Source organism: Dendrobates tinctorius, unplaced genomic scaffold (genome assembly GCF_039654945.1).
Source record: "Dendrobates tinctorius isolate UK_male_01 unplaced genomic scaffold, ASM3965494v1 ptg000084l, whole genome shotgun sequence".
Taxonomy (NCBI): domain Eukaryota; kingdom Metazoa; phylum Chordata; class Amphibia; order Anura; family Dendrobatidae; genus Dendrobates; species Dendrobates tinctorius.
Window position 1 is genome coordinate 24922904 of NW_027361752.1, and position 72089 is coordinate 24994992.

The following is a 72089-nucleotide window of genomic DNA, read 5'->3' on the forward strand; positions in this document are numbered from 1 at the left end:
CCAGGGCATGTAGTTCCAAAGCTTTACTCACAGTCTATTGTACAAACAGGTGCCTGCCTCCGTGCCGTGTCCTCCGGGTTAGGGACTCAGTCAACCTCCAGGCCAGATGGAATACTCCTTTCCAACACTCCGCCAACATGTGCGTTACATGTGAGTTACACTAGAGTTCCTCCTGTCCGATGTTCTTATGAACTCTACTTGTACGGCAGACAGCTGTAGCCTGCTTCGGGGACTCCTTGCTACTAATTCCCGGCTCACTATCCAGTTGCTGTTGTGCCCCCAAGTCTTGTGTGGGAATAAAGCGGTCACTACTTCTATTCCTCCGGTGTCTGCTGCAGGACCATTAGCATCCATACAACCTCGGGGACCGGACCCCGGCCTTGCGCTTAGAACTTCTAGGAAGGGTTCTCTTCTAACCCAAGTCCTCTGTTCTCTTTTACTCCTCACGTTCCGTACTAATCTTTCTTTCTATGGAAAATCAGGCTTTCAGTCTATGTCGCTCACTCTCTTCCTTTCCTGTGCCAGCAGACCCAGGTCACTGGGATCTGCTGCAGCACTTCCATCCATCTATCCCTCTCTCTGGGGATCTTCTTCTCTCTCCAACTGAACAACAACTCTCTCTCTGTGAAACGACTCACCGACTAACTCAACTCTCCCCGCTCTTTTATGTGAGCTAAACTCCACCCATCACCCAGCACGTTTCGTGTTCCAAGCAGGGAGCCACCAAGGGGTGCTATGCTATACTCCAAGCAGGGAGCCGCCGAAGGTGCTTTACTACAATACTTTGTAGTGTGGGGTGCAGGTGTTGGAGTGTGGTCAGGAGCCTCCACCTTACCTGGATGGTGGGGCACCACACCTCAGGAGGAGGTGCAGTACCTCTGTGGCGACTGAGCCTCAGGGGCACCACACTTACACTGCAGCACTTATATAGGGTGGCACTGTGCTATGTGGCTGTAACTGGTACTGAATCAGAGCTTTTTTTTTTTTTTTTTTAACTAAAATGGTTATTTCCCAAAAAGAAGCTATAGGACAGGTAATAAACTACTGAATGCTGCAAGCTTTATCAGCAGGATATTATCACCGCCAGTCTAGTTGTCAAGTGCCAGGTAGTCCAGCTAATCTGTGTAACCCCGCCCCAGCACTGATTGGCAGCTCACTGACAATATACAGCATGCACAGAAAGTGGTAAACTGGAACTATGGACGTAGTTATACACCGCTGAGCATTCTGGGCACTGCTACACCTTGTGAGGCAGTGACCGGTGTCACATAAGAGGATCGCGGTGTGTTCCCCCAGGATGCACACAGCGGCGTATTGAGGCTTGAGAGTGCATTGCAGTCATAGGCATAATGGTGACTGCAATGTAGAATAATAGAAGTGAGTATAGGTCTTGAACATGCTGGTTGTCTAAGGCAGATTTAGGGAAATCTGCTCTGGGCTTTTGTTTTGAAACAGACTACAGATGGTAGTGTTGCAGTCCGTTTCATTCCAGGCCCAGGTTTTCCATGTGGCCAATGGCCACAGATTCCAGTTAAAAGCCCTGCAGTAAAGGGTTTGGGTGTGTCAGGCTCAGTGTCAGTCGGGTGTTGGCAGTAGTACAGAGCAGGAGGCTCTGCATAGCTCCATCTGTATGAGGCAACACAGGCAAGCGGAGCCAGACAGCCAAGGAAGCTAGAAGGCCTGGCACCCACAGCGTACACAACGGTGCAGTCGCCCACGGCACAGGTCCCAGGAGGTGGACTGGCGTGTTTATTGACTGTAATCCGGAGGATATCCTGTAGTGTGCATTATTTGTGAGTTAAACATTAAAGAGACTTTTGTTTTTGAACTTTGATGGGTCACTGCCTCATCGCTGCATACAGTGTTACCGCTGCACTACTACAGCAGAGAAAAGAGTGATTTTATCAAAACTGCACCAAGTAGTCCAGTACGTGAGACATCTGCCTTCTTTCCCTCGAGGTACAGCACAGGAATATACTTTGCAATAGTATGTCAGCTCGAGGTTTCCGTCTGGATTGATACTGATTCACTGATGATTGGTGGTGGCTGTCACACAACTCAGGGAGAAGAACTCTTTACAGTAATCAATCTGTAAATGTCTGGCAGCGATTTGGGGACGCTGACCTTCTATCCAGTTATCATGATTCCTGTCACATACTGACTGGGGGGCACAGAGATGAGCAGAGTGAAAGCTCCAAGTCAATCCCAATCTGAAGAGACAAGAAAAATATTATCTACCAACAAGTTAGTGAAAATAAGTAAAGTAGAAAGAGAAATCCAGCCGGGGGTACCACAGCACAGATAATTGGGGCACTGACTATCTTAATTCTCTCATTACTGCATTCCGAGAGAGAGATGCCAGTTTTAAATGTTTCCTTTTGGGGGGGGGGGGTTTGAGCAAGATGTGTACAGTGGTGTGCAAAAGTTTGGACACTCCTGGAGTTACTGTTGTTGTGAACAGTTAAGCAAGATGAAGATGAAATGATCTCTAAAAGGCCTAAAGTTAAAGAGGACACATTACCCTTGTATTTTAGGCAAAAAATATATATTTTTTCCATCTTTAACATTTTAAAAATTACAAAAAGGAAAATGGGATGATGCAAAAGTGTGTGCACCCTGCATGGTTAGTACCTAGTAGCACCCCCTTTTGCAAGTGTCACAGCTTGTACACACTTTTTCTAGGCAGACAAGAGTCTTTCTTTAGTTACAAGATCTGTCGCGCTAGCTTTTATGACTTAGACACTCAATGTTCACTTTAAAACACGTGAGTTGATTTTTCAAACAATAGGCGGTGCAAGAAATCATGCATTCACGTCATCAAATAGACAACATATCGTCATATCCTGTATTGTGTAAACTCACTGCTTAGCTGGCACGATAAGGGCTCGGAGTTGCTGCTGGAAGAACCGGATTGCAGGGAGAGATCAGTAGATGCAGATTGCGGCACTACCTTGCTGGCACAGAGATTGCTCCAAACTGATGCTGCTGGAACGGACCGGCTTGCAGAGAGGGCGGCGAGTCCCTTCCGTAGCTGTATGGAGCAGGGTCTGCACTGTAGAGCCAGGAGCCCTCCGGCCGGTAGCACTCCTGGATGCCTGGCAGAAAAATGGCGGTTTGTGATTGGAGATAGCGTGTGACGTTACACAACAGAACGGAGGCCGTCAAGGACCAAAAAAAAAAACAACCGACGCGTTTCGAGCAGTGCACGGCGCCTCTTCCTCAGGGAGACACCCAACTTCAGCTTTTTTACATAGTGTTATGTTTGCATCAAGAATTTGTTGAAATTTCGTTGAATTCATTCTTCCCTCTACCCGTGTAGTCACCCCGCCGCTGTGCTCTGAACACTGACTCGGCTCTGTTCAGGCAGTACAACGCCTCATTCAGATGTAATGAAAAGCACATCAGGAATCTGCAGTAAAGCCTCATTCAGGCATCCCTGCAACAGACATCTGGACGAGGCATTACACTGAATGAGCAGAACATCTCAATCCATCATGGGTGACATGGTCCGCTTGGCCGTGCATCTCATCCAATCCTTTGTGACAGTCTGCTGGACTGTGCACCTCACCCCATCCTGTGTGGAACACGCTGTATCTAATCCCATCATGTGTGATACGGTCCACGCCTCTAATCCAAGCGCATGATTCAGTCTGTGCATCTAATCCCAGCGTGAGAAACGGCAAGTAGCACCAACTAACAATCAGCGCTCCCAGCTGTCCATGGTGACACTGTCCACATCTCGGTATCACATTGCAGTCACCAACAAAATGTCTCCACCCTGTGCAAACGCCCAGAAGGGAAGAAGTGACATCACACACGTGACCAGACCCCGCCCACATTTACAGCAGTCATAATGCGAGCTAGAGGTGCATTACATTTTCATAGCAAATGTCAGCAGCTGCTCCCCCTAGTGTTTAGAAGTTAAAAAACATCAAAACTTAAAACATTTTTTATTGGTATAAAAATTGGAAAAATGGATAATATTAAAAAAGTAAAATATTAAAATCATTGATGTTATTTTTTTCAATTGTTGGAATTTTTCTTTTTCGATGACATTCCTTTTAAACAATGGGTCATTTTCAGATGATGTATTTGTGGTAACGCGCGTAAAGGAAATGTAAAGAGAACTTTTCTAGTATAATTCTCCATGACTAATGCCCAGAATTCAGAGCTGTGCCCAAACAAGGCACATTTTGTCATGTAAGTAATCCTGACTCTTCTGCCAAACGAACTTCAGAGGTTTAGACTAAATGAAGTCGAAAGCAGCATAATCCAGGACTTGTCAGATGACAGACGCTATAAACCTGACTCATGAGAAAGATGGGCTCCAAAAGAAAAAAAAAGGTTTCAACTTGTATGAAAAACTCATTGCCAGGGACCATAACTTATATATAAAAAAAAAATTAGAAAACGAGTAAATGTGGAAAGTGATTATTTGGTATGAGATGAGAAGGATGAAATAATGGAACCGGCAGGAGCGGTGACAGGACAATTGTGTACAAGATAATTGTGTACGGACTATTGTGTACAGCCAATTGTGTACAGGCCAATTGTGTACAATGACAATTGTGTACAAGGCAATTGTGTACAAGGCGATTGCCCTGTACACAATTGTCCTTGGACACAATTGGCCTGTACACAATTTTCTGTACACAATTGTCCGTACACAATTATCTTGTACACAATTGTCATGGAACCGGCAGGAGCAGGGCAGCATCGTCCTAATTATGTGCTAAACCCATCACAGATCAGCACAGCCTGCATCAGCTAATTATCATACTGAGAAAAAGTCTTGGGTAAAGCGGCATAAATCTGAAGCCAGCGTGAAGAAAATCATAAGAAATGACTTATGTACTCAATGGATCTCTGATTTGAGCTGCTTAAATGTGAACAGAAGATGATGGCAGAGGATTTCAGCGTCACCAGAAACTGTAAATCCCAAATACACTTCTTGCTTTGGGGGGAGAAACTGGCTTTCCCGAAGGCGATGCATTGTATATGGAGACCACGGGCAAAAGCGTGCAAATTACAGTGGGCACAAAGTATTCAGACCCCTTTAAATTTTTCACTCTTTGCTTTTCACTGAAAAAACAAATGTAGGAATTTTTGCAAGTTTATTAAAGAAAACCTGAAATCTCCCATGGTCATAAGTATTCAGACCCTTTGCTCAGTATTGAGTAGAAGCACCTTTTGAGCTAGAACAGCCATGAGTCTTCTTGGGAATGATGCAACAAGTTTTCACACCTGGATTTGGGGATCCTCTGCCATTCTCCCTTGTAGATCCTCTCCAGTTCCATCAGGTTGGATGGTGAACGTTGGTGGACAGCCATTTTCAGGTCTCTCCAGAGATGCTCTAATTGGGTTTAGGTCAGGGCTCTGGCTGGGCCAGTCAAGAATGGTCACAGAGTTGTTCTGAAGCCACTCCTTTGTTATTTTAGCTGTGTGCTTAGGGTCATTGTCTTGTTGGAAGGGGAACCTTCGGCCAAATCTGAGGGCCAGAGCACTGTGGAAGAGGTTTTCATCCAGGATATCTCTGTACTTGGCCACATTCATGTTTCCTTCAATTGCAACCAGTTGTCCTGTCCCTGCAGCTGAAAAACATCCCACAGCATGATGCTGCCACCACCATGTTTCACTGTTGGGATTGTATTAGGGAGGTGATGAGCAGTGCCTGGTTTTCACCACACATACCGCTAAGAATTATCACCAAAAGTTCTATCTTCATTTCATCAGACGAGAGAATCTTATTTCTCATAGTCTGGGTGTCCTTCATGTGTTGTTTTTTTTTTTTTTTTAGCAAACTCTATGCGGGCTTTCATATATCTAGCACTGAGAGGCTTCCGTCGGGCCACTCTGCCATAAAGGCCCGACTGGTGGAGGCCTGCAGTGATAGTTGACTTTGTGGCACTTTCTGCCATCTCCCTACTGCATCTGTGGAGCTCAGCCACAGTGATTTTGGGGTTCTTCTTTACCTCTCTCACCAAGGCTCTTCTCAGTTTGGCAGGACAGCCAGGTCTAGGAAGACTTCTGGTGTTCCCAAATTTCTTTCATTTAAGGATTATTGAGGCCACTGTGCTCTTAGGAACCTTGAGTATTGCAGAAATTCTTTTGTAACCTTGCCCAGATCTGTGCCTTGCCACAATTCTGTCTGTGAGCTCCTTGGCCAGTTCCTTTGACCTCATGATTCTCATTTGGTCTGAGGCTGCGTGCACACGCTGCGGATTCACCTGCGGATTTTTCTGTGCGGATCCGCAGGTAAAGTGGCCAGCATTTTTCCCCTGCTGTTTGACACCTGGACAATGAAATAGGTATCAAACCGCAGTGGAATCCGCAGAAATTGACATGCTGCGGATTTCAAACCGCAGCTTTTCCGCGCGCAAAAATCCGCAGCATGTGCACTGCGGATTTGAAAACGCATAAGATAACATTATACCGTACACTGCCTGCGGAACTGCTGCGGTTCCGCAGGGCCAAATCCAGCAGAATCCGCAGCTTGCACATACCCCAACATGCACTGTGAGGTCTTATATAGACAGGTGTGCGCCTTTACAAATCAAGTCCTATCAGTTTAAACACAGCTGGACTCCAATGAAGGAGTAGAACCATCTCAAGGAGGATAACAAGGAAATGGACAGCATGTGACTTAAATATGAGTGTCTGAGCAAAGGGTCTGAATACTTATGACCATGGGATATTTCAGTTTTACTTTAATAAATTTGCAAAAAATTCTACATTTGTTTTTTTTCAGTCAAGATGGGGTGCAGAGTGTGCATAAATGAGAAAAAAAATGAACTTCTTTGAATTTGCCAAATGGCTGCAATGAAACAAAGTGAAAAATTTAAAGGGGTACTTTCCGTACCCACTGTAGCTCTGCCAGAAAGAAGGAAAATTCTCACTAACACCACCTTTAGGATGCAGATACGCTTTCTGGGAAGGAGCCAATTTGGATACTTGTGTAGCTACGGTACATTAAACGCAGACTAATAGCATTGTAAGATACTAAAACCTGAAGTACTGTAACTACTAGGGGGTGCGAAAGGAGCAGACGCATCAGAAACCAGGTGGAGCATCGGCATGTCACACATTATACGTGGCCATCCATATCATACATAGCCGGGTCAAGTGTACCAGAGAACCTTGGAGAACATGGAAGTCAAATCAGGGTTGTCTTAAAAAGAACGAAAAAAAGCTTTCTAAAAGCTCGGAAAGTCACACATTGCATCCAAGATAAACCTCATTTGGACCCTGTTGACACATGGGATCCTTATTAGGGATCATGCTAGGGGCATATTTTATATATATATTATATATATATATATATATATATATATATATACACACACACACACACACACACACACGCGCACGGGTTGGACAAAATAATGGAAACACCTAACGTTTTGGCATCATAATCTTCAAACATGTTATAAACATGCAAACCGTGACATATGGCAATGTTTTGTAGGTGATTATTTGTGTTATGTGTAAATTAACTGTTACAATTCTGCAAAACAAAGAACATTGATGAAAACCTGATACCAATGGCAGACCTCTCGGATTTTCAAAGAGGCCAAATTGTTGGTGCTCGTATGGCAGGCGCTAGTGTAACAGAAAGTGCCCGAATGCTTGGCGTGTCAAGAGGTACGGTCTCCAAAGTAATGACTGCATTTGAAAGAGAAGGAAAAGCGTCTGCAGCAAAGCACAGGTCCGGCCGAAAGTCGAAGTTGACAGAGAGACCGTCTGACTCTAAAGCGAATTGTGAGAGAGGATGGCAAGACCACGGCTCCGAAAATCACTGCTGAGCTCAATGAAAACCTACAGAACCCAGTTTCCACGAAAACTGTTCGTCGGGAGCTGCACAAATCTGGATTCCACGGAAGAGCTGCAATTCGAAAACCGCTGCTCTCAATGACAAATGTTTCCAAGCGTTTAGAGTGGTGTAGAAACCTCCAGAATTGGTCCCTCGAGCAGTGGAGACATGGGATATTCTCAGATGAATCATCGTTTACCCTATTTCCGACCTCCGGCCGAGTGTACGTTTGGAGACAGCCGAAAGAAGCATTCAATCCAGACTGCCTTCTCCCAACCGTAAAACATGGCGGAGGTTCTGTGATGATCTGGGGTGCTATTTCGTGGAGATACGCCGGGCCAATGATATCCCTTCATGGAAGAATTAACAGCTGCGATTATTTAGGCATTTTGGGCGACCAAGTGCATCCTATGGTTCAAGCACTGTTCCCGGAGGGGAACGCCATCTTTCAGGATGATAATGCACCAATTCATACAGCTAGAATCGTTTTAGCATGGCACGAGGAACATTCTAATGAGGTTGAGCATCTCAACTGGCCCCCACAGTCCCCAGACCTCAACATTATTGAGCATTTATGGCCGATTTTAGATTCAAGCTAGATATCGATTCCCGCCGCCATCGTCACTCAAAGAACAGGAGGGCGTTTTAACTGAAGAATGGGCTACAATTCCTTTGGAAACAATTCACACCTTGTATGAATCCATACCTTGGAGAACTGAGGCTGTAATCGCTGCAAAAGGTGGACCTACACCATATTAAACTAACTTTTGTTGATGTTTCCATTGTTTTGTCCAACCTCTAATATAAATATATATATATATATATATATATATAATAAACACGCTAAGATAAGGATCACAGATACAAAACTAACAGTATATCCACTTGTAAAATATCATTCAGACACATCAATATTAAAATATTTTATTCCAAAAGTGAAAGAAAAAAAATGGCATACATTATTTCGTAAAGCAAGAAAGTAATAAAACGTAAATATATTCCAAAACAGGGGGAAAAAAAGACAAAAAACAGAACAAGCTAAAAGCCTCACTTTCCTAAAATGAAATCAGTCTTAAGAATTTTTGACGGCCAGGCGCCTGAAAAGCACAGCTTTCACCAGTGTAAAGATCTTACAAACAAAAAAAACAAAACAATATATGCATATGAAAACATACGGCCGCAAACGAATGGAGAGGGGGAAAAAAAATAAAATAAATAAATAATAAAAAGGAGGTGGTGTCTGTGGCAACCAATCAAATCACTTCAACTTGACAGCTGGAGTCTGGTTACAATGGGTAACACCCCCTTTTTTTTTTTTTTAAATTCATGAGGGCCGCACCCATCCTGTAATATTCTTTTGAACCGGGCAATATGAAAGCACAACAGGCAAAACATTACAAACTTAAGCTACGTAATTAGCACAAACACAAAAGGTTCTCAATATAAATATGCTTAAAATCTTAAAAAAAAAAAAAAAAAAAAAAAAAAAAAAAAAGCTTACATTAATTCTTTTTTTCTTTGGCAGTGATCAAAATATCTAAAAATAAATGAAATGATTGTGATTTTACTACGTTGACCAATAGATAGAATTTAATAGAAATAATATTGCTACCCCGTGGCTACTTGAGTTGCAATGAACATATTGGCACATTAATGCTGCAGCAAAAAAAAAAAAAAAAAAGTTCTGGTAACACTGCATCCGCCAGTCTAAACCGGGATCCAAAAGATATTGCATAGCAACAGTTACTGATCAAAGATAGAATATATGACATGAGGATCTCATCACAATTCATATCTAAAGCACCAATACATAAAGTATAGATCTTTGTGCATCGACTTTTGTAAAATCCGTGTCTACGGTACATACTGTACATGAAGGTATTAAAAAATCAGCCATGATCCATTACCCAGATACCTAATCATCTATGACAGACCCAAAATTACGCTTAAGAAGGCAGAGATTGCTAAAGGTTTAGAGAGACTCCTGAAGATGGAAGGTTGTTTGTTATTTCAGAAGAGGAATGTCACTACCGGAATTCATTTGTGCGCTTCGACCAACTACAGGAATAAGTCTTACATCTTCAGATCAGAACAGGTAAATTCCTACATTTATACCTAGTAGTGATGAGCGAACGTGCTCGGATAATATGTTCGCGTCCCCGTGGTTGTTCGACAGCCGCGACACATCCAGGGACTATTTGTTAGACAATTCCGGCATGTGTTCCCCTCTCGAACAGTGGCAAGGCATGAAGCCACGGGGACTTCAACATGTCATTGAGCACCTGCGATACTAGGTGCATACCCGAGCACCCTCTGCAAAACTCAGTAATGAGCGCTTGCGCTCATCATCATTTCGAACCTCTTAAAGGGATTCTCCAGGTCTGTAACATTCATGATCTATCCTTATCATAGGGCGCTAATGTTGAAATTCCTATAAAAAACAAACAAAGAAACAAAAACAAACATACAACTTAAGGGGTTGCCAACTACTGGACAACCCCTTATTATTGGGTCCAGAGAGCTTATCCCGCAGCACTTTACAGAAGTCACTGTCCCCATCGGGGCTCACAATCTACATGCCCCATCAGTATGTTTTTGGAGTGTGGGAGGAAACCCACATAAACACCATGTCCAGTAGTGAACGACTTTTTCTACATCTGAACACTTTGCTTTTGAGTCACTAGTGTACACTACACCCTCAAAAAAAAAACTATTAAATAAGCCATTTAAAGAATACAAAAAAAAAAAAACAAGAACAAACAAAAAGACCAATATGACAATATCCACCATCCCACCCCCCATCAGACATGGTAACATTGTGCAAAGCAGAATACATACATGAAGCAAACTTTATAGAACTATTAATAAAGTACCCAAAATATTTATTTGTAAAAAACAGTAGCTCATAAAAAGGCTCCTTGTAAACTTTTTTTTTTTTTTTTTTTTTAAACATTTCTAGCAATACAATTTACGCGTTTTCAAGCCATGGTGAATTGTTTTCTCTTTAAATTTTTGTTTAATTTTCAAACCATAAAAAGAAAAAAAAAAAAAAATCAAAAATAGTAAAAACTATCCGTCGTCCGCAAGTTGCGAGATTTTTAATTTAAAGATAATACTCAGAGACGCTGCTTCTTGGAAGATCAACGTCCAACTATAGATGCCTATAGAAATAATGCATCATCCCATCCGCCGTGGTCCTTAGTCCATGCGTTTTACAGGTAGGCACTATAGTATTATGATTTGTCACAACACTGACCAGTTTTAGAAAATATCTGAAGTGTTCCCCCCCCCTCCTTTCCCCAAGGAGCAAAAGCTGGAATTATTGCCATGATGTATGGGATTTGGTAAGACGAGCGGCCCATTTAGACCAGGGTTCCCCAACTCCGCTCCTCAAGAGCCACCAGCCGGTCATGTTTTCAGGATTTCCTTAGTATTGCTCAGGTGATAATACAAAGGTAATCCTGAAAACATGACCGGCTGGTGGGCCTTGAGGACTGGAGTTGGGGAATCCTGATTTAGACGGTGGACCCAAAAGAGAACCTCAGTTGACAACCCTAGCTGGAGAGGAGACAGGCTCTGCCCTCCTAAACTACATACGATTCCTTCATTATTTTGGAGACACACTTTTAGGCTATCCCAGGCCGAATTATCGCTGATAAATCGCTTTCGTCCAACCACACTGGAATGTTTTTTGTTTTTTTTTTTAGTAAGAAAAAGCAATAGAGAAATGCCAACCAACAAGCATCCACGTTCATCGCTTGACCTAACTCATTCTTGGACAGTATAGAGCAGTGTGAGATCTACGCGAGACCGCGCCAGGGTGTTCCCATCCGCTAGTCACTGACTGTCATATTAACTCTTAATGCCTGCCCGTCCCATCTGGAGACAAGGAAGCTTGGAGCAGTTTTTTAGCAGCTGTTCTATGGAGACATGACGGACGTGGAGCTCGGAGGACAGGGTGTCCTTTTCCTGTAGTACACAGCTGAGGTCTTCAAACACATCTGTGAAGAAAAGAAAGAAGAAAAGTTTTGTACACATCGTACTTGTGCCAAGTAAACGGTAAATTCATCACGTCCTTTCCACATTCTATAGCATGCAGAATCACACACAAAGGCAGAGATGTACCGCTCATTCAGAGCACAGGACATTCGGACTTTGTGCCAAGGGCATATTCTGAAGTTTTCAACCTTTTAAAGTTTCTGTATGTTAAAAAATACTGTGCAAACACTAATTTTATTCTAAACTGACTGCTCAAACCAAGCACAAGCTCAGTAGCGCACCCTTGGCGTGGCCGAGTCATTCGGTGCACCTGTATCTAATTCCGCTATCCTCTTCCATGACTGACAGCTCTGGGTTCACGAGATAGAGGAGGGCAGGAATACAAGTAGATGGGAAGAGGCACTGAGCTGCTGAGCCACGACAAGGCTGTGCCAAGCGTATGTGCTTGGTTTGAACAGTCATACTGTGCTGACAGATTCCTTTTAAAGCACCACTCCAGCAGTTTTTTCTTTTATTGCACCACTTTGGTGCTTTAAATGCAATTCTCATGCCACTTTTTCAGCGTCGCTCCAGTGTTTCATGGAGGGTGCCGAAGATCACTTTTCAATACAAAGTCTATGGGTGCCTCGTTCTGGCTCTCAAGTATGCATTAAGCTCTTGTGATGCAACTTCTGACTTCCAGCCAGTCAGACTTTATGGGTAGAAGATGGCATCGCTAAAAGGTGAAGCCGCCGGAAGGGGTCTGGGGCCTTACATTCAAAGCGTCACTCCAGCACTGGGGAAAAAAAAAACCCCCGCTGAAGTGGTGCTTTAAATACAGAGAGGCCAATTGGCCATTTAAACTCCATTTTATGGCCCATACAAGCACCAGCAAATTAAAAAAAAAATAAAAATAAATAATTCATAGGAGCGTTCCTTCTTAACCTATACCTGGTGTAAACACGCCAGGGATCAGCTGACAAACGTTAGATGGAGGATTGGCCCTGGTCGGTGGCTCATGCCCTTGTGTAAATGATTATGCAAATAAAGTCCGTGGAGCCTCATTTAAGAGTCTCAAACACGGGACTAGCCAGATCTTCCTCCAGGGAAGGACCCAGCCAAGGAGTGACTCCTTTCGGAAACCACCATATTAAGTGGCCCTTTAAGTCAATATCCAGCTCTTTACGAGTTTAAAGCCCCCGTTACACACTGCGATATCGCTAGCAATATCGCTGTAAAGTCACCGATTTTGTGACGTAGCAGCGATATTGCTAGCGATATCGCTACATGTGATACTTACCGTATTTTTCTGACCATAAGACGCACTTTTTTCACCCCAAAATTTTTGGGGAAAGTGGGGGGTGCGTCTTATGGTCGTAATATACTCACCTCTGGGGCTCTGCGGTGCGGTGGTGGCAGCGGGCTGTGCTCCGGTGCAGGGGCGGCGGCTCCACCGGCATTTCCTCGCAGCCCGGAGGCCCCCGCACATCCCTTGCTGGCCGCCGCCATGTTGCGGTGGCCTCCGGGAACATGGACGCCGGAAAGATGGCCGCCGGTCCAGGGACGGCGCATGCGCGGGTTCAGATCTCGTCCCGAGATCTCGGGGGACGAGATTCAAATCTCGGCTTGAATCTCGGCAACGAGATCTGAACCCGGCAATGCGCCGTCCCCAGACCGGCGGCCATCTTTCCGGCGTCCATGTTCCCGGAGGCCACCGCAACATGGCGGCGGCCAGCAAGGGATGTGCGGGGGCCTCCGGGCTGCGAGGAAATGCAGGCGGAACCGCCGCCCCTGCACCGGAGCACAGCCCGCCGCCACCCTCACCCCGCAGAGCCCACCTGCCCCAGCTCAGCACAGGCCACCTGCCCCAGCACAGCACAGCTGCCGCTGCCCCAGCACAGCGCCGCCACCGCACGAGCCTGGACCACTGAATGACCCCTGTGACTACTCCACCTGTGCCGGATCCCTTCCCAGGTAAGCTGAATTCGGACTGTAAGACGGACCCCCATTTGACACATTATTATTTTTTTCCCCTATTTTCCTTCTGAAAATTGGGGTGCGTCTTATGGTCCGGTGGGTCTTATAGTCCGAAAAATACGGTACCTCCGACCGGCTCCCCTGCTGGTTATCGCTGGTCGCGCGAGAAGGTCCTGGATCATTTCTCGTCGTCCGCTTCCTGCTGTGACGACGAGCGACGCGGGCGGGAGGACGTCAGGATCGCCGCATCTGACAGGTAAGTATCGACCCCCGACCCCTGCGATGTCGCTGGTGAGAAGTGCCTGTGTGGCAGCTCACTAGTGACCACTTAGTGATGCACCAGCGATCCATATAGTTGTCAGGATCGCTGGTGCATCGCTATGTGTAACGGTACCCTAAGGCAACACCCTGAAACAGCTGTCTGTGGATGGATACCTGGCCTTGGTATTTCCCTTGTCATATCTGTAAACCATCTGTCTTTTTATCGCGTGTTATTACACTTTGTTCGGCAGTATGATAAAGCACTGTTTTTTGCTTTTTTAATTATTCTTTTTAAGGGGTTCACTAGTGGGACAGTTTTATAGGGCGGGTCGTTGCTGACGCAGCGATACTAAATGTGTACTTTTATTGTTTTTTTCTTCTTATTTAGGGATTTTTTATAAATTTTTACACGTGATTTTTTTTTTTTTTTACCTTATAGTAATGTCCCAGTGTGGGACATTACTATAAAGTGTAAGTTCGTTGATCTGACACTTTGCACAACACTGTGTCAGATCAGTGATCTGACAGGCACTGCAGGAGGCTCTCTCAGCAGGCACTGAGGAAGCCGCCTCCCTGCAGGACCCCGCGGCCATATTGCATCTGGGGGCCAGCAGGGAGGAGGCCCTCGGAACAGTGCAATCACATCGCGCTGTTCCGAGGGGCTCCCTGCTTGAATCTTCCCTGTGCCCCGGTACACTGCGATCATGTTTGATTGCAGTGTGCCAGGGGTTAATGTGCCATGGGAGGTCCGTGACTGCCCTGTGTCAGCTGTGATAATCAGCTGACCCCCGGCTACAATCACTGGCGCTCCCCCCCGTGAGTGCCGCTGATTGTGCTGACGTACTATCCCGTCCCCAGTCATACGGGCTCGGGTACCGTGGACGGGATAGTATGTCAAATGTCAGAAAGGGGTTAATATGCTTTACTTATATAACACCATCATATTCTGCAGCACTTTACTACAACAATCATCATCACCGCCGTCCCCATCACGGTTCCCTCCCCATTGGAGCTGCCAGTCTAAATTTCTTATCAGTATATGTGGGGGAAAACCGGAGAACCCGAAGGAAATCCACACAAAGTCCTTGCAGATATTGTCCTTGGTGGGACTTAACTCAAAAACCCAACGCTGCAGAAAAACAGTGCTGACCACTGAGGGATACATTCTGAAACTGTATAAGACATACCCCAAATTTTGAAGAGAAAAAGAAAAAAAATATTTTTTTAATAAAATGGAGGTGCTTCTTATAATCCTTGCATCTTATTGCTTACCAGGGAGGTGGCTGCAGTGAAGCGTGGTCCCAGGGTCGCTGAGTGGGGTGATGCTGCAGGCAGGGATGAGGGGGGCTCCGATGTGCGGTGCGCTACTGCGTGGGGTCTTGATCCAGAGATAACCATCTGTGTATGCGCCACCTCTGGCAGCGGCCATATTTCCGGAGACCACCGCACAAGGAACCGTGGAAGTGTCGGGGCTCTGGCCTGTCGAAAAAGTCGGCAGAGCCCCAGGCAGTGCCAGACACCCACGTAGCACCACTGGGCACCGGAGACACCCGCAGCACCGGCCAGCAACCGCCGGGCACCCCCACATCCCAGCCTGCAGGCCATACTCATGGTATCGGCTAGGCATGTACGCTTTCTAAGACGCACCCCTATTCCCCCCCCAAGTTTGGGGGAAAAAAGTGCGTCTTACAAAGCGAAAAATACGGTACTCGGATGCCACCCGAGCATGCTTGGGAAAACCCGAGCAATGAGTATACTCGCTCATCACTAATCTTGACCTACAGATGACGCTTTACAGGCTGATTATCTGATGAATTTTTGAGTGTTTTACAAAACGGATGGGCCAATAAAATATGCCACTCAACGGCATTAAATCCACTCGAGCTTGTAAAAAGTAGTCTAAAAATACGCCTCTAATGCCATCAGGCGCTGATCAGCTTTACTGTAACCTATACTTATCCGGCAGCTTAGATTACCGCACATCTGCAGCTGCCACGGAAGGGCTGAGCTGCACTTGCTGACATACTGATTTAATGCCAAGCATTCTTTTTTAAAAGGCAATAGGCAGGGGAGAAAGTGCCATTAAAAAAAAAAAAAAAAAAAAAAAAAAAACACACGCAGTATTTCTACTAAATTTATGGAACGTGGAGGTGCGCGGGTAGAGGCAATGTTACAGCACACAAAGCAGAAGCCTCCTGACCTCCCGAGGACGCGCCAGTCATTCGATATTGAGACTCACCCTGGAGTTGCCGGAGGAGATGTTCATTTAATCGTCCCAGTTCTTCTCTGCTCATCGAGTTCACTAGAAGCGAAGGAGAAACGAACAAAAATCAATTACCGTCACCGCAGTAATCCAAGTAATTGAAAACATCTAACAAAAAGCGAATAAGAAAATCTCTGGTTGGGATCGGCTCAGAACAGCGTACGGCTATAGCAAGTAAATAGCCTGGCAGGAGAAAAAGACTAAGTAGTTGTGTGTACCTAGGTGTTCATTAGCTTTGGGAGCCAACACTACAGGCAACTCAATAACCGTGCCGCTAAGCCTTAAAACCATTTTTTCGAGACCATAAAACCAGCTTTTACACGACCAACTGTGAGAAAGAGTCTGAGAAGCAGCGCCACAACCCTCCACAGGTTGTGCCTGGTATTGCAGCGCGGTCCCCTGAAGTGAATTGTACACGTGTGGTACCATTTTCTGGAAGATAGTCTAGCTTTGTAATCCAGGGATGGATATGTATCTCCAGCTGGAAATCCCTTGGGGGTCACAGCAGCAAAAGTCTGGGGTCAGCATATCTAGAGGACAACTATGAAGTACAACCCCAGTCACCGGAGTCTGCTACCTTCAGCACTTCTAGTTCCACAAGACAGAGAACGTCTGCAGGCCGGTGTTAAATTCTCCATACCAAAAAGTGCAGATCTGCAGCGGGTCAGAGTTATACAACACCCACTTCTTCTCTAAAACCTTAACCATGAAGTCCACCACACGGAGCCATTACCACGCCATGATTTATGCAATGGACGTCACACCTGACATCCTTAAGTTGGAGACCACCAAGCTACACATTAATATTTGCAGAATAATCCCCTGCTTTTATAATAATCAATTGGCAAACACAAATCTACAAAACGCATGACCTACTAAATCTCGATAATGCTCCGTACACAAGTCACCATCTATTCGTCTTCCTGTCAATCAGAAGAACCATTTTTTAAAGCAAATATCCTAGGGCAGCTGATGGGGTTGCGGGGTTTTGAAGAAGATGATGTGACCTTGGATCGTTCTTTGCAATGGGCAAACTTGAATAATCTACTACAACGGAGCGAGAATGACAATATCTTCAGTACCCAGTGTAGACAGTCCTCACATGGGGGTGAGAATCGCCTGAATCTCCCTAATAACGCTGTGCCTTTATCGCAGGCAGACAGCGAGAGGCAATTACTTGGTCAATGGTCGAACCTCAAATGCCAACTAGAGAAGCCATATTTGTGCCACCCTAGTCTGGTCCTCCATTTCTGCAAGGCTGCACTTCCACGACCATCATCCTGTGCAACCTTCACCCTTATTAGACCCAGCGACATGAAGATGCCAGGCACAGATGTGAAGACTGGCTAGTACGGAGGACCGGACTGGATGCCAGACTAGAAATGAGCAACTCAAAACTTATCTCTAAAGTCGACATAAAAAATGCCTGTTTGTTAGAGGAGCATCTACTTGATATTTTATACTCTACGACAGTGGTTCTCAATAGCGATGAGCGAACGTGGTCAGATAAGGTGTTATCTGAGCATGCTCGAGTGTTAAGTGTCTTCACCGTGCTCGAAAATTATGTTTGAAGACTTCCATTGAAGGAGAACTCACCACCTTTCATGGCAGCCTGTTCCACTCAATAACCCCATCAAATTTTTTTATCTAATATCAAATCTGTCTCCTGCCATTCATTTTCATCCCAATAAAGCTGATCCCGTTACAATGTGACATCCCTTGAGATATTTGTAGACAGCTATTAAGTCTCCTCTTAGTCTTCTCTTTTGCACGCTAAACATTCCCAAATTCTCTAATCATGCCTCAAAAAACATTGTTTGCAGATCGATCACAGTCCTGGTCCCTCTTCTCTTAACTTGCTCTAGTTTGTTCATGTTTTTTTTCTTTTTTAGGGTGGTTCCCAAAACTGGACACAGCACTCCAGATGAGGCCTGACCATGAAGGAGTAGAGTGGGATAGTTACTTCAAATCATCCAGACTATGCTTCTGTTAATACATCCTAGAACTGCGTTTGCCTTTTTTTTGCTGCTACATCACACTGTTGACTCATGTGCAGTCTGTGATCTATTAGTATACCCAAGTCTTTTTCACATGTGCTGTTGCTTAGCCCTATTCCTCCCATTCTGAATTTGCTTTTTTCATTTTTCTTGCCCAGATGTACGACTTTGCATCTCTCCCCGTTATAAACCATTCAGTTAGTTGCTGCCCATGAGATAGGTAAAAGCCTTAAATGCTCTTTTTGGTTGGAGGGGATAAAAAAAAACAAAAAAAAACAGAACATGGTTGTCACACCGGTCGATGGGTTGTATCCACTAAAGTAAGTGATGCTGAAATACCACGAACCACCTGTAGGCAAGCAAGGCACAATTTTTTTTAGGTCTAATTTTTTTAAAACCTTTCTTGTCATCCCACCTCATCTCCAGAATCTAAGGTCTCAAGGGGTTTAATATGGAGATTATATACACAACACTTTCTGCCCCATTTGCCCTCTGTAACACAATAGAAACAAGATGCATAGTAATAGACACGTACATTGTTCTCTGTTGTAATGCTGGTGTCTTCTCCTAGCGTTGGGTCCAGAAGGCTGGTTGGAGTTCTCATCAGGCTTTTCTTTACAGGAATCTGGCCACAGCGTACTATGTAGGACGCTCATATTAAACTCCCTGCCGTTTCTTTCCAAAACCCCCTTAGCACACGTGGATATACCCCCAGCCCCAGTATCCAGCCACTTTTCTGAATACTTGGGGACCTGAGAGTCTTGCTGAGGAATCGGACTTCTGTCATTCAGATGTCTGAATTTGTAAAGTTTGTGGTGTGCGGCTTTGTGACACTCAGAATCAGAATACAAATCCTTATTTTGTGCATATTGGACAATCCAGTTTATTTTTTTGCTGAGAATAGTCTTCACTTCTTCATAGGGGCTTTTGGTAAGCTTGGAGCGGGAACAGTCTTGGTTTGCAATCTGGTGATATTTCTCGAAACAGTCCCTGTGACCTCGTAACGATCTTGTGTGAAGGAGATCACATTTTGCTATTCCTAAGAAAAAAAACAAAAACACAATTTAATCAGTATAAAAATCAACATGTTTTGGCCGATACAAACGTCACATAGCACAAATTCCTGTGTCCATCTCACACCACAACACTGGCACGTTCCCTATACAATACTAGTGCACTACATAATGCAGCAGCCCCCATGATAAAGGCGGATGTTGTACTGGTGCAACGTACCGATGACTGACCACCGTTACGTTGAAGAGTGGATGGTATGTGTGTGGGTCATGTTCTTCATGGGGAGTGTGGCCAAAAGTTTCATCCCTGCATGTGTTGGGGCTGTCGGACAGCTTTAAGACATGCAGCCGCGGGGACTGGAACATATTATTCTAGCACGCGAGCATGCGCCAATACCACCTTATCCGAGCTTGCTCATAAGTACTGCCAACATCAGCTCAAGAATTACCAATGGATTAGCAAACCACCAACTGGAGATTGCCGCTAACAGGAAACAATGAGGCACAGTTTCATATAGGTCCACAAATCATCAATGTGGGAGGGCGAAATGGCGAATATTGGCTGACCATCATTTACAAATTTTAGAAGACGCTGTTGCTTGCACCCATCATACAGTGATGGCTAGACATAGGTCATCAGTATAGGAGGTAGGAGAATGCCTTTTTAGCCTTTGGTCCCTAGATTGATAGGGAGCGAGTCGGTTTGATGTACACCTTAAAAACTTGTTGTGTGTGATCTGAAATAATAGTATTGAGCTAGCACAACCTAGTGTAGGCATGTACAAACAAGACAGATGAGAGATATCAAAACTGCAGTTGGAAGGTAGTCAGCGCTACAAATAATGCTACCATCATTAAAGCAGCATAAACCTGGAATGAAAAAGTTAAAGGGGGCTGTCAATCATGTATTCTTCAGAAGGATTTTTATCAGTTCCCTACGGCCATGTATACACCAACAATCCAGATATGGGTTCATGCCAATATCTCCTCCGGTGAGTTCCCACACAGGAAATGTAGTAATCGTGGAAACAATTTACAAAATACCCATGGGTCTGTTCTAAACCTCCTCAGCTCGCTCTGATGGACTTGGTGTGTCTAACAGGGCTGTGGAGTCGGTAAGCCACAGTTGCGACTCCGACTCCTGGATTTTATCAGGCTCCGACTCCGACTCTTTCATAAATGGCCAATTCATAACAACAAATTTACTGTTGTAAAATATTAAACATCGTGCTTATTCAGTTTCTCACCATCATATAAGTAATCAGACCACTTAGAGCAAAAACTACATTTATTAGAATACAATTAGAATATAGCAAATAACTTTTATAAACTTTTCTAAACTGTAAGTAAATATGCAATAAACACTTTTATGCAGTTAATAAGAAGAAATCTATAAATTTGTCCTCAGAAAAAGTATTGCCTCTGTCAGATCCTCCTTCATGGATGCCCTCAAATCTGATCTAATTATTTTAAGAGCAGAGAACAACCTCTCTACACTAACTTGTGTTGGTGGCAAAGCAGTAACCACTCGGGCAACATCTCTGACAATGTCAGGATACAGAGGAATCGCTTGTTGCACTGTTATTTTTGATGAACAGTCAAATTTCTCAATTTCTTTTAGTGCACATGAAAAATTCTGCTGAAATGTACTGGCTGTGTTCCTTGATGGGGATGACTCTTTTTCTATGCGGGAACGCTTTGCACGGTCCTTGTGATCCAAATATTTTTCGAAATTAAATTCTTCATCAGTTGATGATGAGGGTGAAGATGTGGCAGGACGACCAAATTCTTCTTGTTCCTCCTGACTGTTCTGCAACCCTTTCATCCTTACTGCTATTTCAAACAGAGCTTCTTTTCCTTTACTTAGCTGTTGATCATCTAGAAGAATCCGATGCATTGGGTCTACATAAACAGCTGCCAAAAGAATGTTATTTTGTAATAGTAGCTCCTCTCTCCGTTTCATTGATGTAGCAATGCCACTTGCAATTAACCCTCCTCTTTGGGACAGGCGAAACATCAGGTTCTTCCACTCCTTTAAGAAAATACCTGGATTTAAGTCCTCTGCTTGTAATTTTTTAGTCACTGTAAATGGGTGCTCTAGCAATTTTTCCAGCTCAGTCACCCGATTCCACTGACTTTCATTTAGCGTCAGTTGAGGGTTAGCCATGTCTACAAGAAAGGTTTTCAGTTCAACCAAGCGCTGAATCATTAAGTAAGTACTGCCCCATCGTGTGGCTTGATCAATAATTGCCCCTTTTCCAGCACGTCTCTTCAAAATTGAGTCAACTTTAGGGGTTCTGGCAACAGTAGCCAATTTTCTCACCTTGCCAATCAGTGCAGCAGCATGTCCTTCTTGCAGACTGTCTCTTATAGCCAGCTGTAGCGTATGCACAACACAGCGCATGTGATGAATGAAAGAACATATTGACACCGTTTCAACAAGATCTAAACTATCATGTTGCTGTTCATCTGAAGAAACTTCAGTTTGCTCCTCAGTTACAATACTGTGTTCCTCTATTTCAAACATTTCTGTGTATGTGGACCCAGAATGTTCTTCTAGCTGCTGGTCACCATCATTACTCTCATTCATTAGCTTAATAGTACTTATCATATTTGAAGCATTGTCAGTTACGACAGAAAGAACTTGCTCTTTTTTAAGTTCATAGTCTTGCAGAACCTTTTCCACCAAGACCTGGAGAAACTCACTGGTGTGATGAGCTTTGGTGTCTTTTACTGCCAATGTCTTGGTAACTATTTCATTTTTGTCACAAACAAATCGGACATTGATGGCAAAATAGTTCACTCTGTGACGTGTGCAGGCATCCATTTTAAGAAACAGAAAGCGTCCCTTGAGAGTTTTTTTAAGTTCTTCCTTTTGTTTAAAAGCTTCTTCGATTACTAATTTTCTAATACTCTCTCTCTCTCTCCAGAGAAACACCAAGCTTGCGGGCCATTTCCCCATTCAGACACATAAAAGCTGGTTGTGAAAATAATGAAATAGGCACACTATCCTTTACAACAAGCTCTATGATCTGTTTTTTAAATGTATCTACTGTCATTGTCACAGTAACTTTGTCACTGACAAAATATCTTGCAACTGATGGCTGCAAAGTTCTCTGCTCCTTTGTTTGGCTGGAAGAGCTGGGCACTGGTTCATTGGTTTGGATGCAGTCTCTCTCATCCACTGCTTTCAGTACTTTTGGATGAAAGCGCTGTAAATGTCTCTTTAGATTAGAAGCTCTGGTAGGAGCATTTTTATCTTTGCCTGAATATGCACTCATCTTGGCTTCACAGCATTTGTTTTCGTCTGGATCATTTGTCATACACTGACAGACATAATGTTTTCTATCTTGAGTGATGGTGAAATGTTCAAATACAGCTGATTTAATGTGATGCTTCTTTGACATTCTCAGGTTTTTAATTCTGCATTCACAATCCAAATGACAATTGTTTTTCCTAAAAACAATTGTACAAAATTATTGCCAGGTCGTACAACTGATATAGTGGTCAGTAATACTGTTATTATTCCTCATGTACTCACAGTTAACTGATGCAAAGTTTGTTGAAAGGATAATACTCCTTACAGTCTTCCTCTTCTGAGTAGCAGGCAGCTGTGAGATGCTTGGAAGACGCACACCTAGTATGATCTAGTCTACAGGAGGAGCTTTACTACTAAGAATTTGCAACACATTTTCACTTTCAGTTTCATACATTGTAAGTAGGGGCGTTGGGGCAGCATGAGGTTAACCAAGTATAAGATTAGATAAGGGCAGTGGAGAACAGTGACACACCAGAAGTAAGAAATGTCTCTATCTCCAGCAGAACTGCTTATCACTGTTGTTCATAGTTTGATAGAACATATATATTTGAGTAACATTTATAAAATTCATATGAAAGTTCAATTATGAAATATTAATACATTTTTTTTAAAGCTGGATTCGGAGTCGGTACATTTCTACCGACTCCAACCAAAACTAACTCCGACTCCACAGCCCTGGTGTCTAATTATCACTATCCTGATGATCACCTGTAATACCTCATTTGCCCTTTGGTGGCCACTGTAGTAGAAATGAGTCAACAGGCAAGTTCCTCTATGAGCCAGACCTGAAGCGATCACCTGATCACAGCTGAGACTCTCACATAAAAGAGGTTACTTATGAGGAGACCAAATATTCACATATTAAATGGAAAATTAAGAACCACTGGGGCCATCCATACCTCCTTTCTTAGAGTGGGGCTTATTCAGCATTTCCTTTAGTTTCAGTCTGTTTTCCCAGACTTCTATTAGGATAACTGGGGCTTTATTTCATCAGGCAAAATTCAGCCACAATCAAATGTTTCGTCTTCTCTCATGTAGGAGGTGTGAGGTTTCTCCTTTGGTACACCTGTGATGTGGAAAGACTCCATTGAAGTGCTCACTGAGGACATCAGACGATTGACTTTCTGCATTTAAGAAAAATGGCTGAACTATTGAAGCTTCACTTCAAGCCTCCTCCTTCCTGAAGATTAGAGGTAAATGTTCTGATACAAACAACATTGAGCGCTCTGGCCGCAGATCACCCACTCGTTAATGAAAAGCTCGAGTTTCGGGACTTAAAGAGCAAATATTTGAGACTCTTGAAAAGACTTTCCCCCTTAAAAACTGGCTTGTTCTAAAGCAGGTAGGACTGCCGAGCCAAGATAGGATTGAGGAGGTTTTAATTTCATGCTTATTAGCCGATTTTGCAAAGGAACTGAAATTCTTGACAGGGAATGTGGACATGAAACGTCTGACGGGAAGGAGGAGAGAGTAAAAAAATAAATTAGGTCACTTTCAGTGAACACTGATATGTACTAACTATTGAATTTCCTTCCCAAAACTGAAAAATTGCCTCCTTTAAAAACCATAGATTAAGAAGTTTTTACTTTTCACATCTTATTTTTTATTAATAAGCTATTTAAGCAAGAAGTTTTAAGCTGTGCAGAATCAGTCCCAAGACCTCCACCAATGACTAACAAAGGGGCAGAAGCATCAGCAGATCCTCAGAGCGCGAGAATAGTATGGACGAGAGACTGACTCAGGTTTGGCCCCTACCGATTGCCGCCTTTTAAAGAGGTTCCCGGGAATAGTTACAGAACAAAAATATAAATATATAAATCAGATTTAAAAGCATAGCTTGAGAAATGGAAAAGTGTGGAGTACCTACTCCCCTTCTCGGTGGTCAGCACCGTGCCAATTCTCATGCGATCCATGGTCTTACGTCTTTTTGGTAAACAGATCACCAGCAGCCGGTCTGATGCTCACGATATTTGGCAAAAACCCAAACAGTGATGTGGAAGTGAGCAGCTCTTCAGCATTAGGAGGTGACCAACACCTTCACTGACAAATTGCAAGACCAGACGACTTTCGATCTGTATAAGTTATTTTTATTTTATTCTTTTGTGTTGGCTTTTTTTGGAGCTTCATCAGAACCAATAACTAGTTTGCGGTACAAGTTATGGTCTTAAGTTTTATCATTTTCAATGGTTGACCCAGGCTCAAATATTGTAACCTGAGGGACCATTTGACGTAATTTCAGAACATCAAAACTTTTGAAAGTACGTCTAGGCATACAGACGGGAGAAAGAGGAGAAAAAGCCTCTATAGACTCTTAGTGGTCATCACATTTGCAAACTCAGGTTTTGCCGGACCAATAGACACAAAAAACAGCTGTGCGTTTATTTATCCAGACACGTAGCTCCATATTTGTTAGAGATGTTCTTTAAATGCCGTCTTCGCACACTGAAATAGACAGAAGGACAGCAGATTTGTCACTAAACCGGTCAGCCGTGCTAAAAAACGTATGCTGCAAATTGGAGAAGAGAAAGAAGAAAAGAAAGCCTCGGGCGTGCAATGTGCATCTACGGCTCCTAACACATTGCTACAGCAGATTTCTGGAGGCTTGGTTCATCCTCAAGTGGATAGCGGACAAATACTGCCGAGCAGCAGCCAGCTGAGCGCCAGCCTCCTCCTATCATAGTGTTCTCATCTATGACTTTACCATAGAGGACATCACACAGATATCAGGAGAGCAGACCATGTTCTAACAAGTTCCACCCGTCTCTTCCTATGGGCAGCTGCCTTGGCTTGCCAATGGTGGTCAATAGACCCCAGCTCTCCCTACAGATGAGGGCCCCATACATGCGACACATTAAGGGCGTAAATATTAGTCCCCATCTTGAGCCTCGGTTTGTACCATATACTGGGATTCAAAGCGGAATTCAATGTTATCGTTATTGGAAACGGTCAGCAAGCTTGCTAGCCGGGCTCCAGTAATACAGAAGGAATCATGAGGGGAGGGGACTAATGATGCATGCCATGTTCATGTCACAAGGTCTCACTTTACATTTCTAGACACTTTTCAAAAATGGTAAAAAGTAGATTATGAAGTAGGGAGAGGTTACACTTGTCCCATGACTTGCCAGAAAGTTTTTCTGCAAAGCTATTCCTGCTCGTAGCAAGCTGAGATTTCAGTTTTTGGTACATGTATAGTAAAGAGATGCATCAGAACTTCTTAAGCATTAGTCACACCTGACAGTGATGGGTGATGTGCCACTCACTCTATTGGTTTCTGTAGTTTTGATTAAAAAAAAAAAAAAAATAATAAAATCAGTTTTCTCTGCTGCAGATCTAGCAGTTTTTTGAATGCTGAGCTGTGTATAACCCCACCCACAGCACTGATTGGCTGCTTCCTGTGTACACTGCATAGGCAGAAAGTTGCCAATCAGTGGTGGGGGCGGGGTAACAGAGCTAATGAACATGGAGAACTGCATGGTAGCGGGTTTAATAGTCCTCTAGTGATAATCTCCTGCTGATAAATCTGTGATCTTATCAAAGCAAGCAGCCCAGTAAGTGACAGAGCTGGAATCAGCAACTCTATCCTTAAAGAGAATCTGTCACCCCTTTTTCAAATATGAGCTGCCAGCACCGACATCAGGGGCTTATCTACACCATTCTGTAATGCTGTAGCTAAGCCCCCGATGTAACCTGAAAGATAAGAAAAAAAAAGAGTTAGATTATACTCACCGGGGGGGGGGGTCCGATGGGTGTTGCGGTCCAGTGCCTCCCATCTTCATACAATGCCGTCCTCTTCTTTCCTTCCTGCCGTGGCTCCAGAGTAGGCGCACTGCTCTGCCCTCTGGCGGACCTCTCCCGGCGTCTGCGCACTGCAGGACTCTGCTCTGTCCTCAACAGGGCAGTGCAGTATGCCTGCGCAGGAGCCACGACAGAAAGGAGAGGACAGCATTGTATGAAGATGGGAGGCGCCGGACCGTGACACCCGTGGGACCGGACCCCCCCCCCCCCCGCCCCGGTGAGTATAATCAAACTCCTTTTTCTTCTCTTTCAGGCTACATCGGGGGCTTATCTACAGCATTACAGAATGCTGTAGATAAGCCCCTGTCGGTGCCGGCAGCTCATTCGAAGAAAGGGGTGACAGATTCCCTTTAAATGCTCTCAGATTGGGTGGCAAAAACCTGGCAACAGCTTCTTTATTCTCTGAAATACCCTGAACAAAGCCTTTCCAACAAACATCACATGCTTCTGGAGCTATCAATCATAAAAAAGCAAATATCGGCATTTTATACCGTAATCAGTCAGACAGGACATAATGAAGTTCATGCATCATCCGGTAATCACGTCTGTATACTCTGCTGCCGGGTGAAATGTCCTCATTCAGTATTGGCCTAAAGAATCCCCGAGGAAGGATGGAGTCACTGTCCGCAGTACCAGGAACGACTGATCTCCGGAAAGTAGTCATTCAGTAGTAGGAAATTAGCAGCGACACATAAGATTCTCAGCACAGGAACATTATTTTTTAGACACATCCAAATGTGAAAGTTATTATTCCGAGATCTATAGATTAAAATGAACTTTGTTCATGGGGAAACCTCTTTAAAGTTGAGCCCAGCCACTATTACCAATGTAGGAGTCCGGTAATATTACATCTACTGCTATCTTACAGATAGAGCACCCACACCTCTCCAGGAGTCTGGTATTGCATCTATGCTCTACTGAAATAAACGGGACAGAATACCAGGCAGAACAGACGTGTAGACATTTTTTTTCGCGACGTCTAAGTCTAGCTTCCAAATGACGTGCTATAGTCACCTGTATGACAAACCCATGCGGTCAGAGCACAACAGATCATTGCTTGCCACCATAGCACATATTATAGGAAAATTAGAATAAAATTCCACATTGTTGCAGAATGTTCCCGTGGAGCATAGATGAATACAACATTAAATCCACGGCCATCTGCTCTCCAGGAGCATAAAGCACCATCACTTAACCCGGGCACGCACAGCAGAGGTCTGAGGGGGGAGCTTCTGAGCGCAACGTTTCCGTCGTCATTTACACCAACAAATGTCGCCTTAACAAGCAGGAATCAGCGAGCGGTCGGCTGCTTTCTTAGCCTCTATTGTGTTTGTGCATTTCAAGTTGTAAGCTGTTAAGAGCGAGTTTAGTCTCTCCGCTCCATCTAGTGACATCTATTCAGTGGAGGCTGTGCAGCTCCCAGTGACCCTGGTATCACACCCGGGTTCCCACAGCTACCAGCTGGATCCAAGAAGCCTACTAAGATGTAGGCAGCCGTGTAGCAGTGTATTCTTTAATGGATTTCTGGGGGTACGTAGTAGCCCATTTTTATGTCTATTTGGGAAATATTTACCTGGATCAAGGCCCCTTTTTTGGGGGGGATCTCAAGTTAACAGTTGCATTGGGTGGAGCTGTTGACACTGAAGGACCAAACAAAAGTCTAGCCCAGTTTTTGCATAGGGTAGTGACCTCTAGTACAAATCGCACTGGGTAGTATTGACTTTTTGTTTTCCATTTTCTACTCTGTTTCTATGCAGAGCTCTTTACTAAACTACATGAGATCGTTGTTGTGGAGGGCCAAAACATAGGAAGCATAGACTGAACGTTGATGAATGCCTATGTGGCCTGATCCCGAAAATATCTCAAACTAGGCAGTGACTTCTAATCTGTGCTAGTCCTCCTCCTCCAACCATTTTATTGCATGGACTCTAAACATCTGGAAGCCAAGATATTCACACACCTTCAAAAGAGCAAACATTGAAATTCTTTCTATCCGCTTCTCGCCACTTCTAATGTGCTAGCCCCAAACATTTTATAAGTGATGACATTAAGGCAGTCCTGAACACTGTACCAGCCCAAGAGAAGCCAAGAATGGACACTCGTTTGGACTTCATCTAGTGACTTTTGGCCTACTGCTACCTTCAGCATGCACCAAGCATGTTCACATAACATTTCAAGACCTACAAGGAGGCAACGTTTACAAAGAAAACGATGTAGCTGCCAAGTGACCTCCTGGACAGAGAAAGCCCAATTCAGGCTGGTCTTGTCACCATTTTAGTGTGCAGCAATAACTTCAACAGGAACATGGTCTCCATAAAATCTGCCAAGTTGGCAAAGAAAGATATACTAGAGTCATGACCAGGTCTCCAATATAAAAAAAAGGAGCCCAATTTGTCTTCACCATAGGGGCTCAGGAAATCTTTTACACGGCTTGTCTCCTCCACATAGATCTCATTGGGTTATGAAAAAATATATCTTTCCCAAAAGGAAAAATGGATTACTGCAGGGGAACCGTTTTTTGAAGTCGTGGTGGGTACGATTACTACAAGTTTTCACTGTGAGTTAAAGTATCATAAGTTAACGAACTATCTGCATAAAAGGTTATGCAACTTGGATGATATTTCAGAAGGAATGATGGATTTCAGTCCTGTTCGCTGCATTTTTTTTTTTTTTTTGTTGCAGTTTTTAGCGTACAAAACAATAAGAATGTGACTTGGCACATTAAGGATTTCAACTCCTTTGGTAAAAATCCAGCTCGAGGTTTAGGAAACACAATGTCTGTTCTTGACGAGTCTCTTGTCACTCGCTGTAAATGAGCATCCTGAGCGCTGTCACCATCGGAGACGCATGAGCACTCAGGTGAGGCGGCAGCATCTGTGCGGCGCTGAGAGTAAGCCATAAAACGCTTATGATGCAATAAAGAAGCCTTCTCCAGCCGCTTCCATCTCTGCGCTACGACCTGCGGTCCCAGGTTAGGAAGCCGAGGCTCCGTTCCTCAAGACTGCACCCCTCCGTGCTCACGTTAGGTCTTAATTTGTAATCTGCCCTAGCAGACGAGGAAGATATAATGAATTCTCGCTTCCTATGGGGGGACAAGTGTCACTGCTGATCTGGATACACAAGTGATGAGTAGAATAAAGTGCGCAGACTCGGGCGATAACTTGACAATATCAACACAGATTGGAAAACTAGTGATGAGTACTCACCATGGCGGCCCCGGAAAATTGCATGATGGGTATATGATCTACGCAGCAGAGTCCTGAACATCCACAGTCCCGAGTGACGCGTTTCACAGTTTCTCCATATGCTGCAAAATAAGTCTGCAATTCAAGTGTCTGGGAAAGTTGTGAGACTGAACATAGTCTCCATTACAGCTGCCATTATTGGATACTGCAAGGCTTCCCAGGACTCCTCTGCATGGAGGAGACTGGTCGTGGATAGATTGACAATTACCGTGGCGCTATATACCAAACCAGATTAATAAATCACAAGACTGGCTGGTAAGAGAACGGACTGACCCACAAAAGCATCAGATTCTCCTGTGAGCCCAAGTGGTAAAGCAACCATGGCCCCAAAAGGTCCAGCAGAAGAGAACCTCACACGGAGGGGACTTTGTGGCCACTTGTCACTTGCGTCTAACTGGTTAGTAATTCATCATTTCTAATCACAAATGGCCCCCAGACAATTTATCATTAACAAAGATTGCAAAACAATTAGAAAAAACAGAGTAAATGGGGACATCTGGGCATGTGCACTGATGGGCCCAAGGAGTCACCACCACCCTGACGGAGGAATAACTGCAGTTGTACTAGAAATTAGATATAAACCTCATGAAAGGTTTGCTAACAGAACAGTGGAAATCAATGGGCCCATACTAAAATAGCGGGTCTCTCTCTGCATTACAGAAGTATTCTCTGAGCGAAGGGTCACTTCTAAATGATACAATGGTGCAGCATGGAGGAATCGTACTGTGGCACACAGGTGCTTATAACCCCATAGAACAGAATCGGGGCTTTTTTTTTTTTTTAAGACATTCCGAATTAGAAACAAATGCACTGCCCTTTTCCACCTGAAAAAAAAAAAAAAAAAAAAAATCACATGGTTTTAAAGTGATAGCTGCCAGTTGTCACCCTTTTGTCCAATTTGCTTGTCCTCTGCCTGTTGAAATGAGGGCCAGACAAAATACACTCAGGTGTAGCAGGTGGGCATTCAGTTTATAGTAGGAAAACCAATGCACGACGCTGGGAAGTTATTGAAAGGAAGCTCCTGCACTTATAGTGCTGGAAGAACACTGAAGCAGAGCAACCACACAAAAAAACAAAAAAAAACAAACAAAGTTAATGGCTAAATACAGAGCATTATCATTTGGCAGTTCCTATAGAGATTAGATGATCTGTACTCCAAAAGCAAATGGGAATGAGGCAGCACGACCAAGCATTTGTACAGGAGGTGTGTGATATGAAGAGGAGGTCTGGGCTGATCTCGTACTTCCTCTTCATGTTAAATTTGACAGAAGGCAGGGACAGTGATGCCAGAGCTGATGGGGCGCCACGTGTAACAACCACACGGGAGCCCCGGGGAGAGAGAGTACCGACATCGCGGGACAGTCACCGGCACGGGAGCAGAGTATAAGCGTCATTATTTTATCAGGGCCAAGTGTGGGGTAGGAGACCAAATTGTCCAAGTAGTGGACAACTGCTTTAAAAGAGGTTTTTCTAGTTCAGAAAATTCCTGGTCCTTGACTGCGGTTCGTAACAGAAAAATAAATCCCTGAGCCTTGCTCTCCCTTCATTGGGTACACTGCTGCTCAGACGTATTTTTTGGCCTACATTGCTGATGTCGACAACGCTCCAACTATAAAATGCAGGTCAGCGGCTCTGAGCAGCTTGTGCAGTCGGCTCGGGCACAAACGCTGAGCTCAATGATTGGCTGCAGCGCTGCCAGAGTGACATCGGTGCTGCAGTCAATAACAGACACAATCAGCCGCTGAGGGACTTTTCAAATCCGGAAAACCCCTTTAATGCTGCAAAACCATACATAAATGTTGCAGTGTCCATGAAAAGGTCAGACCATCGTTACCGCCTTAGGCTGCTACAGTGAAATCTTCATGAGTTGACAAATCAGGAAGACAAACACCTTTGTCACGGGATTGTTTTTTGCTAGTGGTTACTACTCCTTAATAAAACTGCACTAAAGTTCAGTCTGCAATGTTCAATCCTTTTTTCATTTTCAACACCTTGGCCCCCACCACCGTAAATACGCAGTCTATAGCCATATCCAAGTGTGTTGTTTCTCTTCGGGGTATGAGCAGTCTGTGGGTACCAAATACTGTCATCCTTTACTCACACAGCTTCTAACCTGCACTTATTTGTTCTTCACCTGCTTTCCTTTATTTCTCAATTTGGGTTTTTTTGGCCCTCCCCGAGACTGTAGATGCTTTCTCCTCTGCCAGCACTGTGGAGACCTGTAGCTTACTCTAACACTATACAAGGAAGCAGTGGGGAGTGGAAAGAAATCAGTCTGATGCGGACGAACGTCTACTGTTTTTGCAAGGGACAGAAAAGATCAATAACAGACTTAGACAATATCTGAAAAGTTGCTTAATGTGCATCTAAAATGCAAAATGAGGGCATCAAACCCACAAAAAAAGATTAGCAGGCCCCTTATAGTTTCTATATAAGAACCTGGTGTGCTTTCTTTCCGTGATACACTGGGAACGGCTCTCGTGGAAAATAATTCTCCCTCCAAAACACAAAAACAAAAAACAGAATAAAGATCCGCCAAGTGAAACAAAACAGACCCCACTGTGGAAACATCGGAACCGGTAATGTGCGATGGTAAATGTTATTTTGGAAACAGAGAAACAAGGCCGCTGTACATACACCAGATAAAAGCGCCTTCATCTCCACGGGGTGAACTTCTCGCCGCTCAATAGGTCGGATCAGCAGAATGTCCCACTCGCTGGTAATTTCCCATTATACAACCTGATTACGCAGATGTGGAGACCATGTGGCCGAGGACGGTGACATTCCACATTACTACTTCCCCTACTGCCCATTACATCGTACAAAATAGGAGGCAAAGTCATCAAGAGCAAGAACGCAGCATCTAAGGTGTTCCAGCCGAGGATCCGGCAAATGGCGCGACGTTACATGCCGCACATACGGGCCCCTCACCGCCGAGAGGACACCTGCAGAGCTGCTCGCTATATACCGAAGTTGTACTGCAGTGACACATAAAATACTGCTGTGAATGGGAGCGGTCTATTTAGGCCTACTGTGTTACGTTACATTGCAGGTTTGCTGCAATTTTGAAAAACTAAGACAAAATACAGACCGTGGCTGCAACTTATGAACGCAGCCTTAAAAGAGGTCGCCCGTCACACGATACGTTACAACTCACTGATATCTGGGACCTCCGCCGATCCCAATAGTCCGAAGAGGTGGCCTCCGCTCCATTCACCGTCTATGTGACTGCTGGTGGACTCAGCCGAGTGCAGCACTCCGATATCAGTGACAGTCCGATAGATAATGAGCGGGGCAGAAGCACACGTGCATGGCCACCACTCCATGCCAGCAGGACATATCAATGCCCCGTTCTCTGTATCGATGAGGGTCCCAGGGGTCTCTAAGGTGATCATTTTCAATGTTTGGGAATAACTACCGTATATACTCACGTATAAGCCGAGATTTTCAGCCCATTTTTGGGGGCTGAAAGTCCCCCTCTCGGCTTATACGCGAGTCATATACGTCAGGGGGTCGGGGGTGTCAGATCATACTAACCCCGACGCGTCTCTGCAGCCCCCCCTGCTTGTCTCACGGTCTCATCTTATGAGGGCATAATCTATGAAGCATCTTATGGGGGCATAATCTATGGAGCATCTTATGGGGGCAGCATATGGGGCCTATTCTATGGAGCATTTTATGGGGGAATTATCTATGGAACATCTTATGGGGCCATAACCTTTATGGAGCAGCATATGGGGCATATTATTCAATGGAGCATCTTATGGGGCCATTATTAACCTTTATGGAGCATTATATGTGGTGTATTTTGTATGGAGCATCTTATGGGGCCATCATGAACTGTATGGAGCATTATATGGGGCTCCTGTTTCAATATGGATATTCAAAAACATTTAACCTACCGATGTCTCAATTAATTTTACTTTTATTGGTATCTATTTTTATTTTTGAAATTTACCAGTAGCTGCTGCATTTTCCACCCTAGGCTTATACACGAGTATATACGGTATATGTCCACTTTCAGATTTCATATACAGACCAGGATTTCAATACCCAACCACGTCATATGAAACTTGGCTGTGTGAAACTGGCATAACACTTGCAAAAAAAAAAAACAAAAAAAAACGCTGAATGTGAACTTAGGCTGGTTTCACATTAGCGCTTTTTAAGCGCACGCATGGCCGGGGGGTAGCTCCGCCCCCGAGCCGGCTCTCTGCCCGGCGTGCCCGCCCCTTGCTTGTAGCGCCGCCTCCTAGCGGACAGCGGCGCCTGCGATCGGCGCACCTTATCTTTAGCATAGGGTGCGCAGATCGTGCGCAGGCCGTGCGCTAGTTGCGCTTTGACCTGCGCTGCGCACTTTTGACGGTGCGCCGTGCGTGCCAAAATCCGAAAAGTTCGATTTTGGCGCGCACGGCGCACCGTCAAAGGTGCGCAGCGCAGGTCAAAGTGCAACTAGCGCACCCTATGCTAAAGATAGGGTGCGCCGATCGCAGGTGCCGCTGTCCGCTAGGAGGCGGCGCTACAAGCAAGGGGCGGGCACGCCGGGCAGAGAGCCGGCTCGGGGGCGGAGCTACCCCCGGCCGTGCGTGCGCTTAAAAAGCGCTAATGTGAAACCAGCCTTAGCCTTACTTTTTCCTTGCGGCTATGAAGTACTGTCAGATCTGCAGCACGTCCATTCTTTCAGCTCTTTTGCAGCATTTTTCATATTCATTTTTTTTATCTATTTTTTTTCCTGCACATACGTCTGCAACAAATATATGGTGCGCACGTCCCCTAATGTGGTAAAAATGAAAAATTGGTTCACACCAATACATCAGTGGATTTTGCGGTTAAAGCGGAGTGCTAGAATTTGGGTTCACCTGAGACTTTTTTCAGGCACTCTCCATTCTGTCCGTCTTCAGTAGGTGCACACGCCTGGAAATGACTCCCAACAGCGTGCACATTCGCTCTGCCAGCACCATTATAGTCTAGTCTATAGTCCTGCGGCACATACACCTGAATCCAGTTTTGCAGGGGGTTTGGAAGTAAGCCCCGACGGGACCAATGACCAGATGCCAGAACGCAGTGTGAAAGTGGCCAATGCTCAGCGCGAGGAACAGCTGCTCCTCACAAACTTTCAAGAATTTCTGCAAATTATAGCAACACCATAATGGACGTAGACTTGACTTGCTCACACAAGGTGGCACAAAAGGTATCTGCCTCCTAAAAAAAAATTAAGCAAAACTTACGTATTTGGTCAGTGTTTTGCCTCAGTCTTTATAAGCCAAAACCAGGAGTGGGTGATAAATACAGAAGTGGTGACGGGTTTCTATTGTACTTCTCTGATTGTTCCTCTCCTGATTTTGGACTTACAAATACTGATGTAAAATACTGACCGTGGCCTTATGACTTACATTGGGGTTCAGTTTCTAGAACGACTGTGGCTTTCATGGGACACAGAGTGTGAACGTGGTGCTCCTCACACCCCACCAAATATCAAAGAATCTGCTCCAAAACTGCGTAGTCATAGTCTCTGCCTACAGAACGGGCACTGGGTGACGAGCTGCCACCATTAAATAATTACACCCAGGATTAAATATTGACATGTGGGTCAGCTACAGAGTGAGGATAACAAATAAAGCAATGGCTAGGTTTACCCCTGCATTATTTTTTTTTTTTTTGGGGGGGGGGGGGGGGGGGGGGTGGTTGGATACTGGACCTCCTTCATACATGTGTCGCTCTGCAGGTGCCAGTCTCAGCGCTGAGCCCGTCACTGCCCTTTTACGCTGCTGACCGCTCAGCTTCCAAGGGTCAGACCCGTCCTGATCACACGCACAAGATTTGGCATTTCCCAGAGAGAAGAACAAAATTCTGGTGAGTTATTGCTGAATCTACAGAAATCAATGACTGCTCACATTCTGGGAAATGGTGAGAAATCCCAATAGTGGATTGGGCTGGATTGCCCTATAATAACCCTATACAGGCCTGCTGTTATACTAAGGAATTCACTGCCCCGAGACATGGTGATAACCAAGGCGCAGGTCATCAGGCAATAATATACCGCCACATGGAGCTCATCAATACGAGCGTAGTAGTAATGAGCAATAGGACAATGTCGTTATAATTAACAGGCTATGTCCAACACAAAAGTCATCACCTATCCACAGGACAGGCCATAACTCGCTGATCGCATGGGGTCTGGCCTCCAGGACCCCCAGGGATCCTGAGAACGGGGCCATGAAATACTCCATTCATAGGGGACTGTCAGACAGTCGAGCGCAGTACACTGCTTCCGCCATTGCTCTAGTCTAAAGAAGAATTTTTGGAGCACCATTCTTGGGATCGCTGCAGGGACAGACGAGCCCCGTAGCTCCTCTGCTCCCGAGGGACAGACGAGCCCCGTAGCTCCTCTGCTCCCGAGGGACAGACGAGCCCCGTAGCTCCTCTGCTCCCGAGGGACAGACGAGCCCCGTAGCTCCTCTGCTCCCGAGGGACAGACGAGCCCCGTAGCTCCTCTGCTCCCGAGGGACAGACGAGCCCCGTAGCTCCTCTGCTCCCGTGGGACAGACGTGCCCCGTAGCTCCTCTGCTCCCGTGGGACAGACGTGCCCCGTAGCTCCTCTGCTCCCGTGGGACAGACGTGCCCCGTAGCTCCTCTGCTCCCGAGGGACAGATGTGCCCCGTAGCTCCTCTCCTTTGCTCCCCAGTGACGGTTGAAACATTTATCTAGGAGCACACTCCCGAGCGAAGGGCATGCGTAGTGCTTACTTCAGAGAGCCCAGGATACTTCAGCACTAGTGAATGCCCAATGGGCATGTGCAGTGGAGAGGCTCTCCAGGATGAATCTTAAAACCCCTAAACAAAAAGGTATGTTCGAACATCTTACCGAATCTCCTACTAGAGTCAAAACTGTGGACCCACTCACTTTATTTGCATAACCTACCCTTACAGCTCCAACCACAGACAGCAGAGACACCTGAACAGTCTCAATTACAAGGCTGTCACTTTATCACTCAGCATTCTGAATATTAATATACTTTAATACTATGAAAAGGTCAAATAAAAACATGAATGGCAATAATAAGGAAATGTAGCAGATAGGACACATCTCTGCTCAGCTCATCCACATCATATTATGCAAACTAAATGAGACAAGTCAGTCTTACCCTCAATGTTCAGCTCGAAGCAGACGTGGCAGAACGACAGGGTCTCGATGTCAGTGCCCAGCTTGCAGATACTGCATACAGTGTCGTCATTCAAGTCAATGTTCACAAACTGCTCCTCTTCAGTCATGGTGCCCCTGAGACAGAAGAGAGTCACATGGGAATAAATGGTGATAGCCAGAAAACAAAAGTGTCCTTTACAAGGTTGGGTAGAAATAAAAAAATAAAATTACATTTAAGGGGGAAGTGCACCCAAGTGCAGCAGCAATTAATTGAAACCCCATAGAAAACCTTTGGAGGGATTTGAAAGTCCGTGTTGATCAGCGACAGGCCCAAAACATCACTGCTCTAGAGGAGATCTGCATGGAGGAATGGGCCAACATACCAACAACAGTGTGTGGCAACCTTGTGAAGACTTACAGAAAACGTTTGACCTCTGTCATTGCCAACAAAGGATATATAACAAAATATTGAGATGAACTTTTGCTAATGACCAAATCCTTATTTTCCACCATAATTTGCAAAATTAATCTTGCCAAATCAGACAAGGTGATGTTCTGGATTTGTTTTCTCATTTTGACTCTCACAGTTGTGGTCTACCTATGATGTCAATGGCGCACCAGGGAATGAGACTGTAGCTCCCGGCACAGCCGGCGGCCCTGGGCATTAGTGAGGAAGACACACGACCAGCTCACGGGGCACTCATTTCTGTCTGGTGCCAGTAGTAAGTCTCCACTCACTGCACTAATCATTGTACTGTATAAACCCCTTAATTTCTTTGATTTATTACTATTTTTACATTCATTTCATGCATTTCCATTTCTTTTAACAGTTTACTGCCCTCTTGGCCAACAAACTTCTCTATCCCGGAGGCATCAGATGTGGGGTGAGGTCTTTGATCAGGGCTGTGGAGTCGGTGCTGGTATAAAATGGACCGACTCCGAAAATATATCATAAATTGGGTACAGTAGTTCAATGCAGAATGTGCTGAATATTTTTTCATAGGAATTTGGGAAAGTTATGAAATGTCCTATAAATGGCTGTTCTATTCCTGATCTAAGGCTACATTCACACACAGTGTTTTTCCTGCGTTTTTTGAGGATACGTTTTTCAGTTGCAAAAGCAGATCAGCTTTTTAAAAAACCGCATCACCTGAAAGGTTTTTGAGCTCATAGATAATGTTTTCAATAGCAAAAGCAGATTAGAAATCTGCTCTATCTATATATCCATATCATATCTGTCTATCCATATCTTATCTGTACCAAAAAGAATGAAAGCCGGTTAACACACAGACTAACACTCCTTTTTTTTTTTTTTTTTTTAGCACCAGTCAGGTACACCTCATAGCTGCCCAAAAGGACGCCCAGGACAGGCATTGCTCGTCTTCAGTAACATCAACTGATAGTTGGAATAAATAGACTGCATTCACCACATCTTCTTAAGGTGCAGGCTTTATTTTCAAGTGTAGGGGTGTGAAGTATGAGGTTCTGCAGCAGCTGAGGTGTGCAGTATGAGGTTCTGCCCCCCTCCAGGTTTGATCCTGGCTACGCCCATGATGTGAATGTAGCCTGAGGATCTAGGTTTTGTCTTAGCCGAGATAAGTCTGTGTGTGTGTGTGTGTTATATATATATATATACACACACACACACACAGTACAGACCAAAAGTTTGGACACACCTCAATCAAAGCGTTTTCTTTATTTTCATGACTATGAAAATTGTAGATTCACTCTGAAGGCATCAAAACTGAATTAACACATGTGGAATTATATAATTAACAAGTCTGGTGGATAAACAGCTGATAGTCCTACTGAATAGACTGTTAGAATTTGTATTATGGCAAGAAAAAAGCAGCTGAGTAAAGAAAAACGAGTGGCCATCATTACTTTAAGAAATGAAGGTCAGTCAGTCCGAAAAATTGGGAAAACTTTGAAAAAGTGTCCCCAACTGCAGTGGCAAAAACCTTCAAGCGCTACAAAGAATCTGGCTCACATGAGGACCGCCCCAGGAAAGGAAGACCAAGAGTCACCACTGCTGCGGAGGATAAGTTCATCCGAGTCACCAGCCTCAGAAATCGCAGGTTAAAAGCAGCTCAGATTAGAGACCAGGTCAATGCCACACAGAGTTCTAGCAGCAGACACATCTCTACAACAATTGTTAAGAGGAGACTTTGTGCAGCAGGCCTTCATGGTAAAATATCTGCTAAGGACAGGCATCAAGCAGAAGAGACTTGTTTGGGCTAAAGAACACAAGGAATGGACATTAGACCAGTGGAAATCTGTGCTTTGGTCTGATGAGTCCAAATTTGAGATCTTTGGTTCCAACCACCATGTCTTTGTGTGACGCAGAAAAGGTGAACGGATGGACTCTACATGCCTGGTTCCCACCATGAAGCATGGAGGAGGAGGAGGTGTGATGGTGTGGGGGTGCTTTGCTGGTGACACTGTTGGGGATTTATTCAAAATTGAAGGCATACTGAACCAGCATGGCTACCACAGCATCTTGCAGCGGCGTGCTATTCCATCCGGTTTGTGTTTAGTTGGACCATCATTTATTTTTCAACAGGACAATGACCCCAAACACACCTCCAGGCTGTCTAAGGGCTATTTCACCAAGAAGGAGAGTGATGGGGTGCTACGCCAGATGACCTGGCCTCCAGTCACCAGACCTGAACCCAATTGAGATGGTTTGGGGTGAGCTGTACCGCAGAGTGAAGGCAAAAGGGTCAACAAGTGCTAAGCATCTCTGGGAACTCCTTCAAGACTGTTGGAAGACCATTTCCGGTGACTACCTCTTGAAGCTCATCAAGAGAAAGGCAAGAGTGTGCAAAGCAGTAATCAAAGCAAAAGGTGGCTACTTTGAAGAACCTAGAATATAAGACATATTTTCAGTTGTTTCACACTTTTTGTTAATTATATAATTCCACATGTGTTAATTCATAGTTTTGATGCCTTCAGAGTGAATCTACAATTTTCATAGTCATGAAAATAAAGAAAACTCTGAAGGAGAAGGTGTGTCCAAACTTTGGTCTGTACCGTATACATATACACGTATACAGTGTATTACATATTTACAATTTATTACAGTTTTGTGTTCTAAAGTTGTATTCCAATAAATAGATATTATGTTCTATCTAAATATCTTGATTATTGGATCATAGAAATGATTAAATGTCTGATGTTCACATTGTACTACAATAAATTTTTCACTTAAATATAAGCAATATGTGTGGGAGTCGGAGTCGGTGTAAGGAAAATTGAGGAGTCGGAGTCGCAGGTTTGGCTTAACGACTCCACAGCCCTGTCTTTCATAACAGCAGAATCACGTTAACTACGACCAAAAATCAGTTTAGAGAGTTTTTGGAGGCTCACGGAGGCAGTCAGATTCTTTAGCAGAGGCCCTACAGCCTCGGTGTCGCCATACCATGCTTTCTCGGGTGCAACATATATGGACATTTTCTGCTCTCATCTAAAGCATCCATATATTATGTGTCTGATGGAACCAGCCAATGTTTTCCCGTTGCTTTGATTCAGATCATGCCCACACCAAAAATTACCCATATACCTCTCCATTGATGTGAGGGCAAAGCGAGATGAATGGAGGTCCCATCCTCCATATTACGCCCCCCCATGAACTCACACAGGTACAGCGGACAATTCTGCAACAGTTGCATCGCAAAGTGCAAAATTATCCGCACATATTGTTATGCTGCACACATGACCTCTGCACCGCCAGCAAATTTACGCTGCAGATTTTGGTAAAATTTTATTAGAAATACCTTCAAGTATATGGCTCAGATGCACTCCGTCAAGACACCTTGACAAGGGATGACAGTCCGCAAATTAGCATTAATAAAAAACACCTGTTTCCGCTCCTTGGATCATATATGCCAGCCATTAAATCAATGTTATCAGCAGCACAACGCTCCGTGTAAGTGGGATGTGCTGCAGACAAGCTAGAAGTGTGGGAACAAATCCCATCATATTAACGATTATTCTGTCCCCATACTGTTTTCAGGCCTGTGTGAACAGGGCCTGCGTGTGCGCCGATCAACTTTTTTTTACGGTCAGAAATCGATTCCCTTCAAAGGAACCTTCAGATATTTTACATTGCACGTTTTTGATTGCTGTACTGGAAAAATAGAAATCCAAAGATGGTTGTGACTAAGGGCGACTTCGAAACGCGTCAACCATAACAGTCATTTGTGGGACGCTTTTCCTTTGATACTGCCATGTCAGATATGTTTTAGTATTTCAAATAAAAGCCTGTTTTTTTTTTTTTTTTACAGGAGGTGCTGATCGTCTGCCATCATCGTGGAGCTGAAATCCGTGCCGTCAGTGGAGGGGGCAGCTGGTTATTTTCTCTATATTTGCATTTACTGGAAAAGTGCTGTTGGAAATCATAGCTGGTAGCACAAAGCAAAAAAGTTCCTTTTCTCCAGATCTGGGGTTTTTTCTTTTGTTTGGACTTCACAGATCGGCATTTCATAACATCTTGTAAAACCTCATGATGGGAAAACTTTATAGCAGAAGTGGCCGCTCAAATGGTCTCATGACTTTACCTAATGTAATCATCGCTTCATCTAAATCTAGAATTAAAATACATAGCATTACTGATGCGCCCCATTCAATTCCGGTAGGTATCGGACAAATAGTTGCCAGCTGAACCACCATCTCGCCCAACTCTCACCCGAGCACTCCTATGTTCTCTATGACAGAGCTGCTGCCAGACATCCCCGAGAGCCGCTAATCTCTGAAAAACAAAAGGCTTTGATGTTTGAAACCAGACATCCTTAACTCTGTTGGGAGTCCCGTAATCATTAAAGAGGTTGTTGTCCAGGTTTGTGATAAAGGTCTGCAGTCACTGTATGAGTGCAGAAATAATGCTCTGACAGGAAACTCCTCTGCCAGCAAGCATGCGATCTGCATACTTCTGGCCACATTCTGACTAGACGTGTGCAGCCTCGCTCTATACAAAGTGAATTGATTGATGCTGGGCAAGTCTAGTTGGAGTGTGGCCAGGAAGTGATCATTTGCACAGTGCAAAAGATCATGGTTCTCAGCGGTGCATCTACTGTGTAAACAAGCCCACACTGCTGAATGCAAAACTGAGCGATTCTTTGGTCTGTATAAACAGACAATCAGGAAAGGTTTACCATTTGTCGGTTGTATCGTGCCGCTGGTGTCAGCGTAAATGGACCTTTAGATTGTTGACCAAACCTATCCATATTAGCGGGCTTGGACGATGTTAGTCTAATATGTAGGTGGCCTTACAGCTTTTATATGTCACTTGGATCATTCTTAAAATATTTCCATGCATGTATAGAAACTGCAGGAATCATAGAATCGTAGAGTTGGAAGGGACCTCCTGGGCCATCTGGTCCAACCCCCTGCTCAAAGCAGGATTCGCCAAATCATCCCAGTCAGATGTCTGTCCAGCCTCTGCTTGAAGACTTCCATAGAAGGAGAACTCACCACTTCTCATGGCAGCCTGTTCCACTCATTGATCACTCTGTCAAAAAGTTTTTTCTAATATCTAATCTGTGTCTCCTCCCATTCAGTTTCATCCCATTGCTTCTAGTCTTTCCTTGTGCAAATGAGAATAAAGTTGATCCTTCTACAATGTGACAGCCCTTGAGATATTTGTAGACAGCTATTAAGTCTCCTCTCAGTCTTCTCTTTTGCAAACTAAACAATCCCAAATCCTGCAACCTTTCCTCATAAGACAGGGTTTGCAGACCGGTCACCATTCTGGTCGCTCTTTTCTGAACTTGCTCCAGTTTGTTGATGTCTTTTTTAAAATGTGGCGCCCAAAACTGGACACAATATTCCAGATGAGGTCTGACCAAAGAGGAACTTGAGATGTCGTCACGGACAGGAGATAGATCAAGAGTTAACAGGGTTTTATTAACAACAAATACACTCCATGCAGGGAGTGGCAGGACATTTAGGGCCATGATAGGATAAAAGACGGGACAGGGAGTTTGAACGGGGCAGGACAGGGACAAACGATAGTTCATAAGGAAAAGGGAAAAACGTATCAGTCTGTAGTTTTCTTGACTGCAGCGTCTCGGTTATCCAACGGTGGCACCAGCAACAGTGGCACATGACGTCTCGGAGGTGTCTGTAGAGAACCGGGTTCCAATCCATGGAGCAGGAGAAGAGTCCCTGAAGGGTGCGGGAAGCTCCCATAACCAGGAACTCCAAACACTGTGCTATTCCAGTACAAGTAACCACCAGAGTGAGGCTTCACAACGCAGTGTATGGGGAACTTGGCTGAAGGGCTCTGGCCTAGTCATCTGCGGCTTAGAGTGGGGCGAGAGCGTTACAGTCTCTGGGCTCGTCTGTGAGTTACCTCCCGGCATGGAGGATAGCGGGGAACAGGCTGTCCGTCGACTACTTGTGGTGGACCCGTACGCAGGTAACCCGTCACGTCATCCTGCGCTCACGGGATGCTCTGACTTCATGGCCGTCACTGTATCCGACTGCCTGCTGCGGTTTCCTGCCTGCAGCGCTTTTTCACTCTGCCCCACCTACCCCAGTCACATGTAAGGGTCGGTTCCTCTCTGGATGTCTTCCTCCCTGCAACATGGGTTACAGTCCCGAATTCGGAATGAGAAAGGTACCCCGATCTTGTTCTTCCTCTTACACATGTAAAGTATCTGGGTCCCATGAATCCCATATTATGTGCCTGTAGAATTCCATCTAGTATCTTCACTGATACTTCACGCTACAAGGAGCTCTAGGGCTAACTTACAAGACCACGCAGAGGACATATTTTCTAGTCCACATTATGGGCCCAACTCCCCCTGACCAAAGGTCTCATGATCCAAACTATAGGTCTGGTTAGTTTGGATAACAAATCCCTCGACAGGGACCTGACATGTGACCGTCAAACAGACGAGAAAGTATGGCCACTAGATGGTTGTGCTAATAAGACCTTCCAGAAACCATACGCCGAGTGCCTACAGGTCCATGCAGAGAGGAGCCATGTGACAACCAAAAACTTCAAATCTGTGTTGTTGGCCAATAATGGGACTCAATGTATAACAAAGATAATCTTTAGAATCTGTAATATCTGGTTTAATGACCGCCCCAAACAAACATCTATATATACTCTGGTCCTATTTGATTCAGGGTTACAGATGTGATGCCAGCCATTTACTATTAGAAGTAGAGAACCTCAGGCTCGAATTTACCAATGTTCATGTGGAGATGAGGCCCGGAATGGGATCGCGGCAGTAGGGTATAATTTGCGAGTTCAAACAGCTCATTGGAGAAATAATCAAGTGGAAAATGCTAGCAGAGCAGAACCCGCCTCTGACAAGTCTTCAGCAGTAATGAACCGTGACCCAGAGGCTCGAAGGAGATGACTGACTTGTGGCGGTGAGCACAGAAAAATCCAGCATTGTACAGGGCCAGGCATCTACAGAGGTCAGGAGAGTCCGGTGACCATCAGACCAATGTGACACTGCTCTCAGCATGCACCGAAAAGCTCAGGCTGCCAGGACTTGTAGTTGCACACTAGCACCGCACTTGTACAATACATACACATGAGATCACTCGGTGCACATGGTTCTGCCTCAGATAAGACATGATGTAACAGTACAACGCGAGCTCGCCGACAACTCTGACAAGTCCAATTAGGACGCAACGACGTTATGACAGCAATTAGCAGAAGTTGCTCTACACGATCCACGTCACATTACCGCAGTGATCGGCATCGCACATCGTGCACTAACTCCAATATTGGGCACAAACTGCACAACTACAAGCGCATTATACACAGCAAAGACCATCCTAAGCATGTATAGTACAGATATGGGTGCGGACCCTGTCTCCGGGACCCTCACTCATCAGAACAGGGGTCGGCGGCCAAAAGCTACAGCGCCCAGATGGCACTGCACATGGCGTATGTACAGAGACATTTCCGCATGTCCATGAAATAAATGATAACTTTCTAAAATTACCAATCACCACTTACTGGATGTATTAAGATATAGTGAAGGGGAGAACTTCTCGATTCCAGACCCTCACAGATCCCAAGAAGCGGGCTCTGAGCCCTGCCAGAAATGAACAGTGACCGGGCATTAGCACCGCCACTCTACTCATTCAATATGGTACTGCCAAAAATGGAGTACAGCACCGCTTGGCTTTTTTTTGGCAGCCACATACAGAATTAATGGAGGAGTGGTGTGAACGTCGGGCTAATGCTCCATTAAAATGGGGCCCCTTCCTTAGGATCGGTGAGGGGTCCCGTGGTCAGACTCCCACCAGCACAGCAAGACACACACACCAGTAAGTTATCATCTATTCTGGTAATATGGGAACAATCCTTTAGTCCAAACTATCTGGCTCTAACTGCATGAATACGACTGTCTGCATGAGAAACATCAAGGTCTGGCTTACAGGGGTATAAGCAATGCCATATCCACAGTGCAGGCCCCTCACTGACCAGATCAGGGTCTACTGACCTTATGCAGGGCCCTTAATTACTTAGAATTTCAGGACCAAGAAATAATATTTACTATATGGCAGAGGATACAGAACAGTTGGGTATTGTGATTACAAGTAAGCTGAGCAGCAATACTCAATGTCAGGCAGCAGCCGCAAAAGCAAACAAGATTTTAGGGTGTATAAGAAGAGATAAAATCCTGTGATCACAACGTATTGTTAACCCCTTATAAATCACTGGTGAGGCCACATCTAGAATACGGGATCCAGTTTCGATCTCCACATTTTAAAAAGGATATTCAGAAGTTAGAGTCAGTTCAAAGGAGGGCAACTCATAGATTGTAGCTTGTGATCAGGGCCCTCGCAGTTATCTGTTACTGTGTAATAATGGCTTTATTGTCCCCTCTAAAGCTGTAAAGTGCTGCGGGATATGTTGTCGCTATAGAAATAAAAATTATTATTAACATGATTATTACAAGGGATGGAAGGCCTCTCGTAAGATCAAAAGTTGGGTTTCTTTAGCTTAGAAAAAAAACACGTTTCAGAGGAGATCTCATCTACATGTCTAAATATATGTGTGGTCAGTACAATGGATGGAGCATGACTTATTCCTTCCAAAGACCATACCAAGGACCAGGGGGCATTCATTACGGGAGCAAGAAAGGTGGTTCCGGAAGCTAAATAGGAAAGGGTTCTTTACAGATTGAGCAGACTGTGGAAGAGGCAGTAATGGCAGACACTCTAACACAGACGCTTGTGGATTACGGATAGCGATACAGAATACATCGCCGGTGGAGAACGGTTGAATATGATGGAACTGCAAAGAAAAATAAAGAAGCTCCTTGCACTTTACAGTACAAAGTGCGGTCTATTGTGTGGCTGAACAATGTCAGGAAGCCTCAGAGCGTCACATGGCCTCGGGGCGATATTTTAAGAGTTCTTAAAGGGACAGGATAAAAAAAAATGACCCACCGTGCTTGGGCCGCTATACCTGCACCAACACTAATAACTTCCAATTAGAGGGGGAGGGTATGTACAGTGCGCAAAGTCACAGACAAGTTCACTTCATGGGGAAATTCTTACCAAGGTCCACGAAGAAGATCTCAGAGACAAGTTGGGACATGAGGACATGCCGCGACTACAATGGGGGGATTCACAGCCCCTGGGGCCATGGTTCCGACCTCTTATGTTACCCCGCCGTGTCAGTACAGTCACAACATAGAGGTGAAAGGTACAAGGTAACCGAACAGGAACACACAGAACTACAGAGAGAATAACATAATGGACAGGAAGCCTGGAGACCTCAGCAGCCTGATATTACAGAAGGGTCCCGTGTGCCCAGCTCAGAGTCAAGACATCAGTACCAACAGGACAACATTCCTGATCACACACCTCCGGGTCACACAACAAACAAGCTCCTCACACCCACCTGTAACCTTGTGGGAGGTAAGGAAGATGCCAGCTCCCTCCTTCCTGCAGCCTTCTCCAGAACTAAAGCAGCATGGACATCCCCGACCAAGTCACCCACTCTACTGGATCATACCAACATCGGACACATCTAAGGGCAACACAAGTGCCAGCTGAGCCCGGGATAACCCTTTACCGTATTTACCCTGACGGATACGTAGCCAGGCGAGGCGAAGAAACTGCGCGGAACTTGCGAAAAGTAAGGACGCGCCCGAGTATCTCCCCCCACTATAGAACAATTATGGTTCAGTCCAATCACACAACGCAAAGACGAAACCATTACACAGCAGAGGGGGAGACAGCGGTGATATCCTGTTACGTTACACAGGAAATGCCTGTTGGTTCAACGTGAAGCAGATTTATCGTGTCTCTAAATATTAATATTGCTTTAATACGGAAGGCGGTTTACCTCAGCTTGCTTTCCGTATCCGCCATGGTCTGTGGTACAGTCCGCTTGTGTATATTCCCGAGGAAAGTACACGCTGTTCTTTACGTCACAGAAAGAAACGTCGTGAAGCCGAGCGGAAAGAGACAATGAAAACAGGGACCCGCCGTAGCCACGCCTCCGCCCGCTGATTGGTTCTCGTATGTGTAGTAAAATTGCGTCACTACTCCGCCCCTTCTCTAGTGAACATACGCTCGACGTGTGTCCTGAGCCCGCCCGTCTGCTTTTTCTGTGTTTATACTTTTTTTTTCTTTGGATTTGCCCGTCCGCATTTGTAACAAAACAGAAATGTTCCGTGTGTTTTTATAGGCCTTTTTGTGTTTCAAACCGCTGCAGGTTTTTCTGCCTGGAAGGAAAGGAAAAAAAAACCCAAAAACCTGCCATGTGTGAACAAGACCTGACAGTTAGGTTTCGCATGGCATGGCTGGTGTCTTCTTCGGACAAATTCGGCTGTGGAAATGATCTAAATAACCTTTAAAAGAATGAACATAAGTAATTCTATGTAATAACGACTCGCACGTGTAAGAAATCGCAGGAACGCGAGATGTCGCCACGGACAGGAGACAGACAAGAGTTAACAGGAGTTTATTAACAACAAATATACAACCTGCAGGGAGTGGCAGGACACGGAGGGGTGGTAATAGGACAAAGGACGGGAAAGGGAGTTTGGACGGGGTAGAACTGGGAGTATGACAGGGTTGGTAAGGGACGAAGGAGAGTTCAGAAAGAAAGAGTTTAAACTTATCGGAATGTAGTCTTCAGATGTGAGGAGGTTCAGGGTTCCAAGGGTGGCACTGACAACAGCGGCACGGGACATCTCGGTGAGGTCTGTAACAGGCGGGGATCCAACTGTGGCACTGGCAACAGCGGCACGGGACGTCTCGGTGAGGTCTGTAACAGGCGGGGATCCAAGGGTGGCACTGACAACAGCAGCAAGGGACATCTCGATGAGGTCTGTAACAGGCGGGGATCCAAGGGTGGCACCGACAACAGCGGCACGGGACGTCTCGGTGAGGTCTGTAACAGGTGGGGATCCAACTACGGCACTGACAACAGCAGCACGGGACGTCTCGGTGAGGTCTGTAACAGGTGGGGATCCAACTGTGGCACTGACAACAGCGGCACGGGACATCTCGGTGAGGTCTGTAACAGGCGGGGATCCAACTGTGGCACTGACAACAGCGGCACGGGACATCTCGGTGAGGTCTGTAACAGGCGGGGATCCAAGTGTGGCACTGACAACAGTGGCACGGGACATCTCGGTGAGGTCTGTAACAGGAGGGGATCCAAGGGTGGCACTGACAACAGCGGCACGGGACATCTCGGTGAGGTCTATAACAGGTGGGGATCCAACTGTGGCACTGACTGTTAGGCGTCGGATTCCTGGCACTGCACAGCGGGAATCCAGAGCAGACTGGGCAGTGGAGGCCCGGGACATTTGGGATCGCACGCAGGATGCTATCCGGGCATCTAAAGAAAGGATGAGGGCGTCCGCCGACACGCATCGGCGACCCGCACCAAGCTTCTCCCCTGGCGACATGGTGTGGCTCTCCACCCGGAATATCAAACTGCGGGTCGAGTCTCCCAAATTCGCACCACGTTACATTGGACCGTTCATGGTCCTCGAGCGACTTAGCTCAGTGGTCTACCGCCTGGCTCTTCCTCCACATTTGGCCATATCGGACGTGTTTCATGTGTCCCTCCTCAAACCAGTTCACATGGTCCGGTTTTCTCAACCATCCACTGAGTCATCAGACTTATCGTCTGACGAGTTTGAGGTTAACGCCATCGTGGGGCGCAGGTTTGTCCGTGGCAAAAAGTTTTATTTGGTGGACTGGAAGGGTCATGGTCCCGAGGCTCGGACCTGGGAGCCGGTGGAGAACATTCATGCACCGCTCCTGATCATGGCTTTTGAGCACAGTGGGGTGGGGTCCCTAGGAGGGGGGTTAATGTTAGGCGTCGGATTCCTGGCACTGCACAGCGGGAATCCAGAGCCAGACATCCGGCGGTCTCCCATTCTTCCTCAACCGCTCCGGGTGTTGCTCAGCAAACACGGTGAGCCAGGCTTGCTGCTCAGACTCGCTCTGGCAGCCTGGATGTTGCTGCCACCTCTGGTGCAGCAATGGCAGCGCAACCTGCTTTGCAGGGAACCGCTCCTGAGGCTAAGTCCTCATGCCGTGCTACTGGGCATGCCCGCAACTTGACCTCTCACTGGAGAGCAGGGGTCACATGCTCAGGTCCTGCGTCAGATCTGATTGGTCCTTCCCAAGCTAATGGAAGGTTCCGGAAGCGCATCGCTATAAAAAGCCCGCAGGGCGGCTCGGCGATGCGCTAGTGTAGACTTATCTTGCTATGTGTGAATGGTGACGGATGCATGGACTGGTGGCTGACTCATTATGAAACCCCTTCCCTTGGATAATACGATTGGTGACAGAGTGTGTTCTTAGGTCAGCACCAGGTAGAGGCAAGCTACGCCACAGTGCTCCTTCGCCTACCCTAGCGTCCGTCGGTGCCCGGTCCTCGGCGCCGACGCTTGCGGCTATAGTTGCCGCTGCGCTGCATTAACAGCAGCTATTGATGTTCGCGGCTGCGACGCCACACGCTGACTCCTGTGACGAGAACAGGGCCAGCACCTTTGTATATATTTCTGGCAAGCGACTCTGTGTCTGAACAGAGCCGCTCCTAGCGTTCGGGTGACGTTAACCTGTGCGCACTACTTCACCTTCTGGTGCATCTGCCATTGCCCAGCAGCGGTCTTACCAACTACCGCACGGTGGACCCCGGGCGGCGAACGCACCTCTTATTATTTTATATCTGGTGCGTTCCGCCGACCATAACACTGACAACAGCGGCACGGGACGTCTCGGTGAGGTCTGTAACAGGTGGGGATCCAACTGTGGCACCGACAACAGCAGCACGTCTCGTTGAGGTCTGTAACAGGCGGGGATCCAAGGGTGGCACCGACAACAGCAGCACGGGACGTCTCGGTGAGGTCTGTAACAGGTGGGGATCCAGGGTTGCACCGACAACAGCGGCACGGGACATCTCGGTGAGGTCTGTAACAGGCGGGGATCCAACTGTGGCACTGACAACAGCGGCACGGGACATCTCGGTGAGGTCTGTAACAGGCGGGGATCCAAGGGTGGCACTGACAACAGCGGCACGGGACATCTTGGTGAGGTCTATAACAGGTGGGGATCCAACTGTGGCACTGACAACAGCGGCACGGGATGTCTCGTTGAGGTCTGTAACAGGTGGGGATCCAACTGTGGCACCGACAACAGCAGCACATCTCGGTGAGGTCTGTAACAGGCGGGGATCCAAGGGTGGCACCGACAACAGCACCACGGGACGTCTCGGTGAGGTCTGTAACAGGTGGGGATCCAAGGGTTGCACCGACAACAGCGGCACGTGATGTCTTGGTGAGGTCTGTAACAGGCGGGGATCCAACTGTGACACCGACAACAGCAGCACGTCTCGGTGAGGTCTGTAACAAGCGGGGATCCAAGGGTGGCACCGACAACAGCAGCACGGGACGTCTCGGTGAGGTCTGTAACAGGTGAGGATCCAAGGGTTGCACCGACAACAGCGGCACGTGATGTCTCGGTGAGGTATGTTTCCACGGTCAGGAAACGCTGCAGATTGGACGTTGCATACAGCTGCAGCGTCAAACCCGCAGCATCCAGATGCTACAGCATAGTGGAGGGGATTTCATGAAATCCCGTCTCCACTATGTGTTCAGAGACGCAGGCGGCATCCCTGCGTAACCACACATGTGGCGCGTCTTTCCAGAACGCAGCATGTCTGTTTATGATGCGGCAACGCTCCATCTCCGCAGCGTAAATTTCCCATAGACAATCATGCAGTAAAATCGCATCTAATTATTAGTCACATGCGTAGTAACTGCGTAAACGCAGCTTACTACGCATGTCTGCTAATTTGCATAAGGTCTTACCTCCTCCCACCGCAGGAAGTCCCTGTCCACTGGAGTTCTCGAGATAACTTAGCTTACCCCAAGAACTGCCGTGTTACCGCGAGAACTGCCGTGCACGTGACCGGGGGTTTATCTCCGGTCACTAGGCTAGTTCTAACGGGCAGCTGACCGTGAGAACTACAGTGTAGGTGACCGCTGGAGATCTCCGGTGGTCATCTACAAGCTCTGCTATATCCGGATGTCATGCTTCCAGATGTAGCAAAGCTGAACTCATCGTGGGACACTCGTGATTAAGGGCTACATCGGAACAGGGAGTATTTGTGTTTTTTTTTTTTTTCAGGAGATCTATGGCTTCGGGGAATTAGGCGTATAATAAAATGGCAAAACTGTGTGGTGTTTTATTTCATTAAAATACTTTTTTCTGGCTGTGTCTTTTTTTAACCCTTTACATACAGGCATCTTATTGACGCCTCTTCATTACTAACCGGGCTTAATGTCACCTTACAAAGAAAGGTGACATTAACCTCTTATTACCCCATATGCCACCACTAGACAGCAATAGGAAGAGAGAGGCTAAGTGCTGGAATTGGCGCATCTTACAGATGCACCATTTCTGTGGCGGCTGTGGGCTGGTGTTTGTAGCCGGGGGGATATCCATGGTCTCTTCCTAGGCTATGAATATCAGCCCGCAGCTGTATGCATAGCCTTTCTGGCAGACCCGGCACCATTTTTTTAAAATTATTAAAAAAAAAAAAGGAGAGGACATTGCATATTAGGCCAGTGTCAGACATGTGAGAGTCTCGCACTCAGTACCCGGCACTGCTGCCGCCACTCGTGACTGGAACATTCAGCTGCTTAGAAATACATGCAGCCGCACACTCTGGTCCAGGTGCCGGAGGCAGTGCCGGGTACTGAGGTGTGAGACTCATGTGAGTTTCCCTCAAGTGTAACCCCAGCCTAAGGCCGTGGTCATACATGCGAGAAACTCGCATGAGTCTCACATGTCAATACTCGGCACTGCCGTCTAACTATCCCATATCTATAAATTATCTATCTATCCCATGTCAATCTATTATCTATCTATATCCATCTATCTATTATCTATCTATCAATCTATTATCTATCTATTATCTATCCCATATCTATCTATCTATCTTTCTATCTATCTATCTGTGTGTGTAAACATTCTTCAATTGAATATGTAAAAGAAGGGGTTGGACAAGGAAAAGACATCACAATTCTTTTTTTTTAAATAATATATCTTTATTTAGCTTACAAAAAAACGCATGTAAAAACCGCATCAAAAATGCAGGTGACCTGCCAGTGACCTCTGATGCAGATTTCACCTGCGTCAAATCCTGAGCAAATGTTGAGCCTATCCTGACTGTTGAAACATATGATAACAGGCGCGGATCCGATGGAGGCACCGGCAACAGCGGCACGGGACGTCTCGGCGAAGTCTCTGAGGGGTAGGAAGATTTCCCATGCTTAAATGTATCTAGCACGATACTGAGTCCAGTGTGAGGGACCTGCTGGAATGGGACTTCGCTCCGCGGTGTACACAAGTCCTTAGTAGTCAGGCTCAAGCTTAGCCGTCTGTCTCTCTCTCTCTGCGTCGCACGCTCAGTGCAGTCTATGCCTTCAACTGGGGTCACCTTCTAGCGTGGAGGGTAGCGAGAAGCTGATAGTCGGTCGTCCACAAATGGTAGTTCTGAATGCAGGGGTCAGTCAAGTATGAGGTTACTCTTGGGTAGAGCGGGTACGGTACTCACTGTCTCATAGTGTATGGCCCCTGGCTGAGCTCCGCACACTCTGCTCTGCTGGCACGGCTCTCCACGGCTCTTCTCTGCTGGCACAGCTAATCCGCCCAGCACTAACAGCTCCTATCCTGTACAGCAGCAGTACGGCATGTCACAGGGCCAGTACTTTCTGGTAGGGGAAGCAGAGTGTGCTCTAATCTGCACTTACTTGCCGCCAACCTCTCCTGCAGCGCGCCCATTTCTTTCTTATACCCCTGTGTCTGCGCACTCTTTTTAGGCTCTCCCCGCCCCCTCCTGTCAGCAGGAAGCCCCGTCTCTCTCCTTCCCTCCTGCAGCAGGGGAAGGTCCACCTCTCTCAGGCCTTCGCCGGAAACAGAGGATACAGTCTTTTTAGTTCCGGACCAGGCATGCAGGTACCCAGGGTCCGGTCAACCTCCTCAGGAAACACTGAGCTGTTATAGGAGGCGACGGGTCCATTCTGGCGTCTTCTGCCCTGATGACAATGGGAAGGTTCGGAACATGCCTGGAGAACGACTGAACATTTTTTTGGAGGTTTTTGCCTTTAAAAGCAAAAAGGTGCCAATAGGGCCAAAGGAACCTGCATAAACCTGGCTCCGGCATTAGCTGTCACCGTTAGCAGGAGTTAGATCAGGATTTTAATTGGAAATATTTGATGGGGCATTCCAGGACTGAGCTGTCCGTATGATAGGGCATTCATATCAGATGCGGGGAGGTCGGACCCCCGGCTCCCCCACCTATGAGCTGTTACCATGACTCCGCAGCTAATGAAGCGAATGGTGTGAGTTGCGGTAACCGAGAATGGTCAAAACACCAAGTATGGAGTCCTAAGCTTGAATCTCATTAGGTGCAATTGCATCAATATTTGCCAGTGTCATAGAAAATATGAAAATCTCTGAGCTTTCACCCTCCTTTCACCCTCTTTCCCTCTCACACAGATTTGCAGCAAGGAAACAAATAGCTGACAGTCTGAGTCTCTTGAAATAGACTGGTACAATGGACTTAAGGAAGTAGGAAATACCTATAGTTGTGAAGTGACAATCCTAATTATAATACAGGCAGCTCCTTTTTGAAGTAAGCGATTCTGGCAGTACCAACAAGGATGTCTATTGTGCTTATATCAAAGGTATATACTGTAGATTGGACAGGTAGTTAAGTCAAGAGAAGTCTTTTCAGAAGGCTGGGTAACAAAGGTACATGTGTTTAGACAGTAGAAAAAAAAAAATTGACAGAGCCTCTTTTTTCTCCAGCAAATACTTTGTCCTTTCAGAGGAAATGTTATACATTGACCCCAGACTTATTTCTCCAAAAGAAAATTATGAATATTGGAATTCATATAGATTCTATAGGGATGGGACATACAAATTCAGCTTCAGGACGAATGCATGTTTTTTCGTAACTGTAACCCCTGCCTTTAAGCCACAAATCATTAATGGGCAGTCCTCTGACAACAGCCATGTCATGTTTGGTCTCTGGGGAAAAGTAAAATCAGATAAAAAATATGGCGGCGATCTCGAATTTCTGCTATCATCACAAGTGAAGTTATGGTATAAGTTGGGAATTTCATAAAATCCTGAAGGTTTGAGGATATCCCACAACCCAGCACATGTGAGGTCATCACGGACGGGAGGGGGTGTGGGTGTAATTCAGGTGTTGATAAAAGGTGAAGACAAATTATGATCTGAGTTCATGTATGAGTTCATATCAGTGTATGAATGATTCCCGTTCGCTGGACGTTTTTCAGTTGAAGTGCACTTCTTCGCTAGGCCAAATCATATCTGTGATCAGTGTAGTAAGTTTCTTTTGTTTTATTTATTTTATTTTATGTAACCGTATATGCTTTATTGTTTTGTCCCCTTTGTAAAATCTTTTGTATATTTTTTCTTTATAAACACTGCCTATCGATTTGGATTAAACATGAAATTTAATAGTTCTGTTCCTTTTGTTCTGTAACCTGCACTCTGAAGCCATACACTACCAGAACCAGGCCTCCAGTCAGCCTGTATAGAACACGACTGGTGGTGTCAGTGAGTAGTGCTGCAGTTATCGTGGAGTATGCAGTGATTGTATCAGGGGTATATACATATATTCCATGCGCTGGAATCGGAGGTGTATATACCTTACGCTTACTGTTAGCTTCCCGATAGATAACTGGCCCATTGGTAGAAACAGGCTGCAGCCTCCTTTGTTAATCACCAGTCAATCCCGTAATTGTCCGGATGATTGGGGTCAGCAGAGAGCTATTTGCTCCAAAGATAACAGAGGGTGGGTCCCAGGCTACAAACAGCCAGGATTTGTTTTTATACATAAATACCCATTGTCCTGTAAGAAGATAGATAAGTGAGAAGACGCACACAGTTAATGCCTAATAGAGTGGCTGCAAGCAAACACTGACAAAGTGAAAGCAGAAAGAATTGCATTAGTAGGAACTACTGATGAACGAGTATACTCGTTACTCAGGTTTCTCCGAGCATGTTCAGGTGGTCTCCGAGTATTTTGGCGTGCTTGTAGATTTAGTTTGTGTCACCGCAGCTGCATGATTTGTGGCTGCTAGACAGGGTTAATACATGTGGGGGTTGCCTGTTTGTTAGGCAATACCCTCATGTATTCAGGCTGTCTAGCAGCCGCAAATCATGCAGCAGAGGTGACAAAAAGTTAATCTCCGAGCATGCCAAAATACTCAGAGACCACCCGAGCATGCTCGGGGAAACCCTTGTAACGAGTATACTCCCTCATCACTAGTAGGAACCCAAGAGTGAAGTGCATGTTTCCTCAAAGAAGAGATTGGAGGAGACACCATGTGACGCCGGTGTGTTTGTACTTTGCTTTCCCGGCGTTACTCTGCATATCTGCATTAACTCTTTGCTCCTCTCCCCCTAACTAGCAGGTATACTGTTGTCTGTTACTGTTATGGATGCTGCTCAGTTCCCTGTCTTGCTGCGTAGCCGTACATGCGTGTGTGGCTCCGCTGCTCTGCATGACCACCCGCTGGTGCGGTCCCTGGCTGCCACTGTGGAAAGCTATCCGTGGATTAAAAGGTCCTCTGCATTGTGTATGGCTTACCACGTGTGTTCAGGCTTGCAGCTCGCCAGGTGTCCTTTACAATGCTAATTTGTGTTTGGCTTTGCTTAGGGTGCGCGCGGCCACACCGCCCCTGCTTTTATGAAGAATGAGTGTGTGCTACAATTGCTGCTCCAGCCTATTGCTGTGAGGCAGCTACTATATAAAAGATCTCTGCCCTGTGGGGTGTTGCCAGAGCTTCGCATTGAGTTCCTGAACCTAACCATGTGAGTTTGTTCAGCTCCTGCTCTGATTCTGATCAGTTCTGGGGGAGCTATTGCTCTTTGTCCCTGTGTGAACTGTGTCTTGTATATCATCCTGCTCTGGGGGCATAATACCCAGATCGCCTTTTCCTGGAGGCGGCATATCCAGGCCTGTCCATGTTGTGTCTTGTTTCTTGAATCCTTGATCCTGGATCCGTTCCTGCACCTGACCCTGTCTGAATTGTGTCTTGTTTCACCACCTGCTCTGGGGGCAGAAATACCCAGATCGCCCTTCCTGGAGGGTGCATATCCAGGCCTGTCTATGTTGTGTCTTGTTTCCTGAATCCTGGATCCTGCACCTGCTCCTTTACCTGACCCTGTCTGAACTTTGTCCTCTGTGTGATGTTCCTGAGGTCCCTCCGTGTCTTGAACCCTGTGCCCAGTGACTGTGACTCTGCTACCTGACTTGCTGTGATTTAACCTGGGTTCATCATGGAAGTAGGAGTCTGGGGTATCCGCTGAGTTTCTGCTACTCTGTGCTCAGCTGGTTATTCGGTGCAATTCCCTGCCGGTTCCAGTCCAACCCGGCAGGGTTTGCACCAGACCACCTGGGTTCCTTTCTAGGTCGCTGCCAGTTGTCCGGAGCCTGATGACCGTGGCCTCTCGTTCGGAGCCTGATGACGATGGCCTGATGTCCGGTGTCTGACGACCTCTTCCAGATGTGCTGTGCCTGATGTCCTCCACCAGATTTCCGGATCCTATGCTTTACTGTCTGGAGCCTGCAGATCGCTGCCAGGGGTACGGAGCCTGATGACTGCAGCCTGATGTTCGGAGCTGATGTCCGCAGCCTGATGTCCGGAGTCTGTCGATCGCTGCCAGATGTCCGGAGTCCGATGCCAGTGTGCTGATGCTCCATCTGTGATCCGAGTCCTGATGTCCGCCTGACGTCTTGCTTGAGATCCAATGTCCTGGTGTCCTGCCTGGTGTCCTGTTTCTGATGTCCAGTCCGTGTTTCTGATGTCCAGTCCATGTTTCTGATGTACAGTCCGTGTTCCTGATGCCTGCCTGTGTCCCGATGTTCCGCCAATGCCCTGAGGTCCACCCAGTGATGACGTCCTTCTGGGATCGGTGTCTGATGTTCTCCTGCTGACCCTGTGCTACGCCTGAGGCCTGAGAGAGAGGCCGTCCTAGTATGCCTGTGCCAGAGGATCCTGGACTGCATCAACCCGTGATGACTCCTGCCATCTTCTGACGTCTGTCCTGGCTGTGTGTCTGATGTTCTCCTGCTGAGCCTGTGCTACGCCTGAGGCCTGAGAGAGGCCGTCCTAGTATGCCCGTGCCAGACAACCCTGGACTGCATCAACCCGTGACGTCCTCCTGCCTTCATTTGTTATCCTGAGATGTGTACCCTTCCCTGATGTGCAGAACTGGGAGCCGTGCATAACTGTTTAGTTTATGTACCATGTTTCGTTTGAAGTAAACTTTATGTCTATACCTGAAGTTGTGCGGTGTCATGTCGTTCTGCTACCTCGTCCACATGCTCAGCTGCCACAGACCCCGGTCACTACCCTTCCCTAGTCCTGGTAGGCCCGGGTCCCCCCTGTGGTCCAGTGGGTCCAGATTCCGTCCCCACCTGGGACGCTCGCCCCACGTCGGCGTGGTCGGTCGACGTGGAGGCGCCGGCTGGGCCGCGTCCGCGGTCCTTAGTCGTGACACACCAGGTCAGGTGACAGCTTTGGCGCAGTTAATAATTATAAAAAGCCCAGAAGATGAGGAGCTGGCATCTAAACATGTAGCAGGACGGATGTGAACTACAACAACTCGGCTTATAACCACCGTTATGAGAGACCAGACCCGTATGAAGACCTGACAGAAACCAGAACCTAGTGAAGACCCAAGACAAACCACAGCCAAGTGAAGACACGATGGGGACCAGACCCGAATGAAGACCCCAGAGACACAAGACCACAGAATGACCAGACCCGCATGAAGATCTGAGAAAGACCAGTGCCGCGTGAAGACTTGAGACAAGCTGGATCCAAGTGAAGACCCGAGAGAGACCAGGCCTGAGTGAAGAGCCTAGAGACTCAAGACCTGAGAGAGATCAGACCCAAGCATTACCAGAGCCGAGAGTTTCCAAAGCCAAGTGAAGACCAAGAGACCAGACCCGAGTGAAGACTCAAGAGAAACCAGGCCCAAGTGAAGATTCGAGTGAGATCAGAGCCGGGAGATATGAGCCGAGTAAGCAGAGTCAGAGCTGAGGGAGAGACGACTAGGCCACAGCAGAAGGACGTTCATGTGGACTGGCGATTACATTGTAGACATAGTGGGAACAAAGGTGGCCAATATGACGAGTGGGCAGAGTAACTCACCAACCTGGGACTGGTGGCCTAGCAAGCAGCATTGTCAACTCCCTTATTATTGCATAATATAATGTGTCTGTTGTGCATGTACAGTTAGGGTAAGTTAGTGCATCCTTTTGGGGACATTAGAGGAGGGCACTTTTAGTATATAATTCCTATAGACTTGGGTAAGTGTAGTTCTGTTGAAGGCCACAAGATGGGGGCATAATAGTGGGCCTGATAGGTTTAGGTGATAGGATGGTTATAGAGGGTTAATTGTAGGAGGGCTGCCGGGTAGTAAAAGGAAGGTTGGTTAGGAAGTTAGGTCAGACGGGGACAGGGTGCCCTAGCGTCCACATGGGCTTTAGCCCCGGACAGCTTGGCAGTCCCATAACGTTTAAGTGCTGCAACCCACGTTACCCACGGCCACTGTGTCTCAGCAGTGGGCCAGTGCAGCAAAGGAAGAATGTGGCGACTTATCGCCTGGGCAGATGCTTTTAGGGCAGGAAGCGATTGGACAGCTGAGATGAAGGAAGTTGGAGCTTCAACGAGATGGGTACAGATAGGCTGGAGGCACTACCAGTGGCAACCAAACTTGATGACTAATGATTTCGAGTCTGGGGCGAAACAGGTAGAAGGAAGTGTCATCATGGTGAGGTCAGGCCAGGAAGGATCTGGGAAGCTGTCTAGGACAGTTCGGTCCGGGCGTGTTCTGCACAGCAGCGACAGCCAGAAAGAGAGAGATGAGGAAACAAGTATATGTATTGATGTACTAGCTGTGGATGTAACCTGTGAAATACTCAGTAAAGAAAGTGTTAAAGTTGACTTGGACTGAATCTCCATTGCTGGGGGTCGCGTGGAAGGGGGACCGTTATCGCCTGGGAAGTGCCCAGAGTAAGCTGATTCTGGAGATGCAGGTATGCAGAAGAGAAGAGTACAGTTTCCTGTAGGGGAAGGACTGGACATGGATATGGCAATTGTTCAGGTCGCAACTACATTCCTGTCCCTCCCTTACATTATATCAAAATCGGCAATGCTAGTCTACAGGTCCATGAAAAACGTCAGAATGCACTTGGATAACGTGAGTGCCGTCCAATTTTCACAGACTGACAGAATGAGAGTGAAGACGGTGGAGAAACTTTACTTTTTTTCCCTTCACCTCCGAGAAAAACTGATTCCAGTCTGATCAAATTGTGATCAGAGTCTGATCAGCACAATCAGACTATTTTCCTCAGACGGAGAGAAAATGATCCTGGGCTCCTACCCCTGGGCCTCCTTCAGACATCAGAGATTTTCACGTACGCAAAAATAATGGGTTGTGTTATCAGTGTTTTAGATCTGTGTGTGGTCCATGTGTCCATTTTTACCATCAGTGTTATCAGTGTTTTTCACAAATGGATAAATAAATTAATTACAAAGCTTTGTCCTTTGCGATTTTTAGTCAAGGACACCACATGGATTATATACTGCTGCCATCCGCGTCTTGTCCCTGATTTTTATGGAACCATAGACTTTTATTGTGATTCCTCATCTGTGATGCCAGTAAGATATGGACACATCGCCATGATTTTTGTATGGACACGCAGGGCGAAAAAACACACATGTGAACAGCCCCATAGACTATAATGGGTGTGTGATGCATCATTTAAAAATACGGATAGATCAGTTACGTGCAACACGCATGTCTGAATGAGGCCTAAAAATCTGACATCAGCATGGCAATCTATACTTACGGTATAACTGATGTCTCACCATGACACCCCCAGTCCATAATCCACTTAAGGCCCCTCTGGATTACAACCCGTAAACATATATATGAATGTGACTCAGTCAAAATAAATTCACACGCTGCATTTTTGCCGCTGAAAATAAAATGCATTGTTTTACCATAGAAGCAAAGTGAATGAGATTTCTGAACGCAAATACAGACGCTGCTGATTTTTTCCTTGAGGATTTGAACAGTCTGAGCATTTTTTCCAATATGGAGCATGTCCATTCTTTCTGGGGGTTTTGCAGCAATTTTCACTCATTCTTATGTTGGTGATCTGATTGTTTATGCTGGCAAAAAAATAACTGCTAAAGGAAGAACATCGCTCCCTGTAAGCAGCAGATGTGATACCCAAGTAGTTGCTCAGAGCCACCGATCTCACTGATTGGCTGCAGCGCTGCAGACACTGGAAGCAGCGGTAGAGGCTCAGCGTCCATGGAGATTTAGTAAAGAACAATATGATTTTACTAAAACAAATTCCAACCGGAGGACAAGAGGTTTTTATTTTTTCAAAATCAGAAAACTCCCTTAACTCACTGAAAATGTGGCACATCTTTCTCATGTCACATCAATATTATTAATGATAATTCTATATCTCTGATTATAATATTAAATGTAAGACTCATCAATGACAATCTTTTATCAGGACCCAAACAATTTATGACTAATTTTAATCCTACCTAGAATTTATATTTATATTTCTATAATTTTTAACTTAAATGACATTTCTATGAAACAGAAAATGTTACTGATAAAATTTGGGGAAGTTAAAATAATATACAAACACCCCCTCTCCCTTTCCCACTAATTAAATCATATAAAATTTAATTTCAGAAAATTTTCTTGCACTTCTTTTTCGTAAACAAGGGTTAGATAAGTGTTAATTGGATCACTGATTTATTTTTTCCTATAGAAGATAAAAACCTTGCTACCCAATGAAATGATTTTGTTTGACTTTTGTTAGACAACACAAAAGAAGCCGTCGTTGAAGCTGTCCATCAGCCGTGTCCTGCTTACATATAAATTATAAGAACGTTTATGGCTTGTGGAATAATATGTGATAGAATCCTATGGTACATCACTGGAAGTCACAGAACGAAAGATTCCAAGAACATTACAGATGATTTATTGCATTGAAATGTCAAACATTAAATTGCATAAAGTTAAGTCGGCAGCAATGAGGTGGAACGAGAACTCTGTGTCCTGAGGCTTGGCTGGCATTCGATGACAAGGAAATAGTATTTAACACTGGAGATGTAAAAGCAAATCACAGTTTGTGCATTGGATTTAAAGATACTTTGTTCTGTCTTGTCAATTGCCGAAATGTTTAGTTGGGAGTCTGCCAGACCCACCAGAGTACTAAAAAATATACCGTTGGGCCCAGGCTCAGACACAGTTAACAGGACCACATGGGCATCCATAAATTTACTGAATATTAGCTAATGAAAATGGGTTGGACAAAAATGAGGGCACCCTAAAAGGAGTTACCTAGGACTATTTAATTTGTTTTACTCGGAGTCGAAGAACTAAGAATCCTGTTTCACATAGCGACGCACCAGCGATCCTGACAACAATATAACCTGGTAGGGATCGCTGGTGCGTCGCTAAAGATCGCTAGTAAGATGTCAAACAGGCAGATCTCTTCAATGACGCACCAGCGATCCCGACAACGATGCAACCTGGTAAGGATCGCTGGTGCGTTGTCACACAGCAGCTATACTGAACGATTCCAGCCTGCATCGCCAACGAGGTCGCTTGTCGGCGTCAAACACAGGCGATGCATGCTGGCCAGCGGGACGCCGACGATGAAAAAATGGCCTTGGACATTCAAGCACTATCAGGGATATCCAGCGGGGGGGGGGGGGGGGGGGGGGCGGTCACCGCTATGTGTCACATGTAGCGAGATTGCAGGCGAAATCGCTGTTGCGTCACAGAATTGGTTACACATCAGTGATCTCGCTAGCGATCTCGCTATGTGAGACGGAGCTTTAACAGGCAAGTAGTTGCTAACTACTTGCCTGTTGTGCCCAGTGCCAATCTCTGCCAGCATAAAGTGGTCACAGACTGCTCCTGCCCGCGATCCAGTGGCTTTTGCTGACGTCACATCTACAGATGCTCTATTCTGTTGATGGGGTGTGTCATCACGGTCTCCACTCTGTTCCTGTCTGATATGTTACTTTGTTCAGGGGTTGTGCTGGGTTTGTGCGGCATCATCTGTGTTCACTTTCCTTGATTAGTCTTCTACTTAAGCTTACTAGCTCCATCTGGGTCACCCTCCCAGGGCTGTGGGGTACTCGGTACCGGGCCGGTGTCAGGGGAATGGTGTCACAGCGGCAGTGACCCGGTCCGTGGCCCTGGGCGCCCAAATCAATGGTGGTTTGTGATATAGTTTATGGGATAGTTCGTGACGCCACCTGTGGTGTTTGGCAAGCAAGATGTTAAGCCAACGCTGCGTGCAGATCGTCTGGGGCTGATGGTGTGTTGCAGCATAGATGGTGTAGCGCCCCACAGGTGAAGCTGTAATCCCAGGGCAGTGTAATGGCAATAGATGAGAATAGGCGCAGGCGGTGTGAGGAATGCTAGTACCCAGATGTAACGGTGCTGACGGTGTTAGCGCACAAATGAATGGAAGAAACCAGGGCTTGCAGTTCCAAAGCTTTACTCACAGTCCGTGGTACACATTGGTGCCTGCCTCTGTGCCGTGTCCTCCGGGGCAGAGACTCAATCAACCTCCCAGGCAAGTCAGGGTTCTCCTCTCCAACACCCCGCCAACATGTACCTCTCCTGAACGACTCCTCTATTGCACCTTTTAGTGTGAAGAGCTCCAGTACTGTGGTACTCTGAAGTTCCTCCTGTCAGATGTTCCTAACAACTCTACTTGTATGACAGACAGCTGTAGCCTCTCTCGGGGACTCCCTTCTCCGGAGTCCTGGCTCTCTATTCGGTTGCTGTTGTGCCCCAAGTCTTGGATGGGAGTAGTGCATTTACAGCCAACTACTCCACCGGTGTCTGCTGCAGAACCATAAGTGTCCATACAACCTCGGGGACCGGGCCCCGGCCTTGCGCTGAGAACCTATAGGCAGAGTTCCTCTTCCAACCCACAACTCCTCTCTGTTCTCCTACTCCTTCGTTCCGCACTGTTCCTTCTCTCTCTCTTATGGAAGCTTAAGTTGCAGTTCTTTCTCCTTCTGTTCCTTTCCCATGCCAGCTGGCTCAGATCACTGAGGCAGCTGCAGCACTCCTTCTTCTCTCCCTCTTCTAGGGATCTCCTTCCTCTCGGACCCATCCTCAGACTCTCCTGACTGACTGTCCTTCTCCCGCCTGACCTCCTGTCAGACTGACCTCTCAGACTCATCTGTAATTCTAAACCTTCCCAACCTTTTATATGGATCTCAACTCCACCCACCTATCAGCACATCTCGTGTTACGAAGCAATGACCCACGAAAGGTGCTCTGCTACCCTCTAAGCATGGAGCCGCAATGTGGTCAGTGCTGAACCATCCTGTGTGTGGGATGCAGGTGTTGGAGTGTGGAAAGGAGTTCCCAACTTACCTAGTTGGTGGGGCACTACACCTTAGGAGAAGATGCAGTACCTCTGTGGCGACTGAGCCTCAGGGGCACCACACATCACTCTGTCAATTTTACACTTGTTTTTGCCTGTGTAAGTCTGATCACTCTGTGCTCTGCGCCTGACCCAGCCTGACTTTATTCCCTTCCTGGACTTAGACTATTTTCTTGTGACCTGACATCTCTTTTGCCTGCTCCCTGTAAACTATATTGCCTTACTGGTTTTCCTGACCCTGGCTCGTGAATTGGATTTTGTCTCTGACTACCCCTTGTTGTACTGCGCCATTTCCTGGACCTGACCTCAGATTGTTTGACCTCCCTTTAGTTATCCAGTAAGTAGTATTACATTACTATCTGTTATAGTAGTCTGTCTCTCCATTTTTGGGACTTATTATTACTATAGTGTCTCGCGTCACATTGCGATTGACCGTTACATTTTTTCTTTTTCCCACCTGTGGATCCGTTACGTACTCTGTGTGATCAGGTGGCGAATCTGACTCAGTTAGTCCAAGATCTGGCCTTGGAACAACACAAACTGGCATCCTCACATGCTCAGTTAAAGGGTCAGATTTCTGGTACTCTTACTGTCCCTCAGAATCTCTCTCCTCTGACCACTGTTATGACTTCTGAACCATCTGACGTATCTTTGAATTCCCCTGAACCTGTTATGGCACTCCCTGACAATTTTTTGGGAGAAAAGATCAGTTCAGAATTTTTAAGGAGAGTTGTAAATTATTGTTTACCTTGCGCCCCAGGTCATCAGGGAATGAGTCACAGGGGGTGGGAATTATAATGTCACTTTTGCAGGGGGTCCTCAGACCCGGGCTTTCTCCCTACCCTCTCTTGCTCCTGAACGTCTTTTGGTGGATGCCTTTTTTTACGCTTTAGGGCAGATCTATGATGAACCTGACAGGGTCAAGGTGGCAGAGACAAGGATCATGAACCTGTCACATGGGAACCGCACAGCAGAAGACTCAGCATGACAAATTGACATGCTGCGGCCTAGAAAGACGTGCCACATGTGCGCATACGCAGGGAAGCCGGAGGCGTCCCTGCACGCATAGTGGAGATGGGATTTCATAAAATCCCCTCCACTATGCTGTAACATCTGGCTGCTGTGGCTGTATGCAGCGTCCAATCCGCAGCGTTTACTGGCCATGGAAACATACCCTTACAGGTACCCTTATACTCCTCCGATAAAGTGTTGTTGAATGCTGAATTTCTTTTCCAAGATAAGTGTCTGTTCACATTTGCCTTTATTGACTGTGGTTCTGCTGCTAATTTCATTGATGCAGGACTTGTTCTGAAGTTAGGATTAGGGAAAGTTAAGCTAGAAAGCCATATTCAGATCGTGGCCATTGATAGAACACCATTGCTCAAAAATCTGGTTCGGTTAGTTACGGTGGATTTCACACTCAAGGTGAGGTGTTAAGGTGACCCCGGCTTGTGAATTGGATTTTGTCTCTGACTTCCCCTTGTTGTACTGTGCCATTTCCTGGACCTGACGTCTGATCGTTTGACCTTCCTTTACTTATCCAGTAAGTAGTATTACATTATTACCTGTTATAGTAGTCTGTCTCTCCATTTTTGTGACTTATTATTACTATAGTGACTCGCGTCACATTATGATTGCAGATTGACAAACTCTCTAATTGCAGGGAGCAGCTGTCAAATGGAATAACGTTGGCAATCATGCCCTGTCAATAGAGAAGCCCGGAATAAGAAGAGCTACTTTGTGACATGGAGTGACCGCTCTCTGTCGGTACCAGGTAGAAAAGGCAGGCCTTTCTTAGCAACAACCAGCATGTTATTTTTTATGCCCAAAGTTAAAAAAAAGTCCTGGACAACCTCATTAACTTAATATTATGTTGCACGACCTTTTGAAGCAATCACTGCAAACAAACAATTTCTGTAGCTCTCAGTGAGTCTTCTGTACCCATCCACAGGTCCTTTGGCCACTCCTCGTGAGCAAACTGCTCCAGCTGTCTCAGGTGTAATGGCGCCTTTTCCAAACTGTAGGTTTCAACTCCTTCCACGGATGTTCAATAGAATTTAGATCAAGACTCGTAGAAACTACTTCAGAAAAGTCCAGTGCTTTTCTCTGAGTCATTCTTGAATGTTTATAGCTGTGTGTTTTGAGTCATTGTCCTGTTGGAGGACCCAAGACCTGAGACTCAGACCAAGCTTTCTGACACTGGACAACACATTTCTCTCCAGGATGGCATGAGAGTCTTGATATTTAATAGTTTCTTGCACAGATTTAAGACTCCCTGTGCCAGTTGCAGCAAAGCAACTCCAAAATATAACGGAGTCTCCTCCATGTATTACAGTAGGTACAGTGTCCTTTTCTTTATATGCTCCATTTTTTGCATATGTGAACATAGAGCTGATGTGACTTGCCAAAAAGTTCCTATTTTGTCTTATCTGTCCAAAGGACATTCTCCCAGAAGCTATGTAGTTTGTCAATGTGCATTCCTGTCTTTTCTATGGTTTGCATTCAACAGTGGTTTTCTCCTTGATCGTCCTTCATGAAGTTCCCTTTGGTCAAAACAGCGACGGATGGTGCGATCTGGCACTGATGTACCTTGGCCTTAGAGTTTACCTTTAATCTCTTTGGAAGTTGTTATGGGCTCTTCGATTTCCATTCATATTATTTGTCTGTTTAATTTGTCATCGATTTTCCTCTAGTGGCCACGTCCAGGAGGATTGGCTACAGTGCCAAAGACGTTAAACTCCTGAATAATATGTGCAAATGTAGAAACAAGAGCATCAAGTTGAATGGAGATGGTCATATAGCTTTACTTTTAACATGTTTGTTTACATTTTTTTTAATTTTCTAGCTTTCATTGCTCCATGTTCTGTGTGGTACACACCATGATACCAAACAGCACAGTGACTACTTTTTATCCTTTAAATAGGCAGACTGACTTATTACAAGATGGTAGAGCTTTTTTATGCTAATTACAGCACACACGCTCTAAGACCTAGGTCTCAACTGTCAGAAGGCCAGTATTAAAAGCACACACACAAAACACAGAGAAGTGCGTGACAGAGGGAGAAATAAATCTTCTCCTCAGCTGACTGAGCACAAAGGATTATTTTTTCCAGCTTCCAGCCTCAGTTCACCGTGTGCAGCCACCTGAGGAGAAAATTTATTTCTTCTCCTATCATACACTTCTCTGACAGCTCACCGATATGTGTGCTAATAATACAGCTCCCCTGACAGTTGAGGCACAGGTCTTGGGAACAGTATTTCTTCAGACTGCAGCCCATTATAACATGAATAGGACACCAGTATGGGCTGCTATTTGACTTATGTGGGGGGGGGGAGATTTTATTACATTCCTGGAGAGCCCCTTTAAAGAGGATTTTTTGCTTTCCTTTGAATCAACTTGGGTTTTTAAGGATAAAAAGATTGAACTTACTTAACATGTAACTAGTGAGAAAATTCCTTAAAATAAAAGTCCCTGATATATTTATTTCTTTTGTTTAGTTTTCTTTTCATTTTTTTTAGTTGAATCCCTTGTGCCCATTGCAGGAGGGTGCTTCGTCCCGCATAATGCAAGTAATATCAAACACTGTATTCTCTGGGATACTTTCCAGTGTATTCATTGCCGAGATGTGGCTTTAAAGAAACAAACCTGCTCCCACAACAGGTGCAAGGATTGAACCCAAGATACTTAAACAGGACCGGCCATTTGTCAAAAGGTATTTTGGGTTATTTTTTGTTCTTGTGTTTCTCCATTTCTGAGATATGGCCCCCTCTTCTCTGTAAATATTGTATTTTACGCCAAAGGAGTGGGGTCCTCAGCTTTTTTTTTTTTTTTGCTTGAATCTTCATGAGGACCAGACCCAGGTAGCCAAAATGACTACATTTACCTACAGGGAAGAAGGATATATTTCAGGAATGGAGAGGAGCATGAACAAAAGAAAAAACATTGCTGGATTAAGGAAAACCGCAATTACACAAGGTAGAAAAAATCCTTTTAATGGGCAGTGATGGGTCTTTTTAAGTATTTTGAAGAGGATTATACCCTTAGCCACGGGAAAGGACCTAATAAAGGTCAATCTGTTTGCAATCAGTATATGCTTTTTAGGGCAACCACTTTCTTCACTGGAGTGACAGGTCTCTCTCTATACACAGGCACAGGGACAGACCTGTTACTCAGGGGTGCGAGCAGCGAGAACCCACCTGTCCAACTAGTCTCCTGTGTGGCTCATCCCCATCGGCTTTTAAAGTATGTTCTTCTCTGAAATTCAGTGTTTCTGAGTCAGATATACCTGCCTAAAATCATACAACCAGTACCTGATACATACTGCCTGTGGATCGGACAGTGATATAAGAGCCTAGCAGTGGCTTCTTCTCTTAAAAATATACTTACATGATCTTCCAAGCCAATCATGCATGGTAATGGGGAAGGTGGAAGATATACAGGGTGTTCCATCTATATGGATACACCTGTATGGATACACCTAAATAAAATGGGAATGCTTGGTGATAAAGTGGATTGGTCATCATGGGTCAGTTGAATGGCCACCAAGGTCTCCCGATCTGACCCCCTTAGACTTTTATCTTTGGGGTCATCTGAAGGCAATTGTCTATGCTGTGAAGATATGAGATATGCAGCATCTGATACAACGGATATACTGGAAGCCTGTGCTAGCATTTCTTCTGCAGTGTTGCTATCAGTGGGTAGCACTTTGAACACATTTTATAAGTGGTCATAAACTTGTAAATAACTCAGAAAGACTAACGTTATGTTAAAACCAAGCACACCATTGTTTTTCTTGTGAAAGTCTCAATAAGTTTCATGTGTCACATGACCCTCTTCCCATTGAAAAAAATAAAGTTGGATCCAAAATGGCCGACTTCAAAATGGCCGCCATGGTCACCACCCATCTTGAAAAGTTCCCCCCTCCCATATACTAATGTGCCACAAACAGGAAGTTGATATCACCAACCATTCCCATTTTAATTAGGTGGACCCATATAGATGGCCGACCCTGTAGATAGCCTAATGAGTGTTTGGCTGACAGCTATCTTGTGCATGGCCAGCCTAACAGTATGTTGGCAGTCAATACATGGGCCCAAAAGAACATACCATATAATGAGTGCTGCAGAACAGGAGGACACCTAAAAGGCAATTTACAATATGACGATGACTGTATTTTCTAGAATAAAATCACCATTAACCAATGCAGCATTTTTCTTGGACATCCGTGGGTGGCTCCATGTGAGTTACCCTTTCGTGTCCACATAGTCGAGGAAAGGGCAGTTAAATACTGTACAGATTATTAGATAAGAAATGCAGGGGAATATATCCCACACATATGCAAGATGTCCCATATTCTGCCACGTGCAATATTTCTGAAAATTAGGCAACTTCTATATCTTGTGATATTTCTGCTAATTGTCTGGCCCCATTTTTTGTATTAATTTGACTTGTTTTTACTAAGCCGTTCACTATAAAGTTAAAACAGATGTATGGATTTAATCAGTCATAAAACGCCCCCGAGCATTTCTCCGGTGGATTGAAACTGGGAAATAATTGACATGATGTATAAGCTGATGTACAAGAAGCTTTTTATGCATAAAAAAAATTTCTACTCAATAACCTGATTCCCTGCTCAGCTACTTAAGGGTCTCATTAAATCCAACATTTTCTTCAGGTCTTGGATAATGTTCCTGTTACCTAATGATATGTATTTAATTCATGAAGTATATTATTACTGGAAAGTAGAAATAACGGACAGTGTTTTAATCTGTAATGTGTAGGACATCTTGTATTTGAATGCAATTTTATCTAGCTTGATGATAATATGTTTGAAGTGGAGCAAAAAGTAGGACATGACAAAAACACTCACTATCCACTCGCCAGAATGTTCAGTATACTCCAAGATAATAAAGGAAAATTCCAAGACTTTGTCACAGAGGTAGTTTGGACAGGTTCAATTAGGCAGTTTTTTATCAACATGATTATTACATGTGGAGTCTGTACCATAAGTTTCCCATTAGTAGAGGTTAGATGGAGTAGTGAGGCAGAAGGAGGAGAAACTGTGTAGCTCAGTTGAACTGTCTATACTGTAGCTAGCTACCAAGTGGGGGTGAGGAGCACTTACTATACATAGTGCTATACCATATGCTCTTAGAGAGGACCACAACAGAGCAGGCAAAAAACGCCTGTACCGCTGCTGGTATACTTTGTCGAGCATAAGAGTGATGCAATTTTTGATCTACATGATTTTAATTCTATATGGAGTTAGTACCATAAGTTCTCCACCATTAGAGGTTAGGCACACATAAATGGAGCAGTGAGACAGTAGATGATAAGCTGTGCAGCCCAGTAGAATTGTCTACATCAGGGGTCCCCAACCTGTAGCTCGGGAGCCACATGTGCCTCACGGTCCCATGAATTGTGGCTTGCGGCTGTCTTTCAACTTGATGAATTAGCTCCAGGTCTAGTAAACAGGTATGAGGAGCACATCTCAAAATGGTGAATTTTGTGAGTAGCCCTGCACAGAAGAGCAGATCTGATGCACATTTACTGGTCTTAGAGGTTTTGATGTAATTTAAGTATGGTACGCTGGAGACAGGATGAAACTACCTGTGAGAGGTGGTGCCTGAAGCTGGATGTGACAGTGCCATGGGAGTACTGGATGGGAGAATACTGAATGGGGGTATTGTGGGAACCCCTGAATCTCAGCATACTGCTTCGGGGGGATTTCTGTGGAAAAGCTTTGGTTATCATTATACCCGTAATGGGGGCTCTGACTTCCACTACTGTGAGGGAGGAGGGAGCTCGGATGTGGCTCGCGACCCTCTCTCAGAGCTAAAAGTACCTCTCTAGGTCAGAAAGGTTGAGGATCACTGGTCAACTTTATAGTTAGCTGGTAAGCAGGGGGTGAGTAGCACTCGCCATACATAGAGCTATACCCTTAGCCGGTCCTGATGTTGGTGTACGTTGTTTCACGTAAGGACAAACAGCCCACATACATGACAGTACCGCTGTTACAGACAAAAGGGTGAGGATTGCCCACACAGTAAGGAGCAGAAAAACTCATTTCTGTAAGTGAAGAGGACATCCACCAACAAAGCAAAGATTAGTTGCCTAGAAAAGGTGAGAAGTTGCTGTACTAGAGGAAGCCTGTGAGTGAAGACGTTAGCCATCATAAATGCTCTAGGTCACCAGACAAGCTATTGTAATACATTGCTGCAAATATGGAGAAACACTGTGACAAACAATGATACGGTGTGCTGTCCTGCAATGAGTCACACCAAAATTGACCCAGAGTTTCGAAAGAAAAGAGTTCCTGAAGAACGTGATGGCAAAATGGGTAAGGTGATGCAAGTGATAGCCATCCGGTGGTAAACCCCGACTATCTGCCTCTGATGACCAAGTTATTGCTTCTTGTTTCTTGGTGACACCATCAAGCACATTGCCTCCTGTTGTACTGCCATTCTCCATGTTGTACAGGATGACCCTTATCGTGCCTCTTAACTGACATTGCAGCATCCCCTGCGGATCCCACACAGGCTGCCTTGGAGGAAGTTATATCTGCTTCATTCGGAAGTCATAGGGCTAGGTGACTAGAAGAGTGCGTGATCAGAGAAACATCCGAAGACACGCTCTTCTAGTCTCAAAACCGCTGCAGTCAGTCGCAGATTGAAATGTAGTAAACACCTTTCCAGGAGTTGGCACAGACCTCTAGAGTGGCCTATACTAGATCCGCGGGGACACTGGAAGGTGACTAGGCCTCAGCTTAATTATTAAAAAAGCCCAAAAACAGACAATTATTTAGGTGTCAGCAACCCCTTTAGGCAGGATTGCCACATACTGTAAATCCAGTAATGTATAATGACTGGAGTCTTTCTCTATCATAGTCTGTAGCGTCTGCTGATCCATTAACACAGAATTCGCATTATGGTAAAGCGAGGCGCCGGTACTTTGCAGGGAGTTCTGTTTTGACAATCTTGTGCTATTGTTCTAAGGGAACTCTGAAAAATCTGCAATTTAGGCTTCAAACACATTTACGTTTGCTTGATAACACAGCTGTAATTACATGTGACAGCCGGCGTGGAGGACCGGCAGAGGAAAGTCTCCTCACCATATAATCAAGTGTTATTACAATCAATGGAATCAGATCTTACTCACTCGTGTGAAAGGGGCGGATTTGGAGAACATTTAGGGGCAGGCATCACCATACAATAAATGCATTTTTCGGTCTTGTCCCCCTCCCCCTGTATTAAGCATTGAACATACGACGGGCAGGAT

At 45.5% G+C, this 72089-nt stretch overlaps 1 protein-coding gene across 3 annotated transcripts; it reads right to left on the reverse strand.

Moving 5' to 3' along the window:
- Window positions 1-8720: 8720 nt before the first annotated feature.
- On the reverse strand, window positions 8721-47296 carry CUNH21orf91 (chromosome unknown C21orf91 homolog). Of its 3 annotated transcripts, none has more exons than XM_073584487.1 (5): window positions 47129-47296; window positions 36803-36936; window positions 18822-19325; window positions 16266-16328; window positions 8721-11811 (listed from the first exon to the last, which is right to left on the reverse strand). In XM_073584487.1, the coding sequence occupies exons 1-5, from the start codon at window positions 47152-47154 to the stop codon at window positions 11663-11665; spliced, it is 876 nt and encodes a 291-aa protein (XP_073440588.1). In that variant the 5' UTR covers window positions 47155-47296; the 3' UTR covers window positions 8721-11662. The 3 variants fall into 3 exon arrangements, with proteins under 3 accessions (XP_073440588.1, XP_073440589.1, XP_073440590.1); XM_073584488.1 differs by lacking the exon at window positions 47129-47296 and adding an exon at window positions 46682-46926; XM_073584489.1 differs by lacking the exon at window positions 47129-47296 and adding an exon at window positions 29620-29720 and having other exon boundaries at window positions 36803-36939.
- Window positions 47297-72089: the final 24793 nt, after the last annotated feature.

Coding starts and splice junctions, on each gene's coding strand:
- CUNH21orf91 (XM_073584487.1), bottom strand. CDS start 47,154: ATGGCGGATACGGAAAGCAAGCTGAG. Junction 36,937..47,128: donor GATACGGAAAGCAAGCTGAG/GTAAACCGCCTT, acceptor CTTCTGTCTCAG/GGGCACCATGACTGAAGAGG. Junction 11,812..16,265: donor TCTCCTCCGGCAACTCCAGG/GTGAGTCTCAAT, acceptor TTTTCTTCACAG/ATGTGTTTGAAGACCTCAGC.